General features: G+C 45.8%; 2 long non-coding RNA genes across 2 annotated transcripts; one reads left to right on the top strand and one right to left on the bottom strand.

Annotated features, from left to right (window-relative positions):
- Nucleotides 1–22,179: 22,179 nt before the first annotated feature.
- Nucleotides 22,180–58,655, top strand: LOC140209433 (uncharacterized). Its single transcript, XR_011888980.1, has 3 exons — nucleotides 22,180–22,201; nucleotides 33,915–34,047; nucleotides 58,591–58,655. It is a non-coding gene; the product is annotated as an uncharacterized lncRNA (long non-coding RNA).
- Nucleotides 32,812–40,621, bottom strand: LOC140209434 (uncharacterized). Its single transcript, XR_011888981.1, has 3 exons — nucleotides 40,585–40,621; nucleotides 38,037–38,191; nucleotides 32,812–33,221 (listed from the first exon to the last, which is right to left on the bottom strand). It is a non-coding gene; the product is annotated as an uncharacterized lncRNA (long non-coding RNA).
- Nucleotides 58,656–72,089: the final 13,434 nt, after the last annotated feature.

A 72,089-nucleotide genomic window follows, 5' to 3' on the forward strand; every position in this document is an offset into this window, starting at 1 on the left:
TGCACGTCAGACTCTGCAGCATTCCCTCTACACTCCAAGACTGGATTACGCCCCCAGGATTCTGGAGGGTGATTTGAAATTTGGACCTTCTGATCTCCTTTAATCAATAAAAAGCAGCTCTCTTTAATTCACAGACTGTCAGTGGTGTAGTGGCATCTGCACCAGACTTTGAGACGAGTGGTCCCGCGTTCAAACCCGGCCAGCTCCTTGCATGCTTTCCGTGTTGGGTTGAGCATCGAGTCAGCAATTTGGCCTCGTAAAAAAAACAAATGCTAAGGAACTGCAAGGTTGCTGTCCGATGCGCCACAGGGTGCGGAGAAGAACAACAACTCTGTAATTAACAATAAACTAATGAGCTAAACTCAGATCATTTACGAAGTGTTTATTTAAAGGAGGAACTCTACGTTGTTTTAATCAGTGAAGTATTTATTATGCACAAAATTTGTTGCGTTTCTCCTATAGTGCATTATCAAAGAAAAATTGAGATACATTATTAATTGTTTTTAGCTGCAATGTACCATTTTTTACATGCTTAATTTAGTAAGCAAAAGTTTAAATAGAACATTAAGCGGTGTGTAAACAGCAATTACTCTGTTAATTCGACAGAGTATCCGGAATAACAAAATGCCTTCTGTAAGTTTAGTGAGGATTCGATAGGTTTTTAAAGATGACTTTCCCAGTGAGCTGGTGACCATATTTAGTTGTCTCACCGAGTCTCCAGGTTCAGATCCTACTCTCTGCTGAGTGAGGCGTCTATTATTGGCACAGGTGGAATTTATCTCTGATTCCTCCCCTGCCTGCCAGCTCCTGAGATCGTCACCATCCCTCACCACAAAAATACAAATTTTTGTGGCATTTATACCCTGTGTATGTCTGCCTACAACAATAAACTTGAATGTGAGCTAGAATGTGTGTGGACGCATGTGTGTGAATGTATGTGTTCATATGTGTGTGTATGTGTATGTTCATATGTGTGTGTTCATATGTGTGTGAATGTGTGTGGTCATACATGTGTGAATGTGTGTGGACACGTGTGTGAATGTGTGTGTTCATATGTGTGTGAACATGTGTGGACATGTATGTGAATGTGTGTGAAAACATGTGTGCGAATGTGTGTGGACATATGTGTGTGAACGTGTGGACATATGTGTGTGAATGTGTGTGATCATACGTGTGTGAATGTGTGTGGACACGTGTGTGAATGTGTATGTTCATATGTGCATGAATGTGTGTGAAAACATGTGTGTGAAAACATGTGTGTGGATATATGTGTGTGAAAACGTGTGCGAATGTGTGCGGACACGTGTGTGAATGTGTGTACATGCACATGTGTAAATAAATGTGTGGGAAAACAAAACTTTTGATAAATTTTATTTAGCATTTATTTCTGCCTTGATGCATACTTAATCTTTTGTAAAAGTTCTTAAAAATGAAAAGCAACATGCACAAAATGCTGGAGGAACTCAGCAGGTATGTATGGAAGTTAATAAACAGTCAATGTTGCAGGCTGAAACCCTTCATCAGGTTTTGGCCTGAAAGCTCGACTGCTAATTTATTTCCATCGACGCTGCCTGACCTGCTGAGTTCCTCTATCGTTTTGTGTGTGTTGCTCTGGATTTCCAGCACCTGCAGACTTTCTTGTGTTGTTAAAAAAATTGTGTGTGTATATATATCTCATTGTTACAGTTGGAAATTCCCTCCTGCTTCAAAAGGGCAACAATTATACCAGCACTCAAGAAGAGCAGAGTGAGGTGCCTCAACGACTATTGTCCAGCAGCGCTCACAGCTACCGTGATGGAAGTTGAGAGGTTGGTCATGGCTGGGATCAACTCTTGCCTTAGCAGGATTTGGGGGGGGGGGGGTGCAGTGCTACTGCACAGGATCAAACTAAACTAGTCATCATGGGCACTGGCCTCCGTCGTATCCAAGACATCTTCAAGGAGCGGTGCCTCAAAAAAGTGGTGTCCAGCATTAAGGACCCCCACCACCCAGGACGTGCCCCCTTCTCAGTGTTACCATCAGGGAGGAGGTACAGAAGCCTGAAGGCACACACTCAGCGATTCAGGAACAGCTTCTTCCCCTCTGCCATCCGATTTCAGAATGGATGTTGAACCCAGAACACTACCTCACGACATTTTTTTTAATATCTGTTTTTGCACTACTTACCCTAAGTTAACTATTTAATGTACATAAGTACGCTTACTGTAATCCAGTTACTGAGTGGGTCTCCTCCCACAGTCCAGAAGTGCTCGGGTCAGGAGATTAATTGGTCACCATGGTGTAATTGGGCTCGTTGGGCCAGTAGGGGCTGTTCCCATGGTATAGCTCTAAATTACTAAAAATATTTTAAAAACTTCTTCCATTGCATGAACTGTCGACTAACAGAACCACTCAGAATGTGCTTAAATTAATCTCTTGACCACCAGGAAGCCAAGTCTTGCGCCCAGAATAACCACACGTCAGCGGACAGCAGGATAACACACAAAAAGCTGGTGCAACCCAGCAGGCCAGGCAGCTTCTGTGAAGGGGAATGAACAGTTTATACCTCAGGCCGGGGCCCTTCACCAGGACGTCAGGACGGTGTGTGGGTGGAGTGGGGAGGGGGCCAGGCTCTACTCAAGGTTTGGTGACTGCTGGGTGCTCGTTCTCTCTCTCTCTCTCTCTTGCATTCTCTCTCTCTCCCCTCCCCCGCACCCCCGGGTGCAGAGAGACCTGCACCAGTGCCACAACGAGCCTGGGGTGAGGACTGCCAGACCAGAGTGTACATTAGATCTCGTACCCTCCTTCCCACTTCTCACTTCCCGTTGGGCTACGCAGAGGGCAAGGGAGAAAATGGGCATTTTGGTTTCCTGATCTGAAATACTCCCCGCTGCATTGTTTGCAATTTGTTGGGCTGAAGACCGGTGTCCAAGCCGCATGAGCTGGTGGTCACTCTCAGTTGGAGGGCCTGGAGACCGAGACCATATAGGATCAGATTTAGTTCTCCACCACACTGATAATCGAACACCATGTGACCGCTTGGGTCTATTATCTATCTTCCAGTTACCTCTCCCCCCCCCCCCCCCACCCCGAGACTCCTCATTCTATGTTCTGCTTTCTGGCCTCGTTCGCTGTTTGCTTTTCCCTTGTCTTACCTCAATGATCTGAAAGCAAAGTGTTTCACTGTATCTCAGTACACCTGATCATAATAAAACATTCACCAATCATCTCCAACAGATCCTAACACTAAGCACATTATCAAAGACCTCCACCACCCAAGCCATCCTCTCTTCCCGCTGCTGCCATCCGGAAGAAGGTACAGGAGCCTCAGGACAGATTCATGAACAGTTATTACCCCTCAACCATCCGGCTCTTGAACCAGAGGAGATAAGATCATGCCCCATCACTGAACTACTCCCATAACCTATGGACTCATATTCAAGAACTCTTCGTCTCACATTCTTAATATTTATTGCTTATTTATTATTTTTTCTCAGCTCAAGCTGGTAACCCTGAGGTCTGGATGTAGCTAAGCGCACTCATTTCTGAATTGCTAGGGACTTTCAGACTAGTGGTGTTGTGGCTTTCTGGAGATTTATATAAATATTGCTGTGCAGCCCTAATTGTTTAATGCTATTGTGTCGTGACTTTGCGATGATACAATGTTCATGTTCCATAGTCTTTCAATTTCCTCTTTTAATTCAGCATATTTCTGGTGTTTTTCACATTGTTTTCTGTATATTATTATTAATAATGTTATTTTTATTTCATTCTATTTTGTATTTGCACAGTTCATTGTCTTTTGCACACTGTTTGTTTGTCCTGTTGGGTGTGGTCTTTCATTAATTCTATTGTATTTTCTTGTATTTACAGTGATTGCCTGCAAGAAAATTAATCTTGGGGCATGTATATACTTTGATAATAAGTTTACCTTGAACTTTGATCTTCCCCTTCATCTCACCCCACTTTCTCCCTCTACAAGATTCTTTTGTCTACTTGTCCCTCTCTAAAGATCTTCCTCCTGGCACTTACCCCTGCAGGTGGGATAAGTGATGCGCCTCCTCCCTCCCCACCACAAACGGTCCTTTCAGGTGAGGCAACACTTCACCTGCGAGTCTGTCGGGATCATCTACTGTATCTGGTGCTCCCAGTGCGGCCTCCTCTGCATCAGTGAGACATGACACAGCCTGGGGGACCGCTAGTCGAGCATCTTCACTCCATCTGCCAGAAGAGGCAGGGTCACCTGCTGGCCATCCGTTTCAATTCAACTTCACATTTTCATTCCGTTTCTGACCAGTCTGCCTATGACCTCTTCTACTGCACAATGGGGTCAAACTCCTGTTGGAAGAGCAGCACTTCATATTCCCTCTGAGTAACCTCCAAACATGGCATGAACGTTGATTTCTCCAACTTCTCCTCCCCCTTTCTCTTATTCTGGCCTCTGCCCCTTCCTTTCCAGTCCTGGTGAAGGGTCTTGACCTAAAACGTTGACTGTTTATTCCTCTCCATAGATGCTGCCTGACCTTTTGAGTTCCTCCATTATTTTGTGTGACTTTTGTGTGACTCTCTTTTGTCTAGGTGCCCAGTCCTTTTTCTCTTTCTTCTTGAGCAGTCCTTCAGGATTGAGAATGACTTGTTTCACTCTTGTCTTCCTGGTTCTGGTGAAGCCAAAAGGAGAACTTCAGATTCCTCCATTTGTGGGGCAGGAGGGTCCTTACAGGTGGGTGGTTCATGATAGTGGTGCAGGAGGACTCAAGGATTTAAAGTTTCAAATTTATTATCAAGGGATGTAAAATTATACACCTTGAGATTTGTCTGCTTACAGGTAGCCACAAAGCAATAAACCCAAATAACCCGTTTTAAAGAAAAGAGGGACCAAAAGCCACTGTAGAGAGAGAGAGAGAGAGAGAGAAAGACACACAGAGATCAATAGATGGAAGCCGACAGCATTGTGAACCAGACTGAGTCCCCAGGTCCGCTCCTGGAGCAATGGAGCAGGGCAAGCCTCAGTCCCAGCTCATCACACCAGCGGCGCAAAAACGGATCGCAGCCGGATCAGTTCACAGCCTCGGCGCCATGGAGAAAGGAATGAACACTCAAGGGAGAGCGGGCGAAATCAGCCCGATCCTCGCCTCCGTTCCCGACACTCGGGCTTCCAGACTATCTGTGCCGGCACTTAAATTGTACAGGCACCAGGTAGCGCCTCGCGCAAGGACCAGGACTCCGGCGCTATGATATGCTTGGGCTGCCCAGTCCGAAGCCGTTCTTGATCCCACCAAATCGGTCTGGCGCTCAGAATGATCCAACCTCCCACCTGGGTTAGGCGGACGGGCATCAAAACTCCTCCTCATTGACTGCTCTCCAAATCGCTCACTCCATCCCCAATAGCGATACCAACTCCCTCTGCGACCACGGCTCGAACACGCTGCGCCTCGCAATGCCCCAGCACAGCTCGTCCCCTGAACCAGCCTCGCCTACGCCTGCCTCCTCAATTTCACCACAATTTGCTTCAGAAAAGATGTTATAAGTGATGTTTTAGTCGAATTCTCTTGCCTTCCGAACTACCAGTGAGCTGTCACATGTCTTCAACGTCTTCAGGAGAGGAGCCTCATTGGTGGGTGGTTTATGAGACAGTCCACCTCTGCAGTCATGTTAGTGCGATGAAACAGTTCCTACCATCCCCCCTGAGTGGCCTAGAACTTACTTTGAAACTAGACTTCCTTATTCTGGTCTCCCTTGACCAGAAGAAATATTCAAATCAGATTCAAGTTTAATTATCATTCAACCATACATGAATACAGCCAAACGAAACAGTGTTCCTCTGGGGCCATGGTGCAAAACATACACGGCACATTCAAAATAACAAGCAAAACACCACCGTTATGCAAACACACACACACACACACACACACACACACACACACACACACACACACACACACACACAGAATCCAAGACCCTGAACGACATGTCCCACAAATTGTACAGATTCCCTGCAGTGCAATCCAGCCTGTCATTCCATCGATCAAACACTGGAGGGTAGCACCAACAGACAAGGGCAGCCCCCACCCCTCCCCCCACCAACCAAGCGAGGACACCATGCTACACCACCACCGACGTCTCCTCTCCTGGCCTGCAGCAGCAGACAAGCCCACGGCCTGCAGATTGCCCTGCATCTGCCCAACAACACCTTTAAATTGTCATCACCAGCGTAAGCAAATTGATCCTCCATCTACTACATCCAAAGAAATACAAGTTTTTAAGCAGTCAGCCCACAGTCACGTTGACTTGCTTATGTCATTCGCCCGGACAAACTGCCTGTTAGCTGAGGAGAACTCCCACTGGTATTGGCAGTGACCTAAAGATTTAAAGATTTGCTTTATTTGTCACAAGTTCATTGAAATGACGAATACATGTTAGTATTGGTTTATTATTGTCACGTATTATTGTCACAAAGATTGAAGATAATCTTTTAAAAAAATCTTTATTCACACGTACCGAGAGACGGTGAAAAGTTTGTCTTGCATCCTGTTCATGCAGATCAAATCATTACACAGTGCATTGGGGTAGAACAAGGGAAAACAACAACAGATTGTATAAAGTGCAATAGTTACAGAGAAGGTGCAGTGCAGGCAGTCAATAAGGAGCAAGATGAGAAGGGAGTAGATGGTGAGGTTCAGTGTCCATTTTATTGTTCTACAGAATCATTTAATTGCCTTGTTGCAGTGGGGGAGAAGCAGTCCTTTCCGGTTTCTGTACCTTCTGCCCGATGGGGGAGTGGGCTGGATCTGGGATGGGTTGAATCTGGGCTGAACGTCCGGGATGGGTGAGGTCTTTGATTATGCTGGCTGCCTTCCTGATGCAGCGAGAAGTGTCGGCAGATACTGTACTTTCTGTAGCGATGGTAGTCAGTCCTCCTGGAACCTTGATCTGCATTCACGTTCTCCCATCTTTGTGCTGCCTCTCAGAGTTAGCCCTTAGACTCTGACACAGCTAAGCTGCAGATGCACTGGCTGCTCTGATAAACAGGAAGCGAGGCTTGCTCGGTGTCCTAGATCTCGACAAAGCTGAAGCACAAGCGTTATTTTTAGCAAGCAATGTTTCAGCAACTTGGTGGGACCACAGTTCCACTCTGGGTGGACAGTGCAAAAGAAAAGCTTTTGAAAATGTGTAGAGTCCCACGCGATAGTCCTTCCACCATGAGCCTGCCAGTTCTCAAGACCTTCATTTTCTTGTTACCGCTTCTCTGATCCTCTCCCTGTTGTGGTTGAGAGTGCTGCCAGCCGCATATATGTCACAAGGCCACAATCAATCAGACATCTCTCAGTAGAACGATGGCTTCATGCAGGATGGAGTTGTGCACAGCCATTCAGCCGACCACATTGGTGCACCTTGGGCAGGAGGCGGAAACCACTCACTGCTGAGGTTGCTGTTCACATGCAATGAAAGGGCTTCGTGTTCCTCTCATCTTTCGACCAGACGCATGAAGTGGAGAAGTCATGACAACTCTGCAAATAAATCAGGCAGTCCCGCGCGTCATGGAAACATTGAAAGCGAGTGCAGGGACAGACTCCAAATCTCACCTGGCGCATCTGAAGCTAACCGTTTCTTAAAGACGTGATGCTCACTGCTCTCTGCATTCGGCGATGGGAGGGGTTTGGAGCAATGCTGTTCTTTGAAAGGCCTCGAAAGTGCATCTAACCGCCGAGGAGCTGGTGCTCTGGCTAAACGTGAAACACATGAGCTATGCAGCTCTGAGCCCAAAGCACACCAGGTCACAGGGGTTGAGCCGTTATCATGTTCCTCACTGAACCTCTGTCATCCCACTCCTAAGTCAAGCCCAAGAGCCTGCTGTGATTCTCCAAGTCAGGCTGTCAGTCATAAGACCATAAGGTGAAAGGACCGAGCAGAAATAGGCTACTTGGGCAATCTGGTCTGCTCAAATTGTCGACCATTCCATCATGACTTCAACCCCATTCTCCTGCCTTTGATGCCCTTAATAATCAAGAAACTATCAACCTCTGCTTTAAATGTGCCCAACGATTTGGCCTCCTCAGCTGTGCCCAGAAATGAATTGCACAGGTTCTCCACCCTCTGGCTAAAGAAATTCCTCCTCATCTCTGTTCTAAAGGGACATCCTTGTATACTGAGACTGTGCCCTCGGGTCCTAGACTCCCCCACTGTAGGAAGCATCTTCTCCACATCCACTCTATCTGGGCCTTTCAATATCTGATAGGTTTCAATGAGATCTCCCACACACTCTTCTAAACTCCAGCGAGTACAGGCCGAGAGCCATCAAACACTCCTCGTATAGTAAACTTTTAATTCCCAGGATTATTCTCGTGAACCTCCTCTGGTTCCTCTCCAATGCCACCACATCTTTTCTCAGATAAGGAGCCCAAAACTGCTCACAATACTGCAAGTGATACTTCACCGATGTCTTATAAAGCCTCAGCATTACATCCTTGCTTTTATATTCTAGTCCTTTCAAAATGATTTCAAGCATTGCATTTGCCTTACGACTGGCTCAATCTGCAAGTTAACCTTTAGGACATCCTGCATGAAAAGGTTCAAGCTTCTTTGCACCTCTGATTTCTGAATTTTCTCACTGTTTAGAAAATAGTCTATGTCTTTATTCCTTCAGTGGTCAGGCTGAGAGTGAGACACTTGGGCTATGAAGCTCTGAGTTAGTTCACAGATCAGGTCACGCGGATTTACGAAATGTGTAAGGTTTTCTTTGTTCTACTGTGTTTTGCTATATTCTTCAATTAATAGATAAAATCAAAAGTATGTGATTTTTCATTCTCATTCTAAATATTCATAGTTTGCATGTTACAATAAGGAACATTAAAAGTGCTGACCAGTTTTCAGGCCGTGTAAAAATTTCCTGATCGGAGCAATGGTGGGTCTACTCCTCTGTGAAAATAAATTAGAGGGAGTATTGCTTTGTGGTGCACCCGTACTGGGGGAGATTGTGGAGGAGATGTTGTTGCTAATCCAAACTGACTGGGGTCTGCAAGTGAGGAAATTAAGGATCCAATTGCACAGGGAGGTACTGATTCCCAGGACTTGAAGCTTATTGCTTAGTTTGAGGGGATGATGGTATTGAATGCCGAGTCTCTGAACACATTACACGTCGAACCTTGGAGTGAAGGGGCTGCAGCAGCAGAAGACCATGAACACACACTCAGTGGCCTCTTTATTAGGTGCAGGAGGTATCAAATGCCATAGATACTAAGTGTATACGGGTTACCAAAACAATGTTTCCACTAATTCATTAAGTCACTGAAACCAAGGTTTAGTTTGCATACTGATGGTGTCTAGAGTAGGCCTTAAACCAGTGAGGCTTCTGCCTGCACAGCCTACTGCTAGAGACTGCAAGTTTTGTATAACCCAGTCGTGGTTACTGCAAACCTCACAGCATTGAGTAACGCGTCTCAAGAAAGGCCAGACCGCCCCCTGAGCCTATTCTGCCATTTAAAAGCATGAGAGTTGGGAGGAGACTTGTAATCCTTTGAACCTGCTCTGCTATTCATAGAACATACAAACAGTACAGGCCCTTCAGCCCATAATGTTGTGCTGACCTTTGAACCTACTCCAGGCTCAATCTAAGCCTTCCCTCCCGCGTAACCCTCCACTTTTCTATCATCCATGTGCCCGATGTATCTATCACCACCCCGGCACTGCATTCCATTCACTGTCCGTAAGGAGTTTGCACACTCTCCCCATGATCACGTGGGTTTCCTCCGGGTGCTCTGGTTTCCTCCCACGTTCCTAAAATGTACAGGTTAGGGTTAGTAAGTTGTGGGCCTGCTATGTTGGCGCCAGACACATGGTGACACTTACGGGCTGCCCCAGCATATTCTCGGATTGTGTCGGTCATTGACACAAATGATCCATTTCACTCTGTCGAATCTAAGGACACAATACATAGAACATTATAGCAAGCGCAGGCCCTTCAGCCATGATGTTGTACTGACCCTTACCCTACTCTGAGATCAATTTAACTCTTCCCTCCTACACAGCCCTCCATTTTTCTATCAGTCATGTGAATTTCTTAAATGTCCCGAATGTATCTGTCTCTACCACCACCCCTGGCTGTGCATTCCACACACTCACTACTCTCTGTGTTTAAAACCTTCCTCTGACACCCCCCCGTTACATTTCTCCAATCACCTTAAGATCATGTCCCCCTATATTAACCATTTCCACCCTGGGAAAAAGTCTCTGGCTCTCCACTCTATCTGTCCCTCTTGTCATATTGTACACCGCTCATCCTCCTCTCCAGAGAGAAAAGCCCTCCTTTTCTCGATAACCCTGACAGCATCCTGATGAATCTCCTCTGCACCCTCTCTAAAGCTTCCACACCCAACCGGTGCCTCTTTATCATCTTGTACAACTCTGAGTCACCTCTCATCCACCTTCACTCCAAAGAGAAAATTCCTAGTTCGCTCAACCTTTCCTCATAAACCATGCTCTCTAATCCAGTCAGCATCCAGGTAAATCTCCTCAGCACCCTCTCTAAAGCTTGCACATCCTTCCTATAATGAGGTGACCAGAACTGAACACAATATTCCAAGTATGATCTAACCAGGGTTTTGTAGAGCTGCAACATTACTTCACAGCTCTTGAAATCAACCTCCAGCTAAAGAAGGCCAACACACTATACACCTTCTTAACCAGCCTATCAATTTGCATGGCATCTGAGGAATACTTCCAAAGCCAGGTGCTGGCTTGTGTAGGGATGGAAGACTGGATAGATGAGTGTATGACTGAAAAGATGATACAGCTGGGCAGGGAGTTTAGATTCGGTAATTCTATATACAAAGAGTAGCAGGTCTCTGAAATGACTTACCAGGGCAGTTGAGGAAGCAGGCAGTTTGGTGGAGTTATAGAGCACTGCAACACAGGAAAAGGCCTTTCAGCCCGTCTAATCTGTGCCTGCGTGCGATGCTGCTGGATGAGGGTGGCTGTGTGTGACCGTCTCGCTGCTCAGAGGGGAAAGCCCCTGCGTTCAGGTGGTCCTTATCTCCCGCGATGCTTTTGGAGGACAATACCCAAGTTCTGGGTCTGTGATTAATGGATTGGACTGTAGCTCAGTTGGACTCTTTCAGTTTTGTCTTTTATATTCTGTGTTTTCGCCCATACTTTCTTGATGCTGTTTGTGTGATTTGTTTGTTTTTTTTGTACAGTGGATGAGGTTTGGGGTTTGGGTGTCTAATATTCTTGTTACTGTTTCTGTGTGGGGGGTGGGGTTTGATGTTCTTGATGCCATCTTGTGTGATTTGTTTTTTTTTAATGTCTTTCTTTGAATGCCTTCCATGGCTTACTTTGTTTTGTGGCTGTCTGGAGAAGACAAATCTCAGAGGTGTATACTGTATACGCACTTTGACAATAAATGTACCTTGCACCTTGAACCTTGCCTAGTCCCGTCGACCTGCATCTGAATGTGAATATGATTACGAACATGAACATGAAGGGAATGGAGGGATAGAGATGATACACAGGAGGAAGTCATTTAGTATAAATTGGCACATGGTGGGCTGAAAGGCCTGTTTTGTGTTGTACTGTTCTAAATGATACTAGTATGCTCTCACAATAATGCAGAAGTGTCCTGGCCATTATTACTGACAGTTTTTGAAATTCTGTATATCCTAGTTAAATGTAAGTTCTCCCACTGTGAATTATGTTTGAACTCATCTCCCGGATCTATTGGTCCGGTCCTGGGGTTTGTCAGACAATAATTTAACCACCATGGTGTTGCCTACATTCTTGGTCAAACCAAGGCACTTTGCAGATGTCTTAACGGCTCTCCTGAAGTGGCCTCCAATATCGTGTGTAATTTCTTTTTCAGAGGAGGTCCAGGGCACTGGTAAACAAAGGCTGATAATCTTAGCAGTGCATCTGTAGCACTGTGGAGGGCAGCGAGTAAAGACCAGAATTAAAAGACCCATGTAAAGGCTGCTTCACTTTATGAAGTGTTAGTGCTTCACATGTGAAGCAGGTTTCATTAGGAAACACTCTTCAGATCCTGGGTTGCTAAGGGCAACGTGGCTTCTTCTGAAGTAGTGTTTGACGCCACTCGATTAGAGGAAGTGAGGAGCAAGTACAGCTTTCTTTGTACACACTGAAGCACCAATAATCCACACAGGCTCTAAATCTGAATGCAACCACCTTCTTCTACAAGGCTAGGCTCACTTGATCGGCTCTTAGAGATTAACAATCAATAAGCAACGTCAGTAACTGTCAGGTCTTCGATGGCATTTTTTTTGTTAGATCTCAATTTCAAAGGTTCAAAGGTTCATTTATTATCAAAGTATACAACTCTGAAATTCTTCTTCTCCAGGTAGCCACGAAACCAAGAAAGAAAAGGAAGGCAGCACGACCATTGACCCCCAAATCCCACCTCCCCGCACACAAAAAAACCCGAACAAAAACGGAACAGGCACATCGACCCCAAGTCCCTGCTTCCCCACACACAAAAAATGAACAAAATGGAACAGGCACATTGACCCCCACAAAAGAGGACCAAAATCTTATTGAACCCTCCACTAAAGTTCAATTTCCCATTCTAATTCCCCTCTTACCCCTTCTCTTCTCCTCACCTGCACGTCCATCTGCACGTCCATCCTCATCCTCCTTCCCTTTCTTCCATGGTCCATTCCCTCCTCCTATCAGGTTCCTTCTTCTTCAGCCCTTTACCTTTTCCACCAATCCTCTCCCAGCTTCTCACTTCATCCCCCCTCACTTCTCCCCCACCCCTTCACCTCGCTTTGCCTACCACCTGGATGGGAGAGTGATGCTTCGCTCAGACTGAGAACTGAATGGGGGGGCCTCCTGCAAAGCTCCAACTCACCAAACCACCAGGGGAGAGTTACTGCCAAGAACGAATTACTACTGCTGTCAGATTTAGGCAGATGATGTATTGTGCAGGAGAGTGCACTTCCATTCAGAGGAAGCAGAGTACTTAAGCTGGATGGCCTTGAAAGATACCGTTTATTTATTTAGAGATACAGCTCAGATTAGGCCCTTCTGGCCCTTCGAGCCACATCGCCCGCCAACTCCCAATAACCCCAATTTATCCCTAACCAAATTATGAGACAATTTACAATGACCAGTCAACCTATCTGTACATCTTCAGTCTGTGGGAAGAAACCGGAGCACCCACACATTCCACGGGGAGGACGTACAGAGACTCCTTACAGAGGATGCTGGGATTGAACTCTGAACTCCGAGGTGAAATAGCGTCGGTTGCCAAAGGAGACTTCCACTTTGAATTATAAAGGCCGGCCCCGCAGCCTGGCTGAACGTATTTTAGATATTAGCCGTCAGATTTTATGAATTTAGTGCATTATATCTGTTAGTGACCGTGAGTACATTAGCAATTAATGTCACACATCCTTGGTCATAAAACCAATATGTTTCTGATTTAATGCCAGGCCAACCTACGGAGCCCAGTCCTTGCTCTTTAGCTCCGAGCTCTGCAAGAGCAAAGGACATTCATCATAGGGACTAATCATCTCTTTGTTCAGTGGCGCTACCCCCCAGCCATCGCTGCTCCCCGTAGGAAGAGCTCATGGGGGAATCGAAGGGGAGGGGGTGGATGCAATGTGCGGGTGGCCCCTGCTCGCATGTGATCCACTGCTGCTCCTCGTTCTATCATTCTCTTATGTGTCAGATCCGGCAGAGGGGAAACAAATTGCTTAATAAATAAGGTCCGCAGGGCAGAGAGTGTACTATGTTACTTGCTAGATGTGGAGATTCATAGAGGCAAACCCACATTAAAATATACTGGTGAGCCACATCTGTCTTGCTTTCTAGATTGAGTGACTAAATAAGTCACACAATATGAAATGATAGATATAACCACAGTTTTCATATTGATCAATTTTTATATTAGTGTTGACAATACAATATTTTGTTTTTCGATGCATCTGCTTGGATCACATCTCTACAACATCCTCATCTTTTCCCTCAGCCACCCCACTCCCAACTAGACAGTGGAGCTTTTATCTTTATTGAGAAATATGTCACGGTAACAGGCCCTTCTGGCCCAACGAGCCCCCCGCTGCCCAATGACACTGATGTGACCAATTAACCCAGTAACCTTCATGACTTTGGACAGTGGGAGGAAACTGGAGCATCTGGAGGAAATCCACGTAGTCAAGGGGAGAATGTCCAAACTTCCTCACAGACAGCAGCAGGGCTCAACTCAGGTCACTGACATTGTTAAAGCGCCACACTAACCATTATGCTACAGAGCTGCATTTCCAACACAACTTGTACAGGAGGTAACCAACAAAGTGGCCACAAAGATTGATTCCCTCCAAGCCTTGCCATAGGGGTTTGGAGGATTGCTTGCCTCAATGACCCAAAGTACTGTGCTGGCTGCTGTCAGGGCCTTGTGCTTTGGCTGTTGGTAGGGTCACCCATGCCAAACAGGTCACAGGGTAGAGGCCAGACTAAGAGTGGTCCACCAGTCCTCCAGGTTTGGGGGTTCTGCTCAGGGCTAACAACCCCAACTGGTCAAATCAATGGTTATTTTTTTGTCAGCACCTTTTCAAGATAACTAGTTCAGGAAGATTCTGAATGCAATACCATCAAAGTTTTTAAAAAACCCATTAGATTACTGTGTTAGAATTCTGAAGGTTAAAAATAATTTTAATGTTGTGTCATTGGAGAGATAATTAACAACACCAATTAATAAGCTCGATGACTTGTGGGGAACATGATGGTTAACGAACAGTAAGGTAACCAGTTCGTATTACCCAGGATGCAATGTGAATCAGCAGTCACTGTTATGTCGCTGGCACGTAGGGCAGCAATGAAGGTCCTCTATCTCTGTCTGTCCTTGGCCATCTTCTCTATTTTGCCCCATGTGTAGTTCAGGCTTCTTATTTCTGCTTCTGTTGTGTGGCACCAAGTAACCTTTGGTCTCCCACATTTTTTCTACCCTTCAGGGGTCCAATGAAGAGCTACCTTGATGACGGCCTTGGCCTCGCTTCTCATCTTGTGCCCAATCCATCTCCAACGTATCCTTATGATAATAGTGGACATGTTCTCTTGGTGACACGAAAGAGTTGGTTGGAGATCACCATGGTCGGAGATCTTTCTTGGTCAGAAAATATGGAGAATCTTCCAGGGGCTCATGGTGTGGAATGACAACAGTTTGGCAAGATCATTCTCATCAGCATTCTGACCTGTACAAGAGTGTGGACAGAACACAGCTCTGTACACCTTCACTTTGATTTGGAATAAGGATGCTTTGGCATAATTAACACATAAAAGTTCTTGTTTCATTCTTCTAGAGAGCTTTATGCCCAGAGCATGAAATGAAGCTGTTAAACATTGAGGAAGATCTCATGATGTGTTGAGTGGCAGATGGATGGGAACAGCTGGTATTCTGGCTGAGTGGAACTGGGAGCTGTGTTGAGAGGAAATGAGTGGGTGACATATTGTGGTTGTGGGGAAAGGAGATGGGTAGAAACAGCTTGGGTGTGGGATGGGTGAGATATAGATGCAACATGGGTTGGAGATGGGTGGGAAATACAATACTGTGCAAATGTCTGATGTACATATATACCACTAGGGTGCCTAAGGCTTTTGCATAGTTCTGTAGTGATTTTATATATTGCACTGTACTGCTGCCACAAAAACAAAACTAATTTCATGAGATATGCGACTGATGCTAAACCTGATTTTGATTGTGGACTGGGAGTGGGAAGGGACAGAGAGAGGAGAATCATGGAGAAGGGAGAGGGAAGTGAGTGGGAAGCACCAGAGAGACATTCTGTAATGATCATTAAACCAATTGTTTGAAATCGAATGACCTTGCCTGGTGTCTCAAGGCTGGGTGTGTCTGCAACTGCGCCAACCCCTGCCCCTGGCATTCCTCTGCCACTTGTCCCACACCCCTCCCACGGCACTCCACCCTTGCTATTCTCAAAATTCTCTTCTCCCACCAGATTTAAAAGCTCTGTCTCTGCTCCACATTGACAAATACAGTACTGTGCAAAGTTCTTAGGCACTCTAGCTATACAGAGTTTTGCACAGAACTGTAGGTGGGAGAGGGGAAGGAGATAGTTGGAAGATGAATGGGAGAAGGGTGTGAGTGGTGGGAGATGGTTGGGAGACAGACAGGAGATAGGTGGAAGATGAGTATGAGATGGGCTGGAGATGCCTGGGTAGGGAGGATTGTTTTGGCATGGATGGGATGATGGGTGGGAGATGGATGGGACTGACCTGAGTGGGACATGGGGGTTACGGGTGGGAACAATGGGTGCTGATGACAGCCGTGGGTGTCTGGTATGTCCAATGCAGCTGGAAACAATATTCTGCTGTCAATATTGACACCAGTAGCTTGAGGTGCCACTTTGGGAGGTTCTCCTGTCCCACACTCTCCGTGGTCCTAAAGTGGCCACTGAGTGTATGACCATGGTCTTCTGCTGCTGTAGCCCAACCATTTCAAGGTTCGACATGTTGTGGTTTCAGAGATGCTCTTCTGCGCACCACTGTTGTAACGTGTGGTTATTTGAGTTACTGTCCTTTCCCTGTCAGCTTGAACCAGTCTGGACATTTTCCTCTGACCTCTCTCATTAACAAGGTGTTTTCACCTACAGAACTGCTGCTCACTGGATGTTTTTTGTTTTGTCCACCATTCTCTGTAAACTCTAGAGACTGTTGATCTTGAAATCCCAGGAGATCGGAAGTTTCTGAGATACTCAAACCACCCTGTCTGGCACAAACGATCATTTCATAGTCAAAATCACTTAGATCACATTTCGTCCCCATTCTGATGTTTGATCTGAACCACAACTGAACCTCTTGACCATGTCTGCATGCTTTAATGCATTGAGTTGCTGCCACATGATTGGCTGATTTCATGTTTACATTAACGAGCAGGTGTACAGGTATCGCTAATAAAGTGGCCACTGAGTGCATATTTCCCAGTGAAACAAAATTTCTGAATCAATATTCTTCATGGGACTTGCCCATTCAGATTCATACATTTATTTATCACATGTAAATTGAAACACGTGCTGTAGGTGTTAAGAACACGGCCGCTCGGAAATGATATTGGTATTTGTTAAGTAGGTACTGTGCACAATCCTGATTTGATGGAGACAGCCGTGAGAAGCATGGAGGAACACCTGGAGAAACTTCTGAAATGCCTGCTTCCCTACCGCTGCTACTGTGCGATTGAGAATCTCCGGAGGGGAAGGCCCCAAATCCTTGGCTTTGTCTATTGCCTGTTGCCAGGGTCGGGGTCGAAGCGCTCGGCAGAGATGGTGCTCGGTGCTCGGTGTCGGCGGGCAGGTCGGAGGCTCGAAGTTTTCGGACGGACTCAAGAGTCGGCTGTGGTTGGATGCTTCCAGGATGCTGCATCGGCAAGTTTGTGGTGCTGGAGGTTCACGGCAGGGATAGTTTTCCTTCCTTCTACTGTCTGCGTGAGATGATAGGACTTTTGAGAGACTTTGAGATTTTTTTTTACTGTGCCCATGGCCTGTTCTTTATCAAGTTACGGTATTGCTTTGCACTGTTGTAACTATATGTTATAATTATGTGGTTTTTGTCAGTTTTTCAGTCTTGGTTTGTCTTGTGTTTCTGTGATATCATTCTGGAGGAACATTGTATCATTTCTTAATGCATGCATTAGTAAATGACAATAAAAGAGGACTGCGTGTCCTCTAATCTAATCTAAAGAACCGACACAATTTAAAGCTGTGCTGAAGGCAGCCCGCAAGTATCGGCAGACATTCCAGCACCAATGTAGCATGCCCACCACGTTCAACAGAGCAACACGAGCAATAATAACAGCTGAGCAACTGCAACACAAGCCCCTCCCCTCCCCTCCCTCCCACCCCCTCACACTCACAGACAGACCTTCAACCCCAGGACAGGCCACTCCTGGGCCTCCAGCCTCTAGTGGGCTTGTGGGCTCATCGACATTGGACCCCCAATTTCTCCAATGGACTATCATCATCAGTGTTATGTGCTGTGTCATACGGCGTGGACGTTCATGGTCTTCCATCTGTTGATCTTATTCCTTTCTGTATCCACAGCCATGATTGTTCTTGGCAAAATTTTCTACACAAGTGATTTGCCACTGCCTTCTTCTGGGCAGTGTCTTTCTAAGATGGGCGACCCCAGCCGTTATCAATACTCTTCAGAGACTGTCTGCCTGGCGTCAGTGGTCGCATAACAAGGACTTGTGATATGCAAACTCAAAATAATCTGCAGATGCTGGGATCAAAGCAACACTCACAACACGCTGGAGGAACTCAGCGGGTCGGGCATCGTCCGTGGAAACAATGAGTTGACGTTTCGAGCCGGAATCCTTCGTCAGACTTCGCCCCTTCCCCCTTCAGTCCTGGCGAAGGGTTCCGGCCCGAAACGTCGACTCATTGTTTCTACGGATGCTGCCCGACTTGTAATATGCACCGGCTGCTCATACAACCATCTACATGACCCTGATTCTGGGGCGAGGAGGTGGCTATGCAGGTGCTACACCTTTCCCGAGGGTGACCTGCAGGCTAGTAGAGGGAAGGAATGCCTTACACCTCCTCTGGTAGAGGCGTATCTCCCACCCCATCACCCTGTATGAAATTAATATGGGGCATAAACTGAGCAGACTTTCCAGTGCACATTCCTTCCTACAATTAATGGGTGATGTTTGATTTGGGATTGAATGGATTGCAGCCCTATTCTGACTCACCCTGTGGCACAGAGAATGATGTTAAACTGGGGTTCAAGGGGTGGTTAAGCTCAGTGCAAACCTCTGAACAGCTAGCTGGCATAGCTAAGGACAGAATGCCACTAGATGATAATAATAATAATTATTATCATTATTTGTAGAGCACTTTCCATACAAACGATGTAGTTTGAGGTGTTTTACAATGGGATAAAGTGCAAACATGAAAATAAAAGACAAAAGGTGTTGGTTAAAAGCAAGGTTAAATAAATAGGTTTTGAGCTGGTGTTTAAAAGTGTCAACTGAGTCTGTGTCCCTTATAGTTTTAGGTATTGAATTCCACAGTTTTGGAACATTGTTCAAAAAAGCTGACCTGCTAATTGTCTTTTGAGGGAGATTGTTTAAATTTAAGAGAGCAGCAGAAGAAGACCTGAGAGCTGGAACAGGATAATAAAACGAAAGCATTTCATGTCCATCAGGTCACCAGCTTGTTGTCTTTGGCAACAAGTAGGTTTGATATCTCTGGTTGGATGTTTCTAAGAGTTATTATTGAGTCATGGAATCGTAGAACACAGAAACAGGCTTTTCAATCCACCAAATCCATGGTAACTGCTCCACTTCATTGACCCACATTAGGTCCATCGTCCCTGATACTTTGCTGATTCATTCAAGTCCTTGTCTACATGTTTCACTCACTCTTCTGTGTGTCTCAATCAACGTCAGCAAGACCAAAGAGATAATTGTTGACTTCAGGATGATGAAACTGGAGATCCATGAGCCAGTCCTCAATGGAAGACCAAAGGCGAACAGGGTCAACAATTTTAAATTCCTCGGTATTATCATTTCAGAGGAATTGTCCTGGGCACAGCTCATAAGTGTGATTATGAAGAAAGCACTGCAGTGCCTCGCTATTCTTAGAAGTTTGCAAAGATTCAGCATGACATCTAATACTTTGACAAACTTCTATAGATGTGTAGTGGTGAGTATATTGACTGGCTGCATCACAGCCTGGTATGGAAACACCAACGTCCTTAAATGGAAAATCCTACAGAAAGTAATGGATGTGACTCAATCCATTATGGTAAAGGCCTCCTCACCAGTGAGCACATCTACATGGAAAGCAGCATCCATCATCGGGAACTCAGGTCATAATCTCTTCTCACTGCTGCCATCAGGAAGAAGTACAGAAGGCTCAGGACTCGCGCCACCAGGTTCAGAAAGAGTTATTACCCCTCAACCCTCAGGCTCTTGAATTAGTGGGGAGAAATCTCACTCGCTCCATCAATGAACTGTTCCCACAACCTACAAACTCACTTTCAGGAGGATTCTTCATCTCATGTTCTTGATATTATTTACTTATTTATTAATTATTATTATTTTTGTTGTTTTTTGCACTCTGGTTGTTTGTCCGTCCTTTTGAGTACGGTCTTTCATGGATTCTATGTTCTTGGACTTACTGCATATGCCCGCAAGAAACAAATCTCAGGGTTGTATATGGTGACAATACTGTATAAGTACTTTGATAATACATTTACTTTGAACTTTGAACTTCTTTGATGTGAGTATCTATGTTTCTACCACTTCCTCAAGCAGCATAGTCCAGATTCTGGACATTCAATGTGTGGGGACAAAACACCCCCTTCAGATGCCTCTAAATGTCCTACTCTTTCCTTAATCCCTTGCCTTCATGTCTTGGGCAATCCCACCTTGGGTTCTTACTATCTATCTATTCCCCCTCATTACTTTAGTTTGCCTCTATCAGAACTCCTCATCCACCCTTGAAAACGAGTGCAAGCCTATCCAATCTCTCCTTACAACTGAAAGTGTCCAATCCAGCAACGTGCTGGTGAATCGCTTCTGCAGTGTCTCCAGTGGTGAGCCAAGATAAGACCATGAGCCTCAGTTCAACATGACATCTCAGTGCCTAGCTTTTTCCCAGACATTGGGATTTTTTTCCTTATTTCACCCTTTTTTTTAATCACTCCACCATTGGCTACCTTGTCCTCAGCTACCCACCACCTTATTATGGAACAGAATGGGCCATTCAGCCTTTCAAGTCCCTGCTAGTACTACCATCAGTCACACTCTCCTTCTCCCCTTCCTTCCTCAAAACATTCTCTCTCACATACCCACCAAGAAACGAGATCGATCAGCTGGTTGAGTGGCGTCTATAAGGGGGTATTCTGGAATTAGGGTACAGGGCAAATAATTTCATTGGCAACTAATCTTCAGACATGAACGTGGATTGTAGATTGAACTTAAAATGCAGCTCAGAACAATTACTCTTCAGATGCCTGCATATGCATGAGTGCAGGCTAGAATCGGTGGCAATTAACATTCATTTTGTTGGCGTGAAGAAGGAGGTATTTGAAAACTGTATGTAATTCAAAGGAAGCATTGTAGATACATTGTAACTATAGAATTGTCCTGTTGTTACCTTTGATTGGTAGCATATAAAAATATCATGTAATATTGGGTTGAGAGGGCCTCTTCTTCCAAGTGTGTCTTGAATTATAATGCCTGCTGCTCATTTTTGTTGAATAAGGACTTTTTTTCCACTAGCTTCAGTGACTCTCTGTTGACTTTGCTCATATTGAGGGATCAGCAGTGGAAATAGTGAGCAGCTTCCAGTTCCTAGGTGTTAACATCTCAGGAGGATCTATCCTGGCCTGACACACTGATGTGTTCATGAAGAAGGCACACCCACGGCTCTATCTCATTAAAGTTGGAGGAGAGTTGGTATCCCACCAAAGATGTTTGGAGAGCATTTGCATCACAGTCAGGTATGGAGGCTCCAATGCACAGAATCGCAAGAAGTTCCTAAATCATCGAGTGTGGATCTTCAGACTCCAGTGCTTCCTCCCCGGTGGTAATAATGAGAAGAGGGCATGTCTCAGAAGGTGAGAGTCCACCTCTTGAATGTGCCTTCAGTGATTGGGAGGGTTGTGTACGTGATGGAGCTGGTTGAGACTACAACCCTCTGCAGCCTTTTGCAATCCTGGGCTTTGGAGCTGCTATACCAAGGTGTGATGCAACCAGTCAGAACGCTCTCCACCGTACACCTATAGAAATTTGCAAGAGGGTTTGGCAAATCTCCTCAAGCTCTTAATGAATCAGAGCCGCTGGGGTGCCTTCTGCAGCATTGCGCCAATGTGTTGGGCCCGACACGTTGCCCAGTGGACTTGACCACATTACTCAGAAATTATTCTTTAAAAACTCCTCTTCATTTAATCATATCGTCAGAAAGCTGGTGATATGAGTCATGCGGTGGGTGGGGGAACACAGCCTCGAAGGAAGGAGGAAGTGATTCATCTGCTCTATCTTGCTGCTGCTCTCTGGATTAATATTGTGCACCTGAGTAGATCCAATGAGGAGATTGATGGACCATTGCGGCAGATTGATTGCTACCTACTGGGTTGTGTAAGATTACCAATAAGGAACAGCGGGGAATGGAAATGAACACAGGAAATGATGTTGGAAAGATGTGACCTCTGAGACTTCAGGATCATCAATTGCAGGCGCCTTGAAGTAGTGAGTTAAATTATTTTCTGGCCACCCACTGTTTCTTCATTGACAATTCTGCTAATGTTACCAGGAGGGGTTACTGTGCCTGACTGCACAGACAAACAGAATTAACATCTGTCAGGAATCATTAACAATACTGATGCTACAGTGAGTTCTTGCATCGTATCTCTTGCACAAGAGGAATTCCTGTCAATTCAGCTATGGCCAAGTATTAAATATTAATTAATAACCATGTGAGTTGATTGAAGTGGCTGGCCTCTGCAGGCCAGCTCTGCCGTCAGTACTGCCCTCCAGTGCTCGCTCCCTGGAAGACAAGCTGGATTGCCAAGAACGAGATGAGGAACTGCTGTGTGCTTGTTCTAGCAGGAACATGGCTCCAGAACAACATCCCCTGCACCATCAATCTTCAGGCCAGGACACTCTGGGACTTGAGCTAATATTATTGTGTGACCGTATGCACTGGGTCGTAACTATACATGCTGTGTGTGACTGTATGTACTCTACTTTGCACCGTGGCCCCAGAAGAATGTTGTTTCATTTAGCTGTATACATGTGTATGGTTGAATGACAATTAAACTTGACCTTGACATTGAAAGTAGGGGAATTGGCACAGTCTAAATGACTGTTAGTCCATGGCCTCCTCTACTGTCGCGATGAGGCCACACTCAGGTTGGAGGAACAACACCTTATATTCTGTCTGGGTAGCCTCCAACCTGATGGCATGAACACTGATTTCTCAAACTTCCATTAATTGCCTCCCCCCCACCACCTTCATTCCTGTTTCCCTCTCTCACCTTATCTCTTCACTGCCCATCATCTCCCTCTAGTGCTCCTCCCCCTTCTCTTTCTTCCATAATCTCTCTTCAATCAGATTCCCAATCTTCAGCCTTTTATCTCCTTCACCAATCAAGTTCCCACTTTTTTTCTTTATCCTCTCCCCCTCTCCCAGTTTCACCTATCACCTAGCACCTTGTACTTCTTCCTCCCCTCCCCCCACCTTCTTACTCTGACTTCTGCTCTTCCTTTTCAATCCTGATGAAGGGTCTTGTCCTGAAACGTCGACTCTTTACTCTTATCTATAGATGCTGCTTGGATGCTGCTTGGCCTGCTGAGTTGAGTGTGTTGCTGGTGGAAATCTGGTTTTGCCTCAGTACACTGTCATGTTCTTTCAGGAATGCAAGAGACTTGAGTGGCCGAAATTGAGTACCGATCGCTGGTGCTGTAAAGCGTGACACTAACCGTTACACTACGCTGCCACGCCACTCAACCGGTTCCTGTGTTTACCCAACCCAGACCGGTACTCTGGAATTAGAAGCACACTGAGGTGTGATATTGGCAGTGACTAAGGGGGCAGAAGCTGAATTAACACTTTTATAATGAGCCGCATGTTATTGACTATATTCAGTTCAACTATCAGCTCTCTTGTCTGTCCTTGTTCACCGCGTTGCCACTTGCTGCCCAGGCAGAAATACGTTCTGCTAAGAATCGCAGGCAAGTACAACAAAGGAACATTTGTAGTTCTTTACAAACACAAGGGATTCTGCAGACACTGGAAATCCAAGGTAACACACACACACAATGCTGGAGGAACTCAGCAGGTCAGGCAGCATCTATGGAGAGGAATAAACAGTCAACATTTCGGGCCGAGACCCTTCAACAGGACTCAGTTGAAATCCTTTGTTGGTTTGGAATGGGGTGTCAGCTTCTCTGAGATATTCTTTTTATTATGGGCTGGAAACTGAGATAATTTTCTGTTAATAAAATAGCAATTAAGAACCTATTCTCAGGCTATAAGGATAGTACACTTCTAGAGTGAGAGAGAAAAAAATATGGATATTTCAAACACTCTAAAGGTTAGGCATTTTGAAAAAGAACAAGAAAAACATTTAAAATGCTATTATCCCAGTTATTACACTAGATTCATCAGGCTGCTGAACCTATGGTTGAAAGGTAATAACTGGACGAATAACATTTCCATGTTCTTATTTCACTTTTCCAAAAATACACCCACCTCAACTCTGAACTGATTCCACAACCGACACCCTCACTTTCAAGGACTCTACAACTCTTGCTCTCAGTATTAGTTTTACTTATTTATTTATTATCATTAATATTTGTTTTTTTTTGGATTTGCACAGTTTGTCTTCTTTTACAAGTTGGTTGGTTGTCGGTCTTCGTGTGTAGTTTTTCATTGATTCTACTGTATTTCTTTGTTTTACTGTGTATGCCAAGAAAATGAATCTCGGGTTAGTAAATGGTGACAGTGTGAAATGTGAGGAGGATGTTATGAGAATACAGGGTGACTTGGACAGGTTGAGTGAGTGGGCAGATGCATGGCAGATGCGGTTTAATGTGGATAAATGTGAGGTTATCCACTTTGGTGGCAAGAACAGGAAGGCAGATTACTATCTGAATGGTGTCAAGTTAGGAAAAGGAGAAGTACAATGAGATCTGGGTGTCCTCGTTCATCAGTCACCGAAAGTAAGCATGCAGGTACAGCAGGCAGTGAAGAAAGCTAATGGCATGTTGGCCTTCATAACCAGGGCAAAGAGGTCCTTCTGCAGTTGTACAGGGCCCTGGTGAGACCATACCTGGAGTATTGTGTGCAGTTTTGGTCTCCAAATTTGAGGAAGGACATTCTTGCTATGGAGGGAGTGCAGCGTAGGTTCACTGGGTTAATTCCAGGGATGGCGGGAATGTCATATGTGGAAAGATTGGAGCGACTGGGCTTGTATACACTGGAATTTAGAAGGATGAGAAGGGATCTGATTGAAACATATAAGATCATTAAGGGATTGGACACGCGAGAGGCAGGAAACATGTTCCCGATGTTGGGGAAGTCCAGAACCAGAGGCCACAGTTTACGAATAAGGGGTAGACCATTTAGAACGGAGTTGAGGAAAAACTTTTTCACACAGAGGGTTGTGGATCTATGGGATATTCTGCCTAAGAAGGCAGTGAAGGCCAATTCTCTGGATTCTTTCAAGAAAGTGTTAGATAGAGCTCTTAATGATAGCGGAGTCAAGGGATGGGGGGGGGGAAGGCAGGAACAGGATACTGATCAGTGAATGGCAGTGCTGGCTTGAAGGGCTGAATGGCCTACTCCTGCACCTATTGTCTATTGTGACATATATATATACTTTGATAATAAATTTATTTTGAACTTGGAACTTCGAACTTTGAAAAGTAAGAATTTTCATTCCAAACAATGACCTAATATGTTAGTTGTAACCAGCTTTAATGAATGGAAGTTCGATATCAGTAAACGGTCATTACACTGCTGTAGACTTGTCATCTCACCACCTCTGCCAAGCACAACAAAGTAGGGATATCTGAACTTTAACCACGTTTCGTAAATATTTGGGCTGTGAACAGGGAATATCGAGGAGACTCTAATGAACTCCTCTCGAGTTTGTCTGCCATTTCATAAACTCAGAGGTGATCCTGTGACTGACGTAAGGCTGATTTACACTTCTGTGTCAAATCGACGCTGTAGGTACGGCGTAGCCGCGAACCCTACGTAGAACCTACGTGGATCCCTACGCCGTAGCCTGACGTGCACCTCTCCCAAAATGTAACTACGCATCGCGGCAGCACAGACCTCAACAACTGTGATTGGTCCGCTTGGTAGCATCACATTTCCTCCTACGCTACAAGAGCTTCCCATTGGGTGACTGAAGGGCAGGGAAGGAACTCTGGCTGCAATGCTTTCCATAAAGCTTTACAGACCTCCGAAATTATGGAGGACACATTTCGCTTTTATGAAAAAAGATGCTCGCTTTAAACTTGTTTACCCTGAGAAAGACTACCATGACCATGAAGACTTGCATGGGCAGGTGTGTGCGCACGCGCGACGTGCCCGAATTGCAGAGCGACGCAAACACACCAACGCACAAGTATAAATGCTCACAACGCGCGTAGGCCACTTGCGTAGGTTACAGCGTCGAGTTGACGCACAAGTATAATTCAGTCTTAAAACTGAGCCACACAGGAGCTGTAACCGGGAAATATAAAAGTCTCCACTGATACAGCAAACCTCCAGGAGAATCCAAAAGAATCTCTCTCTCTCCTGACACAATGTTTTAACACAAAGATAGCAATAAAGATGAAAGGTTGGCTTTATATGTCACGTGTACCTTGAATCATACAGTGAAATGTGTTGTTTTCGTCAAACTAAATCAGTGAGGATTGCATTGGGCAGCCCACAAGTAGCGCCAGGGCAGCATACCCACAACTCACTAACCCTAAATGTACATCTTTGGAGAGTGGGAGGAAACAGCAGCACCCAGAGGAAACTCTTGCTGTCACGAAGAAGGGGGGTGGGAACATACAAGCCCCTTACAGCAGGGGTCCCCAAGCTTTTCTGCACCGCGGACCGGTTTAATATTGACGATATTCCTGCAGACCGGCAGACGGGGGTAGGGGGGTGTTCAAGTTCAACAGTGCGTGACAGGGAATGAGGAAAGGTGCAGCTGACTCATAGATTAGATTATGAAGGCACGCAGTTCTCTTTTATTGTCATTTAGTAATGCATGCATTAAGAAATGATACAATATTTCCTCCGGTGTGATATCACAGAAACACAGGACAGACCAAGACTGAAAAACTTAACAAAACCACATAATTATAACATATAGTTACAACAGTGCAACAATACCATAACTTGATGAAGTCCGTGAGCACAGTAAAAAGTTCAAAGTTTCTCAAATGTCCCACATCTCACGCAGACGGGAGAAGGAAGAAAAACTCTCCCTGCTATGCCCCACCACAGTCCGACTCTGAGTCGTCCGAAAACTTCAAGCCGCCAATCAGCTCTCTGACACTGAGTACCGAGCACCATCTCTATCCCAACGATTCGACATCAGTCCTGGTTGCCAACAGCAGGCAAAGCCGGGGACTTTGAGGCCTTCCCTCTGGAAGATTCTCAATTGCTCAGTAACAACAGCAGCGAACGGGCGTTTCAGAAATTTCTCCAGATGTTCCTCTGTGCTTTCACATCTGTCTCCATCAAATCAGAATTGTCCACGGCCCCTATTTAACGGATACGACATCATTTTTCACCGGAGGGCTGCGCACACGCGGGGCGCTGCTCTCTCTCCTCCCGCCATGCATATCGCTTTCATATCGCCAAATCATATTGTTTCCTCGCGGCCCGGTAGCACATCTTTGCAGCCCAGTGGTTGCGGACCGCTGCCTTACAGTATCGAACCCCGATATTATACCTGGCATTCTAAAGTGATGTCATGCCACCTACTACAACTTTACGTTTTCATCTGCAATAATCACCTAGTTAACTTTAACATTTTGCATATAGTCAGGTACATTCACAGAACTGCATATTTACAAAGGTAGCACATCCCAACCAGCAGAACCCCTTTCGAATATTCACTACTGGTGATGTTCCAAAAAACCAGACACCCAAAATATAGCAACACACACAAAAATGCTGGAGGAACTCAGCAGGCCAGGCAGCATCTGTGAAACAGAGTACATTCGACGTTTTGGGCCAAGACCCTTCAACAGGACCCAAAACATATCCGTTTTGTTACAGTGTTGAGGGATGGTTTCATGAACATACAATTAACCAGAGGGTTTCAGTGAAAAACATTTCTGTCGTGAAATGAACCGTGCATTAAGTGACAGGGATACATTTTTAACAGTGTGCTAATAGCAGGAACATTCTATTGTCTTTGCCTGTGTAGTTTCAATGGCACAGAATTTGAATGTCTCGCACCCACTTGATTGGATTCACTAGTTGGAAGTTAAATTGTTGAACAGGTTTTATTTTCTGAAGACTCGCAACTCGTCTGTCTCGCGACATTAACAAAACTTGTCAGTTTCTGCCTTGACCCAATTATTTTGGAAGGAGTTTGTGATTTGCACCGTCCTTTTTAACATGAAGAATTAATTCCTGACATCAGCCCTAATGTTCTGCTTGAGAGCCTTTGTTTGGATCGCCCCACAAAATAGTAGCTTCCATTAAACAGTCAAAATATCATAAACACAAGAGATTCTGCAGATCCTGGAAATCCGGAGCAACACACACAAAATGCTGGAGATTAGATTAGATTAGATTAGATTCAACTTTATTGTCATTGTGCAGAGTACAGATACAAAGCCAATGAAATGCAGTTAGCATCTGACCAGAAGTGCAAAGAATAGTGTTATTTACAAAATAACTGTGAATAAAAAAAGTGCTACAGCACACAAATATAAAAGTACTGAGACAGTACAATACGGATGCAATACTGCTTAGCGCTGTGATGAGAGGTTCAGCAGTGTCACAACCTCAGCAGGAACTCAGCAGGTCAGGAAACATCTACAGAGACGAATGAACAGTCGATGTTTCAAGCCAAGGCCCTTCGCCAGGACCATATCTGGCCCTGACCAGCCTAATGCTTCTGATCCAGGGTGAGGTAATTTATGGAATCCTTTCTCTTAATCTAGTCAAATGAATTGTGGTGTCATTGTCACAAATCTTTGCTGCTCTTCCCCTGGGATGCGAGCTGGAGAAAGGACGGGCAGTCACTGGAGTAGCTGTTGTTTATAGAGATACAGTGAGATATAGGCCTTCCGTTCCCTCAAGCTGGGCTACCCAGCAACCCTCCAGTTAACCCTATCCAAATCAGGGGACAATTTAAATGACCAATTCGCCTTCCGACCCGAGGAAACCGGGGAACCCACAGGAGACCCACGCGGTCACGGGGAGAACGTATGAGATCCTTACAGACAGTGGCCGGAATTGACCCCGGTTTGCTGGTACTGCAAAGTGTTGTGCTAACCATTACGCTACCCTGCGGCCCCTGGGCACGGTCTCCCGCCACCTCACAGCAGGATCCCACAAGCAGCAGTGAGAAAGATGATGAGGTCAATATTGGAGTGGTGTCATTCGAGGGACTGGCCACGGCTATGCAGATTTACATTAACCCCTGTGAGTGATGGCCCCTCTCTCTCTCTCTCTCTCTCTCTCTCTCTCTCTCTCTCTCTCTCTCTCTCTCTCTCTCTCTCCCTCCCTCTCTCTCTGTCTGTGTGTGTCTCTCTCACTCTCTCTGTCTCTCTGTCTGTCTCTCTCTCTCACTCTCTCTGTCTGTCTGTCTCTCTCTCTCTCTCTGTCCCTGTCTCTCTCTCTCTCTCCCTCTCTCTGTTTGTATCCCTGTCTCTCACTCTCTCTGTCTCTGTCTCTCTCTCTCTCTGTCTGTGTGTCTCTCTCTCACTCTCTCTGTCTGTCTCTCTCACTCTCTCTCTCTCTCTCTCTGCCTGTGTCTCTCTCTCTCTCACTCTGTCTGTCTGTCTGTCTGTCTCTCTCTCTCTGTCCCTGTCTCTCTGTCCCTCTTTCTCTCTCTCTTTCTCTGTTAATTTTTTTCTTTCTTTCCTATACCTCTTTCTCTCTCTCTTTTGATCTTCCCTACCCCTCTCTGTCACTATCTCTCTTTCTATTTCTCCCTCTCTTTCCTCCTGCCTCTTTGCGTGTCCCTTTCTCCCCCTCAGTTTTCCCATATCTCTCTCTCTCTCTCTTCTCTCCCCCACTCTCTCTATCCTTGTGTCGTTACTGCCGCCTGCCCCGTACAGACAGATCCCTTCTGCAGGCTGCTTGCAGCTGATGAATGTTGACATCAGACTCATCAGCCATGACAAGCGACATCCCTCAGGTCAGTACACAACCTGCCACTTCACACCAACATCGTCGTGCTGTGAATAGTTTCACAACACTATTGATCATGGCAACCAATCACATGGATCAGAATTAGATGAGTTCTTAAATAAAACATCTCTGACCTTGTTTAAGATTTGTCAGAAAGTCATGAATTCCCAGAGTCATACAGCACAGAAACAGGCCCTTCAGCCCAACCTGGACATACTATACATCAAGTATTATCTCTACAAGGAGTTCCCAAACTTCTTAATGCTTTTTTTAAGCAAGGGGTCCATGGACTCTAGGTTGGGGACCCTGGTCATTCTTTATGCCCCACGTCGTATGACGAGGGTGGTCATGGTCTCATGATCATGAGTGTTCTTGGCAATTTTTTCTACAGAAGTGGTTTGCCATTACTTTCTTCTGGGCAGTGCCTTTACAAAATGGGTGGCTCTAGCCATTATCAATACTCTTCAGAGAATATCTGCCTGGCGTCAGTGGTCGCATCACCAGGACTTGTGATGTGCACCGGCTGCTCGTACGACCATCCACCACCTGCTCCCATGGCCCCTGAGCGGGGGGCTAAGCAGGTGTTAAACCTTGCCTGAGGGTGACCTGCAGGCTAGCGGAGGGAGGGAGTGCCTTACACCTCCTTTGGTAGAGACATATCTCCACCCGTCACTACATTAATCCCATTTACAGGCTCTTGGTAGATTAGGGACAAAAACATTAGGGATGTTAAAAACCTCTTAGTGAGCCACATGGATGATTAAAAAATTAGAGGGCTATGTGAGAGGGCTGGGCTAGGCTGATCTTAGAGTAGGCTCCTGGGATGGCAGGACTTTCATATGATGAAAGACTGGATCGACTAGGATTATACTCATTGGAATTTAGAAGATTGAGGGGGGATCTGATTGAAACGTATAAGATCCTAAAGGGATTGGACAGGCTAGATGCAGGAAGATTGTTCCCAATGTTGGGGAAGTCCAGAACGGGGGGTCACAGTTTAAGGATAAAGGGGAAGTCTTTTAGGACCGAGATTAGGAAAAACTTCTTCACACAGAGAGTGGTGAATCTGTGCAATTCTCTGCCACAGGAAACAGTTGAGGCCAGTTCATTGGCTATATTTAAGAGGGAGTTAGATATGGCCCTTGTGGCTAAAGGGATCAGGGGGTATGGAGGGAAGGCTGGTGCAGGGTTCTGAGTTGGATGATCAGCCATGATCATACTGAATCGCGGTGCAGGCTCGAAGGGCCGAATAGCCTACTCCTACACCTATTTTCTATGTTTCTATGGTTAAAGGGTTGGCACAACATCGCGGGCCGAAGGGCCAGAGAACTCTGTAATGTCCTAAGGTCTGTAGCTGTCAACACTAGTCCTGAAGGCGGTTCTCAATCCAAACGTTGACTGTTCATTCCCCTGAGGGTGGGTGAAGCTACAACCAGAGGTCATGGATTAAGGGTGAAAGGTGAAATGTTCAAGGGAAACTAGACGGGAACTTCATCACCCAGAGAATGGTGAGAGTGGGGAACAAGCTGCCAGGTGGTCAATTTGAACATTTAAGGGAAGTTTGGATAGGTACTTGGATGGTAGGGTCATGGTCCCGGATGCAGGTCAACGCAAGTAGGTAGATTAATGGTTTGGCGTGGACTGGAAGGGCCAAAGGGCCTGTTTCTCTGCTGAAGTGTTCTATGACTCTATAAAATTGCTGTAATTTACAAAGTGCAAAAAGTAAGGAATAATGAGCACTGTTTATACACCAATGCACGGGATTGGGAAAAGTTACTCTCTTTCTGCACTACTTGCTTAATTTAATTTAATTAATACTAATCGAGAAAGTAGCCGGTATTCCCTCCATGATCTGGGACATGATGCTGCTTAATTGGGACAGGAGTCTGTTGCCGAACAGTTTCTAGCTTGTGTGAGTCGCGTGCACTTGTGTGGCCGTTAAACACTGCACCGTGTTTCCAGCAAACAGCTTTTAAATAGCGTCAATTATGTGTGGTTGTGATCGAAAAGAGGAGATTTTTGTCACTGACGGAGAGAAATAAGACAATTCAGAACTGTTTTCCTCACTACGGTTTCAAGCATTCAGGAGATGCCAGAAATGGCCGTTAGACTTCATAGAGTGAAGTTTTTAAACAGCATCAGATGCTTTGGTTGATGGACGGTAATTCAAAAAGCAGCTATAATTGATATTTTTGTTGCTTATTGCAGGAAGGCAATGAATGCAGTCCATTATCTGTACTTGGTGTCTGCGCTGACTTCATTCATTAACAGTTAATCAAAAGAACACGGCAGTGATGCATTCTTCCATCGATAACTATTAGTAACTAAAACACTGTTTTATAGTACTGTAGCAGTATTGATAGTGTTCTAATTTGTTCTATATTTCGTTTAAATACATAATTTGTTACTCAGTTAAATGGTAGTTTGTCTTTGTTATGACTTTTAACTATTTCCACTAAACTTTGGCTAATTGAGGCAGCCACTTACTTGGGCTAAAATGTACTGGTCTCGGTGTGTCCCAATCAACCAGAGTCCGCCATATATATATGTACATACACATATAAGACAACAAATTGCATAACGTATGCCAGTGATATTAAACCTGATTCTGATAGCAGAACAGAAGAAGCAGTTCCTGATTCACTGAGTGAGAAGGAGAGGGCACGTCCCATATGGTGAGGGGCCTTTGAGTGAGTAGCCTCAAGATTCAAGATTGTTTAACGTCATTTCCTGTGCACAAGCGTAAAGGAGAACAAAATATTTGTTACTCCGGATCCGATGCAGCACAAAAAAAAACACAATAATATAAACAACACAATATGATTATGATTATGAGGACATGCAGTCTCCTTTTATTGTCATTTAGTAATGCATGCATTAAGAAATGATAAAAATATTTTTCCAGAATGATATCATGACAAACCCACTTAAAAACTAACAAAGACCACATAATTATAACATATAGTTACAACAGTGCAAAGCAATACCATAATTTGATAAGAACAGACCATGGCACAGTAAAAATCTCAAAGTCTCTCAAAAGTCCCATCATCTCACGCAGACGGTGAACCTCCAGCGCCGCTAACTTGCCGATGCAGCATACTGGAAGCATCCAGCCACAGTCCGACCGAGTCTGTCTGAAAAACTCCGAGCCTCCGACCAGCTCTCCGACACCGATGCACCGAGCACCATCTCTGCCGAGCGCTTCAACCCCGGCCCCAGCAACAGGCAATAGGCAAAGCCGGGGATTTGGGGCCTTCCCCTCCGGAGATTCTCGATCGCACAGTAGCAGCAGCAGCGAAGCGGGCATTTCAGAAATTACTCCAGGTGTTCCTCTGTGCTTCTCACGTCTGTCCCCATCAAATCAGGATTGTGCGCGACCCCCTAGTTAACACATATCGATATCAATTCGGAACGGTCGCGCGCACTGCGTTGCGCCACCATCTTCTCCTCCCTCCTATAATATAAAACCCCACAATAACTGTAAACACATAAGACAACTTATATACTGTGTGTCCCTAAAGTGACACTAGGCACAGGAGTGCCTGTACATAAGGTGAATCTGACAGGAAATGATTAAGTGGTGGTGGGGTGGATGAGGTGAGCATGAAGGAGGCTTTTAGTGGGACCTAGATGAAGGAGAAAGGAACCATACATGCAGGACGAAGGGCTTAGATCGGGGTTCCCAACATTTTTTATATGCTAAGGGGCCCTACCATTAACCGAGTGCTCCGTGGACTCCAGTTTAGGGACGCCTGGCTTAGATGGAAGTCTGAGTATAAACACTGGCCGGAGACTATCCGGGATGAAGAGCCAATTCCCATCCTGTGTGTCCTGTGTAGCTTTATGTGAGACATCTCTAAGCAGATGCTAACAACACTTTCCAAAGTTGCTGGGCTTGTTTAATTTAGATCTCAGCAAATCAGCATCACTGCAATAAGCGAGCCGACTTGTTTCATATTCCATTTGCCTATGAAAACCAGAAATCAATTTGCTGTGGTCAGTGTAGCGGGCTGCAAGGATTCCAACAGGCGTTGCAAACTCAATTGCTCACTGGAGGTGAAAATATGCTTTCAGGTGTCTTACCGTGCTGTTGATGTGATGTCCCAGGGATATCGTGGCTGTGCGTGTGTGGCAGGAATGTTAAGTGTTCAGCGATACAACATCTTACGGCTTCTGAGGCTGAAATGGCGGGGAAGCGGCAAAAGAGGTGAGAATAGAACGCACAGAAATAACTGCGTCAACAACTGAGCAGGGCTAAGTTTTTTTCCAATCACCTTACTTCTTAATTGTTGAGGAAATATTTGAATTTGTGTCACTTTGTAATAAGTAAATTTGATTTAAGTTGGAAATAAATTTGGCTCTTCAAAGCACAAGTTCGAGATGTTGCAAAATAATTTTACAAAGTTGTGTGTAGAAATTGAGACATTTATTTCAATGTGTAAAACTCCCTGTCCAAATAAAGACAAGAAGAACAGAAAATAGCCAGTAGCATCTACTGACGAAGAAATCCAGTTCTGTTTTGCCTCCCCCATGCCTCTCATGATCATTTGAACTCTACATAGACTCCATGGTCCTATTGTCCAAGATGCCTGCAATCCATTGCCATCAAACAAGGTGGACCAGGCCAGCAGTAGATAATACGTTATTAGATACCCCCTGTACCTAATAAAGTGGCCACTGAGTGTATGTTCATGGTGTGACGTGAATACACATAAAATTAAGATGTTTGCTGGCCTGGGTTAGCATCAGTGGCATCAGCAGTTGGTCTGCCACCTGTCCTCAGGGGAGGGAGAGATAAGGAACAATGAAGCAGCATCTGGAGATGTGTAATGAAGGGACGGGAGAGAGAGCTGTCTGGAGCGGCTCCCCCTTTGAACCCTGAACTGTTTGAAGTGATGGACAGGTGATACCCCAGCAGGGGGATAAAAAGGGACAGGTTCGCTAAGGCAGGACACACACGACACCCGAGGTAACGAGACCCTGGAAGCGGTGCGTCTCTCACAAATCGGTGGGAAGTACCGGACCTTAAACGCACAGGGCGGAAAGGTAGGATCAGCGGGAACCCGGTGTGTGTCCGCCCTCGCTTGGGTGCCGGGTTCACTGTAGAGGATCGACTGCATCTGGAGGAGGGGTCACAGTCGGTGACCTCAGGCGACATCACCAAGGACCCGCCCGAAAGCTGCTTGTGAGCCATATCGCCGGTCTGTGAGTGGAAGCCGTTTCTGAATGATCAGTCGTTCCCGTTCTCTCTCTCTCTCTCCCTCCCCCCACGTTGTCCATCGCCATGGCAACGATTACTGCGAACTGAACTACTAAATTGGACTGAACTTTGTGTCACTTTGAAATTGGTCATTTATCCCTAGACAACGATAGAGCTTGATTGATGCTGTTATCTTAATTCTGTGCACATGTGTGTTTATCATTGCTGAACTGTTGCATTTATTATCCTTTCGATTACTGTGTTGCTTGTTTCTTTAATAAAACTTTCTTAGTTCTAGTAACCCAGACTCCAACTGAGTGATCCATTTCTGCTGGTTTGGCAACCCTGTTACGGGGTACGTAACAATGGTCTTTTTCTGCTGTAGCCCATCCACTTCAAGGTTCGATGTGTGGTGCATTCAGAGATGCTCTTCTGCACACCACTGTTGTAGTGTGTGGTAATTTGAGTTACTGTCACCTTCTAGTCAGCTTGAACCAGTCTGGCCATTCTCCTCTGATCTTTCTCACTAACAAAGCATTTTCACCCACAGAACTACCACTCACTGGGTGTTTTTGTTTTTTTTTGCACTATTCTTTGTAAACTCTAGAGACTGTTATGTGCGAAAATCCCAGGAAGTTAGCAGTTTCTGAGATACTCAAGCCACCTTGTCTGGCACCAACAATCATTCCACGGTCAAAGTCACTTAGATCACATTTCTCCCCTATTCTGATGTTTGGTCTGAACAACAACTGAACCTCTTGACCATGTCTGCGTGCTTTTATGCATTGAGTTGCTGCCATGTGATTGGCTGATTAGATATTTGTGTTAGTGAACAGGTTTACCTAATAAAGTGGCCACTGAGTGTAGGTAAATTTGATTTCTGCTGAATGATTTAAATAGTAAATAATTTTCACTCTTCAATGCACAAATTCTAGACATTGCAAAATAATTTTACAAAGTTGTGTGCAGAAATTTGGAATTGTATTACAATGTGTAAAACTCCCTGATCAAATAAAAACAAGGAGGACAGAAAAGAGTCAGAGGCATCTATGGACAGAGAGGTGGAGGTCTAGTTTGCCTCCCTGGTGCTCCTCATGACCATTCGAACTCTACATGGACTCAATGGACTCTTTGTTCTAGATGTCTCCAATCCATTACCACCCAACAAGGTGGACAGGCCAGGAGTAGCAATTGGGACTTCGATGGTGGAGGCCAGGATTGACCATTAAAACACAACCAGAATCAATATCGGCAGAATTGATGGCTTTGTTGCATAATTTGTGGGTGATACAAAAATAGGTGGAGAGGCAGGTAGTTTTGAGGAAGCAGAGAGGCTACAGAAGGAATTAGACAGATTAGGAGAATGGGCAAAGAAGTGACAGATGGAATACAATGTCAGGAAGTGTTTGGTCATGCATTTTGGTAGAAGAAATAAAAGCATAGACTATTTTCCAAATGGAGAGAAAATTCAAAAATCTGAGGTGCAAAGGGACTTGGGAGTCATCCTGCAGTATTCCTGAAGGTTAATTTGCAGGCTGAGTTGCTGGTGAGGAAGGCAAATGCAATGTTAGCATTCATTTCAAGAGGACTAGAATATAAAAGCATGGATACAATGCTGAGGTTTTATAAGGCACTGGTGGGGCCTCACTTGGAGTATTGTGAGCAGTTTTGGGTCCCTTTGTTTCCGACGATGACGTAATCCCGTGCAGGAGGAGTTTTACAGTGAAAAAGCCGTTGCAGTTGGGCTGTTCCACTCTCTCGGCCTCAAAAATCCTGGTCCAATTGTACGAAAAATCATAGACTTCCTCAGCTGTAGTGGATAGCCATGACGCTTCTGTGTCTTGTCATGCCCTTTGCCTCTCCCTGAAGCTTTGCTGCACTGCCTTCTTGGCCGTTTGATCTTGTAGTTGATCTCATCTGCCCGGTCCACCGGAACTGGCTTTGCATACTGAGGTGGGCATATCTCTCTCTCACTGGGGTTGGAGGTTCTCGGCCACCCTTACCTGGTTTAGCCCACCTGGCGAAGCAGTGTGCCGGGGTGTGGCCACTGTCACATGCAAATAGCTGCCTGGAGCCATAGCTGAGAGCTGGGTGGCAGGTGGGGGCCAAAGGTGGGACGAGCTGCCCCTGGGCACAGCAGGACAAGCCCGCCACCAGAGGTGCTACCCCATCCGTGGGCATCCCATACCCCCCTTACAGTGTGTCAGTGATAACGAACACAAGGAAGTCTGCAGATGCTGGAAATCCAGAGCAACACACACAAAGTGCCGGAGGATCTCAGCAGGGCAGGCAGCGTCCATGGAGAAGAATAAACAGTTACCTTTCGGGCCCACATCCTTCTTCAGGGCTGAGAAGGAAGGGGGGAAGGCTCCAGAAGTAAAAGGGTGAGGGGAGGGGGAGGAGGCTAGCTGGAAGGTGGTGGGTGAAGCCAGGTGGGTGGGAAAGGTCAAGGGCTGGAGAGGATGGAATCTGATAGGAGAGGACAGTGGACCATAGGAGAAAGGGACAGAGGAGGGGACCCCAGGGGAAGTAATAGGCAGGTGAGAAGAAGAAAAATGTCAGAGTGGGGAATGGGGGTGGTGGGGTTTGCAGACATTTGTTAACTGGAGGATACCAAGACAGAATGTAAGATGTTGCTCAGTGAAAATAAATGTCATTCTGAATGGATGAAAGAAGAGTGGAGGGCTGTGTGGGAGGGAAGGCTGAGGTTGGCCTTAAAGGTTTAAATGTGAGCGCAACATCTTAGACCATAAGACAAAGGAGGAGGTTGGCCATTCGGCCCATCAAGTCCACTCATTTTATCATGAGCTGATCCATTCTCCCATTTAGTCCCACTCCCCCGCCTTCTCACCACAACCTTTGATGCCCTGGCTACACAGATACCTATATCTTGGGCATAAGGGCCTGTATTGTGTTCTACTGTTCTACGTTCTATGAATCTGGAGGTTACTCCACAGCCCTGGGATCGTGACCATCCTAACAAGGTGCCCGCTCACCAACACTTGGTCCTGTTCAGTCTTGTGAGCCGGCACTCAGCAACGCTTGGGAGCAGGCCGCGGCGACAAACCCTCCCACGCACGTTAACCTCCTCCATCCTTCATTTCCGAAGACGCAGCCGCCTTCTCCCACTCGTTACGAGGCAATATGAAGGCTGTAAATATTGAAGAGTGACATTTTTAAATATTTATCGCTGCGAGATTAATAGCAAACACAAATTTTAATATTTAATGAGGCAGATGTTTAAGGCTGGATTGAGCAAGTAGGGACAATTTGCTCGGTAGGAGGAGGTGGGGAGGACGCGGCGGTTGGTTAGTGTGAGAACTGAGAGGCAACATGTGGGTATCATCTCCAGACTAGCTGGAAATGTTAATAAATATTGAGTCAGGAGATATGATTGCGCCGCTCTTGATTGGATTAATTGGATAGGTTGAGGAAGTCAAGGGTTGACAGTGCTATAGCTAGGGAGCAGTTATATGGGAAGCTCTTGAATCATTCTGTACGGAAAGAGAGGCCCAGTAGCTGTGGTGGTCATATCTTCTCCAATTTCAGCACTCCCCCCCCCCCCCAACACTCCCCACCCCCAGTGCAGCACCTGGTATCCTGCAGCCACATGGGATTAGCCGATGGTGGTGTTCTTTGCAGACTCACTACCCTGGGGTGGTGATGTAGCGTTTCGCACATCGCTTTACAGCCCAGATTATTGATAGGAGTTCGATTTGTACCGCTGTCTGTAAGGAGTTTGTGCATTCTCCCCACGACCCTGTGGGTTTCCTCCGGGTGCTCCAGTTTCCTCCCACGTTCCACAGGTGTACGGGTTAGGTTTAATAAGTTGTGGGCGTGCAACGTTGATGCTAAAAGCCCAGCTCCATCTTCGCTGATTTGATTTGACACATTTCACTGTATGTTTCAATGAGCATGTTGACAAATAAAGCCAATCTTTTCTCTTTTACTCTTCCCTAAGAAGCATGGCATGGGGAGGGAGCTCGCCGTAATGAACTCTGCTCGAGGGGCTCTCGGTCAGACAGACCTTCTGAAGGGAGTGGTAACCACTCTGCCACCCGAATGTCTTTCGGCGTTTGGCCACCATCCAGGCCATGCCATGATAATACATTTACTTTGAACTTTGATCACGTGGTCACAGCGAGAAAGTGCAAACTCCACACAGCCTGGAGAATTTAAAATTCCAACACTGGACTGTACCTTGACGCTGAAAGAGCAGTATTTATTGAATTACAGTCTGTACAATAAATCGAACTGCGTACGGGGCCCGAGTGTGGATGCTTGAGACAAATTGATTCCAATTGGTTCTTTCACTGAGAGGAGTTAGCTCACCAGTGAACGGTACAGGTCTCCAAATGTCGCCCTCTTGTGGGCAGGTTCAGACCAGCTATCATGTGGGCAAACAGTTCAGTGAGAAACCATTCCCACCTTGGACTAGCGTCTGTTCCTCAGCAAGGTTTTGTCCAGAGTTACCCAGCAGCCCCCAGAAAGTGACGAATAATCCCCAAGAGTAAAACAAAAAGACATCTTTTTTTCTATTATGGTTTTGCCTGCTGGTTACAAAAGTGTTGCTGGGGTTGGTGTGGGTTTATTATTGTCGCGGGTACAGAGCTACAGTGAAAAGCTTGTCTTGCATTCTGTTCGTGCAGATCAGATCAAGGTAGAACAAGGTAAGGCAATAACAGAATGCAGAATAAAGTGTAACAGCTACAGAGAAAGTGTGGTGCAGGTAAACCATAAGGTACAAGATCATAACAAGGTAGATTGTGAGATCAAGAGACCAACTTATCGTAAAAGAGATCCATTTTATAACATGGACATAGAAGTTGTCCTCGAGCTTGGTGGTACATGCTTTCAGACGTTTGTATTCTCTGCCCGATGGGAGAGGGGAGAAGAGAGAATGTCTGGTCTTTGATTATGCTGGCTGCTTTACTGAGACAGTGAGAAGCATAGACAGATACTGATGGAGTAAAGAGTCAAAGGTCAGGTAACAAAGGGTCTGTACACTTACTAATTCATTTTATTTAGTTATTGAGATACAGCCCCGAATAGGCACTTCTGGCCCTTCGAAGCCTGCCAACCAGCAATCCCCGATTTAGCCTTAGCTTAATCACAGGACAGTTTACAACTTGGGGTCCACAGACCCTTTGGTTAATGGCATGACCCCGTGGCATAAAGAGAGTTGGGAACCCCTGATTTACAATGACCATTTAACCTACTAGCTGTGTGAGCAGGGAGAGATGGAGAAAGAAAACAGTTACCTCTTTTCTAGGAATGCATCCCTACTTAATGGCAGTGTGCCTGAGACGGCGATTAACTTACTAGCTGGTCTGTTTTTGGTACGAAACGGCAGCACCCGGAGAAAAATCACACATTCTGCGGGGAGGACGTCGGAATCGAACTCCGAACTCTGTCGCCCCAAGCGGTTATAGCGTTGCGCTAACTGCTATACTATCTTGTTGGTCAGCACCAATCAGGTGACCAAAGTCAGTGGGGGGGGGGGGGAGAGGGTATTTGGGAACGGTAAATCTGGAGTTGACCTACCTGAAAAATACGCCCTCTATGCCACCTCAAGTCTCCTCACACATGCTCAACTCCACTCAGTGTTTTAGCCAATACTTTTTCTGACGTTTTCACTGAGAACTCAGACATGTGAATGAAAAATCAGTCCTGTCTATTCTCAGACTGTGTACAGTAAAAACGAAACCTGAAGAACAGACATGATTGGGTGATTCGAAATAAAAAGTCACGAGTATGCCAAACACACAAATATGCCAGAAACACTCAGCAGGGCAAACAGCATTAGTGGAACCAGAATCAAAATCAGGTGAAATTTGTTATTTTGCATTAGCAGTATAGTACAAACATATAACATTATTATAAATGTCAGTGCAAGATTCAGATTTATTTACCACATCTACATTGAAGCATACATTGAAATGTGTCATTTGCATGAACACCCAACACAACCCTAGTGCAAAAAAATGGAATAGTGGGGTAGTGTCCATGGGTTCATAAGACCATCAGACACAGGAGAAGAATTAGGCCATTCAGCCCATTGGGACTGCTATACCAAATCATGGCTGAGTTATCATCCCTCTCAATCCCATTCTCTTGCCTTCTCTCCATAACCTTTGATGTCCTTACTAATCGAGAACCTGTCAACTTCTGCTTTAAATATAGCAAATGACTTGGCCTCCATAGCCATCCCTGGGAATGAATTCCACACCCTGGCTGAAGAAATTCTTTCTTATCTCTGTACTAAAGGGAGTCCCTCTATTCAGAGGCTGTACGCTCTGGTCCCAGACTCATCCACTATTTGAAGCACCCCCTCAATGTCCACTCTAACTAGGCCTTTCAACATCTGGTAGGTTTCAATGAGACACTCACCCCTTCCCCAAACTCAGTGAGTACAAACTTATATGTTAGCTTGTGCGTTAACGCTTTCATTCCTGATCACTCTTGTAAACTGGAATGATTCTCACGGACCGCTCAGAAAACTGATTGTGCAGGGAAAGTTGTTCCTAAATCTTTGACAGAAGGGATTCTCCAGCGGTAATGAGGAAAAGTCATGGATTCTGAGCATCCCTAACGATGGATACTCCCCTCTTGAAAGTTGAAAGTTCAAAGCCGAAAGCAAATTTATTATAAAATTACAAATTTACTCCCTTGAGAAGAGAAAGCCCTAACAGTTCAGAATCAGGTCCTTTTGCCAGAATTGACTTGCAAGGGCAAGGGTTCCTCTTCCCACAGAAATTGTCTGACTTGCTGAGTGCTTCCAGCAGTCACAAGTTCAAGTTTAATTGTCATTCAACCATACATGAATACCCATGAATACAGCCAAATGAAACAGTGTTCCTCCCGGGCCATGGTGTAAAACACAGTACCAACAGTCACACACAGCACAAGTACGACTGTAGTTAATGTACAGTCACACAAAAAAAAATATAGCCCTTGTTCCTGAGTGTCATGTCCTGTAAACTGTAAACAATCAGGTTTTACCAGTCCACAGACAGTAATGGCATCCGTTAGTCTTGCGAAACCATGGATCTGTGCCTGGAAAGTCTTCACTCTCCAGGGCGCAGGCCTGGGCAAGGTTGTATGGAAGACCAGCAGTTGCCCATGCTGCAAGTCTCCCCTCTCCACGATACCGATGTTGTCCAAGGGAAGGGCATTAGGACCCATACAGCTTGGCACCAGTGTCGTCGCAGAGCACTGTGTGATTAAGTGCCTTGCTCAAGGACACAACACGTTCCCTCGGCTGGGGCTCGAACTCACGACCTTCAGGTAGCTAGTCCAATGCCTTAACCACTTGGCCATCATGCCCATAGTCCACAAACAAATGTGCATATACTTGCCATCCACTCCATTCCATTCCAGATTGTCTCCCATTGAGAGAACACTTGATGGCCACACCAACAGGAGGGGTGAGTACCCAACTCAGCATGTGCCACACTGCCTTTAGAGTCTCCCCTCTTGGACTGCTGCAACAGTCAGGCCCACGGCATGAGGCCTACTCCTGGCTACAACGGAGGCATTGCAGCTCCCCCAGCACCGGTCTCACCAATAAACCAATGAACTGGACTTGCAGTATTTTACATTACCAATGTCCAACAGGATCTTGAGACCATAAGAAAAACTGTTTTTATTTCATATCTGTGCTTTTTAAAATAATTTGATTGGGTAATTCCGCACATAAGCAACCCTTCTGGCTGCATTGCTATAAATAACTCTGGCTGATTTGAAGCAGATGACATACACTACGTGCAAAAGTCTTAGGCACACATATAGCTAAGGCGCTGAAGACTTTTGCACAGTACTCTATTTGTCAACTTGGAACAGAGGGTGAGTTTGTAAATCTGATGAGAGCAAAGGATGTTGAGAATAGCGGGGGGTGGAGCACTGTGGGAGGGTGTAGGACAGGTGACAGAGGAGTATCAGGGGCAGTGGGTGGGGGGTGGTGTGGGTGCAGACACACCCAGCCCTGGGACACCAGGCAAGATCATTTGACTCCAAACAATTAGTTTACTGACCATTACAGAGTGTCTCTCTGGTGCTTCCCAACCCCTCCCCTCTCCTTTCCCCCTTTTCCCAACCGTGATTCCCCTCTCTCTGCCCCCTTCCCACTCTCAGTCCACAATAGAATCATGTTAATCATTGCTCACATATGTAATGAAATATGATTTTTTTTTGCAGCAGTTGCACAGTGCAATACATAAACTTATTACAGGACTGTGCAAGAAGTCTTAGGCACCCCAGCTATATATAGCAACACACATCAAACGCTGGAGGAAGTCAGCAGCTCATCTGTGGAAATGAATAAAGAGCTGCTGTTTCAGGCCTAGACTCTTCTTCGAGACTCAATCAGAAGAGTCTCAACCCGAAACTTTGACTGTTTATTTATTTCCATAGATGCTGCCTGGCCTGCTGAGTTCCTCCAGTGTTTTGTGTGTTGCTTTGGGTTTCGAGCATCTGCATTCTTTCTTGTGTCTATGACTTACTATATACAGTGCATGTGCCTAAGGTTTTTGCACAGTGACCACCTTGCACTTTTCATACTTCTCATCAAAATAGCCTACTTAGATTAGAAGTTTCTGTTCCTTTCCATCTTGAAATAGAGAGTTTTCTGAGTAAGCTGAAGTTGTTAGCTCTACAAATTGACTGTTGGTATGAGCCGAGAGGTATGCCCCACCACACTGACTGACATGGAACAGGCAACAGTGAATGTGTTATGGCTGTTCGATAGAGAATTGAATATGAGATCTTAATGTTTATGTTTTGTTGTTTGTCGGTTCTGTTTATGTATGTTTTCCGTGGATTCTACTGTATTTCTTTATTTTCCTGTAAATGCCTGCAAGTAAGTGAATCTCAAGTTAGTATATATGACATTCATGTACCCTTGATAACAAATTTACTTTGAACTTTGAGTAGAGATACACACACAGAATGCTGGAGGAACTCAGCAGGTTAGGCAGCATCTGTGGAGGGGAGGAAATAATTGTCATTTCAGGCCGAGATCCTTCATCAGGACTGGAATGAAGGGTCTCAGCCTGAAACGTCAACTGCTTATTCATTTCCATGGAGGCTGCCTGGCCTGCTGAGTTCCCCCAAAATTTTGTGTGTATTGCTCTGGATTTCCAGCGTCTGCAGAATCTCTTGTGTTTATGCCATAAGACCAGAAGACATAAGAGAGGAATCGGGCCATTCAGCCCATCGAGTCTGCCCTGTCATTCCATCAGGGCTGATTTATTATCCCCCTCAACCCCACTCTCCTGCCTTCTCCGCGTAAACTGTGACGCTGTTACTAATTAAGAACCTATCAACCTCTCTCCAAAGACTTGGCCTCCACAGCCATCCGTAGCAATGAATTCCACAGATTCACCATCCTCTGGCTAAACAGATTCCTGCTCATCTCTGTTCTAAAGAGATGTCCTTGTATTCTGAGGCTGTGCCCTCTGGTCCTAGACTTTCCCACTACAGGAAACACCCTGTCCAACTCCTCTCTACCTAGGCCTTACAATATTCAATAGGTTTCAATTAGTTTCCACCCCCCCCCCCCATTCTTCTAAACTCCAGTGAGTACAGGACCAGAAATTTCAAATGCTCCTCGTCATTCTCTCTCAAAACTATGCTTGAGGGGTAGGTGCCCTTCTCATCCCTTTCCTTCCTCGGTTCTGCTCCATGTAACTTTACACAGGCCCCAGCTCAAGGCCCAGAAACATTCCCACCTGCTCTGGATGAGCGGATATCTGCTTGCTAATTACCCTGCCACTTTCAAACACGTTCCCTGCTAATTATGGGTGCTTGTAGTGCTTTTAGCAGCTGGTGCAATTGTGTGGTGATCCTCTACCTACACACCACAGTTATGTTTCCAGTGTTTGTCTTTCAGAAGCCTAATTAACAGTGCGTTATTCCCACCTCCCTCTCCTCATGTCTGTGCTGTGATTGCCGAGAGTATACACCCTGCGTGAAAGAGTCTCTCCTCGACAGCTACTAATCCCCAGAGCAACAACGTCATTGACTGGAGAGCACTTGTACACAGAGTAGTGGAAACAAAGTCCCCAGAGTCATTCAGAAGGGAGTCACATGGTCAGGTGTGAGAAACACTGGAATTCCTCAAGGATTGAAGCTAATTATCACAACCAAACAGAGCATTCAGATTAATTTATTTACAAGTGCATAATACATAAGGACTGATTTAGGCTATTCAGCCCATCGAGTCTGTTCCACCATTCCATCATGTCTGATTTATTATCCCTCTCAACCACATTCTCCTGCCTTCTCCCCGTAACCTTTGATGCCCTGACTGATCAAGAACCTGTTAACTTTCACCTTATGGACATACAATCTAGGTATATAAACTACCTTATGTATTTATATTGATTGTGTCTTTTATTATTATGTGTTTTTCACCTTATTGTGTTTTTTTTGTGCTGCATCAGATCTGGAGTGATCATTATTTTGTTTTCCTTTACACTTCTGTACTGGGAATGACATTAAACAACATTGAATTTTTATACGTACCCAATGACTTGGCCTCCACAGCCATCTGTGGCAATGAATTCCACAGATTCACCACTCTCTGACTGAAGAAACTCTTTCTCATCTCTGTTCTAAAGGGACATCCTTCTATTCCGAGGCTGCCTGACACTCCCTCCGCCATCGGAAACGCCGCCTCCACATCCTCTCTGTCTCGGTGATGTGGTTTGGAGAGTGGTCCACCTGTGCCTGCCTGAAATCCACAATCATCTCTTTGGTCTTGTCCAGGTTGAGACTCGGGTTGTTGTTCTCACACCCTTTGACAAGCCTCTCTGCCTCCTCTCTGTGTGCCGACTCATCACTGTTGCTGTGTGAGGCCTGCCACTGTAGCATGATCAGCGAGCTCGACCATACGGATCTGGCAGCGCAGTCATGAACACAAAATACTCTGCAGATGCTGGGGTCATGAACATTCAATTCTCCAACTTCTGGTAATTCCCTCCCCCTCCCTTCTCCCTCCCTCAATTTCACTCTGCCTCCTCCCCCAGCTGCCTATCACCTCCCTCATGGTTCCGCCTCCTTCTATTGCCCATTGTGTTTTCCCCTATTCCTTCTTCACCTTTCCTGCCTATCCCCTCCCCAACCCCTTTATCTTTCCCCTTACTGGTTTTTCATCTGGAACCTACCAGCCTCCTCCTTCCCACCCTCCCCCTACCTTATTATAGGGCTTCTGCCCCTTCCCTCTACAGTCCTGATGAAGGGTTCCGGCCCGAAACGTCAACTGGTCGTTTCCACGGATGCTGCCCGACTTGCTGAGTTCATCCGGCGTGTTGTGAGCGCAGTCATGAGTCAGCAGCGTGAACAGCAGCGGGCTGGGCGCACAGCCCGGGGAGGAGGGTGGGGGCACCGGTGCTCAGCGTGATGGACCGTGAGAAGTCGCTGCTAACTCGGACTGGCTGGGGTCTTTCTGTCAAGAATCCCAAGATCCAGTTTCAGAGAGGGGTGCGGAGCCCAGTGAGGACAGTGAACCCACCGGCCTCTAAGGGATGATTGTGATAAATGCCAAGCTTCAGTTAGTGAGCAACATCTTGCCATATGAAGCATCACTTTCTAGTTGGGACAAGACAGAGTGGAGGCTGGAGGACATGACATCATCAGCAGACCGGTTTGGTCGGTAGGGGAACTGGAAAGGGTCCAATGTAGCTGGAAGGTGGGATTTTGAATGATCAATTACCAGCCACTCTAAGCTCTTCATGATTGTTGAAGGTCAGTGCCACTGGATTGTAACCATTTCGGCCAGATACCATTGCTCTGTGGTGCACCGGAATGATGGTGGCTGCCTTGAAGCCTGCAGGGACAGTGGGCAGTTGCAAAGAGATGTTAAAGATGTCCACTTGGACTTCTGTTAGCTGGACTGCACAGCCCCCCAGCATCTGACCAGGTATGCCGTCCAGCCCTGCAGCTTTGCGTGGGTTTCCCCCGGCTAGTATCCTCGTCACATTGGCTGTGGCCAGACAGGGTGTTGTTCCCTTGAATATGGAGCAGAAACAGGCCCTTCAGCCCATTACGTCTATGCTGATTGGGTGGTGCCTTATTCTGACGCTTTACAATGCTAGCGATCGGAAGGTTCGAGTTCATTTCCCGCCACTGTTTGTAAGGAATTTGTACGCTCTCCTCATGACAGTGTGGGTTTCGGCTGGGTGCTCCAGCTTCCTCCCACATTCCGAAGATGTACAGGTTAAGGTGAGTAGGTTGTGGGGATTTTTAGATTATGAGAGCACTCAGTCCTCTTTTATTGTCATTTAGAAAAGCATACATGCATTAAGAAATGATACAATGTTTCTCCAGAGTGATATCACAGAAAACAGGACAGACCAAAGACTAACACTGACAGAACCACATAATTATAACATATAGTAACAGCAGTGCAAAGCAATACCATAATTTGATAAAGAACAGACCATGGGCACAGTAAAAGAAAGTCTCAAAGTCCCAAGTCGATCGACTCCCGAGTCCCTGACAGCAGGTGGCAAAAGGGAGAAACTCCCTGCCATAAACCTCCAGGCACCGTCAACTTGCCGATACCTTGGAAGCAGCCGAACCCAGCCGACCCTGAGTCCATCTGTCTGAAAACTCTGAGCTTCCGAGCAGCCTCTCCAATACAGCCTCCCGAGCGCCATCCTCTGCCAAGTGCCTTCAACCTCTCTCCGGCCACTGAAACACGCAAAGCCGAGGATTTTGGGGCCTTCAGCTCCGGAGATTCCGGTTACCACACAGTAGCAGCGGCAGCGAAGCAGGCATTTCAGAAGTTTACCAGATGTTCTTCCGTACTCTCACGTCTGTCTCCATCAAATCAGAATTGTGCACGGTCCCCTACTTGACAGATAACAGACATCATCACCGAAGTGGCCGCGCGTGCTGCCATCGCGCCACCATCTTCTCCCCCCTCCCGGGGGAGAAGCATGGCGACACTTGTGGGCTGCCCCCAGCACAGCCTTGAACCATGTTGGTTGTCGATGGTTTGGTGTACATGTGACAAACCGAGCTAATCTGTATTAAAAAAAAACACTTTCCTCATGTATACTAATCCCATTTGCCAGCATTAAGACCATATCGTTCTATAAAGCACAACTTTTTCACATGGGGGTTAGTGGGTATACAGAACGAGCTGCCAGAGGAACTCAGGCAGAATCAGAATATTCACTTTAATATCGCCGGCACATGTCATGAAACTTGTTAACTCAGTGGCAGCAGTACGATGCAATACATGATAAATATAGAAAAAAAGTAAATCAATTACAGTGAGTATATATATGTATATTAAATAGTTAAATTAAAAATAGTACAAAACCAGAAGTATTTGAAAAAAGGTGAGATAGTGTTCATGGGTTCAATGTCCATTCAGGAATTGGATGGCAAAGGGGAAGAAGCTGTTCCTGAGTCACTGAGTGTGTGCCTTCAACAATTCAGGAACAGCTTCTTCCCCTCTGCCCTCTGACAAAGGAGTTTTAAAAGACACTTGGACAGGTATACGGATAGGAGAGAGTTAAATAGACCAGGTAGCCTAGTAGTTGCCATGACGCAATTTCAGCTTGGGGTGTCGGAGTTCCTGTTAACTGCAGGACTATCTCAGATAGTCTATTCTGGTCCGAAGCACCTGTTTCTAAGCTAACTCTACGAATCCATAACTTGTGTATCTGTCTGTCTAAATGCCTGTTAAATATGGTAAAGATTTAAAGATTTAAAAATTAGCTTTATTTGTCACTTGTACATCAAAACATTGAAATATACAGCAAAATGCATCAGTTGTGCCAAGTCAAGTCAGTGAAGATTGCGTCCACAAGTGTTGACCTGCTTCCTGTGCCAACATAACATGTCCGCAACTAACTAACCCTAACCCATACGTCTTTGGAATGTGGGAGGAAACCCATGCAGTCATGGGGAAAACGTACAAACCCCTTACAGACACGGTGGGAATCGAACCCCGATCTTACATACATCTGATGCTGTAAAGTGCTCTGCCACTGTACTGCCCCATCTGATCCACAGTCTCATCTCATTTGAGATAGTGACCACTCTTCGTGTAAAATACTTACTCCTCAAAAACTCCTTCTTCTTACCTTAAACCTGGGCCTTCTTGTTTTTAATAGTTCAAAAGTTCAAAGTACATTTATTATTAAAACAGGTATAAATTATACAACCTTGAGATTGCTCTCCTTACAGGCAGCCACAAAACGAGAAACCCAAAAGAACCCATTAATAAAATACCAATGCCCAATGTGCAGAGAGAGAGAGAGAGAGAGAGAGAGAGAGAGGAAAAAAACACAAAAAATGCAAAGAATAAAAGCAAGTAGCAGCATTCAGAACAAAAGTGGGTCCCTGGACATGAAGCCAGGGAGCAGCCAGAGTAGGCCTTCACCCTCAGTTCATCACACTGTAAAGCAACCCGTCATGGTGCTCACAGACACAAAGCCTGGAGCAGACAGAGCCGGCCACAGCTTCAGTGCCCCAGACGTCAGAGTAAATGTCACGTAGCAGTGAGTGGAACCTGTCCGACCCTTGTCTCCGGTCCTGACTCTTTGCCTTTTCAATTCAGCCAGACCCGTGTTTACATCATCCAAACACCAGGTCGTCCCTCACTCTAAGACCTGGGCCCTGTCACATCAAGAAGCTCTGGGCCTGGACCTCACCACCGCGTTTCGGCCTGTACCCAACCTTTCCAAGTTGGCCTGGCACTTAGATCAATCAGACCTCGCTCGTGGTTTAGGCGGTCAGGCTCCGAAACTCCTCTGTTCTGACCTTCCTCGGCTTCGCACTCCCCGATTCTATCTTGACCTCACTCCGACCACTTCTCCTTGAGCGTGCCTCGATCTTGCTCTGAACTTGCACACTTCGACCCTTGAGTCATCTCTTCACAGCTTGTGCCAATCGTTTACCACAATTTGTCACTGCAAAAAAAGTGCTATTAATAAAGTATCTAGTTATATTTCTTGCTTTATGACCTGCCAGTAAGCCGTCATCCATCTTCAGCAGCACCGGATAACTAGCAAGGGAAAATAATATTGACCATGTACCTTGAGCATGTGTCTCATATGTCTCCATTAGGTTACCCCTCAGCTTCGTTCACTCCAGGGAAAGTGCAGAGAATAGCCTGTTTCCTTGTTATAATTCCATGATTACTGGGCACCATCCAGGACATGCTCTCTTGTTATCACTACCATTGGGGAAGATGTGCAGGAGCCTGAAGATCTATGCTCAAAGTTTTAGGAATGATGCACTATCAATAACTCCAAAAGACTGGAAGTAGAGTAAATACTGAAAGGCTTTTATTAGCAGTAAAACATGACCTCCACCATGCTGAGTATCTGCCCCTGGACTGAGGGAGGAGCAATGGCGCAATCGCCTTTATTCAGGGGTCTGTGGGAGGAGCCACAGGAGCAGTCAGCAGAGGGGCATGTCCAGACAGGTAATCCAGTTACAACATATATATATATATATGGTTTACCACAAGGAAGAGCTTCTTTCCCCCTGCTATCGGATTTCTGAATGGTCCAAGAACCCATGAACGCCACCTCACTATCCCACTTTCACACCATCTATTGTTTGTAGTAATTTTTTTTGTCTCGCTGCGGCAAAGCATCAAGTTTCGCCACATAGGTTGACGATAATAAAACCTGTTTCCCATTTCATGCAAGGACTGCAAAGGGCAACAGTTTGAGTGACGGAAGGGGACAGGGGATTCCTCCTCAAAGTGAATGAGCATGTTCGAGGCAATTATCATGTTGACGGCTGGTGTCACACTGTGGTTCTCACAGCTCTGGACTAGAGCTGGGTCGGGTGGCGTCCTTAAGCAACATGAAGAAGGCGTTGACAGTCGAGAGAACGCAGACGCAGAGGTTTCAGGGTACAATCTGTTCCCGTTCCAGGTGCAAGACATTTCTCCTTTTCGCTAACTTCAACAGCAAGTCCGTCTCATATTAGCCTACGCTCAGGTTACCTTCCAGATTTCTGTGTCACGTGGATGATTTTAATTCTGATGCCTGTGTCCATTTCGACATATTGGTCCATGTCTTCCTTTTATGCAGAGATGAGGCCATCCTCAGGGTGGAGGAATAACACCTTATATTCCTTCTGGGTAACCTCCAACCCGCTGGCATGAATATCAATTTCTCTTTCCAGTGAAACAGTTTCCCTCCCCCTTTCCTTTTCTTCTATTCCCGCTCTGGCCTCTTACCTCTTTTCCTCACCTGCCCATTACCTCCCTCTGATGCCCCATTTTCCCTTTCTCCTATGGTCCACTCACCTATCAGATTCCTTCTTCTTCAGCCCTTTACTGCTTCAACCTATCACCACCCAGCTTCTTACTTCATTCCCCTCCCCCCACAACTGGCTTCACCTATCACTTTCACCCATCTTTTTCTTATTATTCTGGCACATTCCCCCTTCCTCTCCAGTCCTGATGAAGGGTCTCGGCCCGAAATGTTGACTGTTTGTTAATTTCCATCAATGCTGCCCAAGCTGCTGAGTTCCTCCAGCATTTTGTGAGTTATTCATGTCTCTGGGGTAGCAACCTGACTCAGTCTGAAGGCTGTGGTTTAGGGTTTCATTCCAGAGAACATTATAATATTTTCAGCCACAGAGTGTGGTTGTTAGTAATGAGACAAGTGTTGATGCACCTCCACTTAGCCCCGGCATGATGAGGCCTTTTCAGAAGGCAGCTGGGAATCAAATATATTGATATGTGGTGTTACCTGTTGACTAGACTGGGTATGGAAGGCAGCTTACAGACAGCGAGGGGATCGTTGGTTGCTGGCCCTGTAAAGCTGTGTGCTAACCACCAGGCTGCCGTGTCGCCCCGATTATTTTATCACTTTATTGAGATACGGTGCAGAATAGGTCCTTCCGGATCTTCGAGCTGCGCTGCCCAGCAACCCCTCCCTCCCCCCCCGATTTAATCTTAGCCTCATCACAGGGCGATTTACAATGACCAATTATCCTACTGGTCTGTTCGTCTCTGGACTGTGGGAGGAAACCGGAGCACCCGGAGGAAACCCACGCGGGTCACGGGGAGAACGTACAAACTCCTTACCGGCAGTGGTGGGATTAAACTCGGATCGCTGGTACTGTAAAGCGTTGGGCTAACCGCTATGTTGCCATGCCGCACCCTAAGACTTAAAATGACCAATTAGCTCACCGGGTATGTTTGGAATGTGGGGGGAAACCAGAGCACCCGAGGAAAACCCATGCGTTTCATGGGGAGGACATCCAGAGAGTCTTCACAGAGGTTGCTGGGACTGAAATCTGAACTATGATACCCCGAGCTGCAACTGTGTTGTGCTTCAGGTCTATTACCTGGCCTATTTAATGGATGGAACAGGCTTCCCCAGGAGGGGGGAGAAGATGGCGGCACGACGGCAGTGCGCGCGGCCTCTCCGGTGAATGATATCTGTTATCTGTCAAGTAGGGGACCGTGCACAATTCTGATTTGATGGAGACAGACATGAGAGTACGGAGGAACATTTGGAGAAACTTCTGAAATGCCCGCTTCGCTGCCGCTGCTACTGTGTGGTAACTGGAATCTCCGGAGCTGAAGGCCCCCAAATCCTCAGCTTTGCGTGTTTCAGCGGCCGGGGCGAGGTTGAAGGTGCTCGGCGGAGGATGGCGCTCGGGAGGCTGTATCGGAGATGCTGGTTGGAGGCTCGAAGTTTTCGGACGGACGGACTCAGTGTCGGCTGTGGTCAGCTGCTTCCAAGGCATCAGAAAGTTGATGGTGCCTGGAGGTTTATGGCAGGGAGTTTCTCCCTTTTGCCGCCTGCTATCGGGGACTCAGGTGTCAATCGACTCCGGACTTTGAGACTTTTTTTACTGTGCCCATGGTCTGTTCTTCATCAAATTATGGTATTGCTTTGCACTGCTGTAACTATATGTTATAATTATGTGGTTCTGTCAGTGTTAGTCTTTGGTCTGTCCTGTTTTCTGTGATATCACTCAGGAGAGACATTGTATCATTTCTTAATGCATGTATGCATTTCTAAATGACAATAAAAGAGGACTGAGTGTTCTCATAATCTTAAAAAAAAGGGACTGAGTGGCCTCTTTAAAGGGTGAAGCATTACAAATATTAAGCTGGTGTAATCGCTCTCCCTCCCTCCCACTCTTCCCGCTCCTCTGCAATTCCTGCATTCTTGTGGGAGGGATAGGGTGATTGATTCAGCTGTCTATGTGGGAGCGCAGCAGTTCTCCTCTCTCCATGGCACTTGTTGACGGGCTGAGAGCTTTTCACTCCTACTTACCACTCTTGATGAGAAAGAGAGAAGGAAATAATCCAGGAACGTTTGAACCTATCATAGCAGGTTTCCCATTACAACAATGCTGCTGTAATTAGAAGACCATTCAAAACACTGAGAGTTGTCAGAGGAGCTTGGTGTAAAGTCCTCTCCACCGCTATGTGCAATATCGCTTTTATATCAGCTTGTTTTGCAGCAATTTACGGATCTCTCCTCTGAGACACAGAAGCCCCTCTAGTCTAGATGACTACTCCTACACCTAATTGGAAATCGAAAAGTACAGATGTTGGAAATCTAACAGAAAAAGGAGAAAACGCCAAGTGCTTTTAGAAGATGTGGATTTGGGACAGGTTTAGTAAAAATCCCTTGATTTGAACAATGCTAGGCAGAGAGTCTACACACGCACAGGGCGACACAATGGTGTAGCGGTTAGCATAATGCTATTACAGTACCAGCAACCTGGGTTCAATTCCTATCTCCGCCTGTAAGGAGTTTGCACGTTTTCTCCGTGACCATGAGGGTTTCCTCCGGGTGCTCCAGTTTCCTCCCACATTCCAGTTGGCAGGTTAGAATAAAATAGAAGTTCATTGTCATTGCTCAAGACAACGAGATCATGGTGCCTCTCCAGTCTGTGCAAGACAGATATTTACAATGCATGCGGTACTATTTAATAAGTAAAAAAAACTCAAAGGCCATTGGCAAGCCGGGGTGTAGTATTATTCAGCTGCACAACAGCCCTCAGGAAAAGGCTGTTTTTCAGTCTTACAGTCTTGGTTGAGATGTTTCTGTATCTCCTACCAGATGGCAGGAGATTGAACAGTGTCCGGGATGAGGTGGGTCTTTAATGATGTTACGAGTGTCCCGTAGGTATCAAGAGTCTCCAGGTCTGGTGGTTGAGTCCCAGTGACGCGCTGAGCCGTCCTGATCGCCCATTGGAGAGCTTTGTGATCTGTCTTGCTGCAGCTGGAGTCCTGCTCTGTCATTCTGTATGTCAGGATGCTCTCTACTGCACATCGATAAAAGTTGGCCTGCAATTTTTGGGGCAGTTTACCTCACATTAAACATTAGATTAGATTATTAGATTATGAGAACACGCAGTCCTCTTTTATTGTCATTTAGTAATGCATGCATTAAGAAATGATACAATATTCCTCCGGTGTGATATCACAGAAACACAGGACAGACCAAGTCTGAAAAACTAACAAAAACCACATAACTATAACATATAGTTACAACAGTGCAACAATACCATAACTTGATGAAGAACAGGCCATGGCACAGTAAAAAAGTTCAAAGTCTCTCGAAAGTCCCACATCTCACGTAGACAGGTGAAGGAAGAAAACTCTCCCTGCCATGCCCAACCACAGTCCGACTCTGAGTCGTCCGAAAACTTCGAGCCTCCGATTAGCCCCCCCGACACCGAGCACCGAGCACCATCTCTGCCGAACACTTCAAGCCCAGCCTCGGCTGCCAGCAGCAGGCAAAGCCGGGGATTTTGGGGCCTTCCCTCCGGAGATTCTCGATCACACAGTAGCAGCGGCAGCGAACCGGGCATTTCAGAAGTTTCTCCAGATATTCCTCTGTGCTTCTCACGTCTGTCTCCATCAAATCAGGATTGTGCACGGCATCCTACTTACAAATACGATATCATTTCACGGAGAGCTGTGCGCGCTGCATCGCGCCGCCATCTATACATATCAGATAGTATAGTTGCTGCTGTGCCTTCCTACTGCTGACGGAGCAAGAGAGCTCCTCAGTAACGTTCATCCCCAAAGACATGAGACTGGAGACCCTCTCCACTACCTCAGCATTCATGAATAGTGGGGCTTGATTGGGACATCTTGCCTTCCAGGATAGAGATATCTAGATAGATAGACAGACAGACAAACAGACAGGCAGATAGATAGATAGATAGACAGACAGACAAACAGACAGGCAGATAGATAGATAGATAGATAATAAATACCCCAAACCCATCCAACCGTCAAAACTATCAAATAACTTTGAATGAATTTAAACTTCATTGATATTCATTGAAGAAAAACTATTAAGCCTAGTATTACAATCTTAAAATTAATCTGTTAAAAAGAATTAAAAGTAAATAAAACAGTTAAAATACTAGAAAAAAATACATTTAAAATATGAATTAAAATAACAAAGAACCTAACTCGATTTCAGCGTTGTATCACAAACACAAGAAAATCTGCAGGCACTGGAAATCCAAGCAACACACGCACACAATGCTGGAGGAACTCAACAGGTCAGGCAGCATCTATGGAGAAGAGTAAACAGTTGATATTTTGGGCCAAGACCCTTCGTCAGGACTCATGATGAGGTGAGGCTGGTTCGGAGCATAAACCATGCTGGGGCATTGCGAGGCACAACGTGTTCGAGCTGCAGACGGAGACGGGGTTCGGATCGCTGTTGGGGATGGAGTGAGTGATTTGGAGAGGAGTCGATGCGGAAGAGTTTCGATGCCCGTCCGCCTAACCCAGGTGCGAGGTTGGATCGTTCGGACTGCCGAGTCGATTTCGTGAGACCGAGAACGGTCTCAGGCGGGGCGACCCAGGTGTATGGGGAGTCTGGATCTGGGTAACCGAATGTGACACGGCTCGGTACCTGGATAATTTAAAGTCCGGCCCGGATAGACTGGAAGCCTAAGTGTCATGATCGGAGGTGAGGGTCCGGCCGATTCCGTTCGCTCTCCTGCGATTGTTCATTCCTTTCTCTACGGCGCTGAGGCTGGGAACTGATCTGGCTGCTGTGCGTTTCTGCCCCTCTGGTGTGAAAACTGGGGACCGAGTCTTGGCTTGGGCCTGCTCCGGCAGCTCTGAGAGCAGACCTGGGACTCAGTCTGGCTTGGGATGCTGTTGGCTTGCTTCTGTTGTTTGTATGATGTGTGTTCTTCTTCCTTTCGCTCTTTCTCTGCACAGTGGTTTTTGGTCTTTTTTTAAATTGGGTTATTTGAGTTTCTTGCTTTGTGAGCAGACAAATTTCAAGGTGTATAATTTATACATTCTTTGATAATAAATGTGCTTTGAATCTTTGGAATCTAACTTTGTGTTTACTTTAATTGAGGTGTGCACATATCACGTGGTAGTGTTGTGACGTACGTAATTCACATGTTTTTACATATGACCTGTAAGGAGCTTAAACGAACAAAAATGCTTAATCAACCAATATCTAGACAAGATTACACAAATATTACTGAAACATTAAACACACAACAGAAATGACTTAAACCGTCCCTCCCTCACTGGAGTTGCTAGACGTGTGCCTGGGTTAACCCGACAACAATCTCCCCACTTGGTTCCAGGGAAAATGCCGAGTGCCTCTGCAACTTCTCTGCATTCCTGTGGTCCAAAGGACAGCAAGGACTTCTCAGAAAGGTTGCATCTTCTACCTGCATGCCATGGCAGTTGCAGAGTCAATCAGGGAATAAGGGGGTTTGGCACGGATTTGAAGGAACCTTGATTAGTTGCCACAATGCATCTTCTAGTCAAGTCAAGTCAGGTCCGGTTTATTGTCATCTGAACAACTCCATGTGTGCACAGGTGCGTTGAAAAACTTGCAGCAGCTTCGCAGGCACATGGCAACACCTGAACAGCATTCACAAGAAAAACCTACAATATGTCTAGAATAACGGACACACAGCTTTTACAAGAAAGAATACAATTAGAAGAATAAGGTCCATTTTGGTGTAAAATGGCCAATCTGGTCATAGTGTTGCTAAACTGAAGTGATAAAGGCTTCTCTGCTTGGTTTAGGAAGCAAAGATTGTAGACCCGGCCAGCCCCATCGTGGGTGCTAGCCTCCCCAGCATTGAACATGTCTTCAAAAGGCGATGCCTCGAGAAAGCAGTATCCATCATTAAGGAGCCCCACCGCCCGGGATATGTTCTCTTCTCATTACTATCATCAGAGAGGAAGACACACACTCAACATTTTAGGAGCAACTTCTTCCCCTCTGCCATCAGATTTCTAAACGGTCCATGAAGCCATGATCACTATTTTGCTCTTTTTTTTTGCACTATTTAGTATTTTTTAACAAATTCCTATTGTAATTTATAGTAGTTTTCATGTATAGCGCTATACTGCCGCTGCTAACAACAAAGTTCACAACATATGCCAATGTCAATGAATCTGATTCTGATTCTTGTACCTGGTCCGGGCTGATGCCAAAGTGCTGGAGCTGGTGGGGATGTCAATAGGGTTTCAGGTGAGTTGGTTGAGAGCTGAATGTCACATGCTCCTTCTTATTGGCTGTAGTTCAGGAACACGATCCTGTCAAGAAACCTCCCATCTACAAGTGTCCCCGCCCTGCCGAACATCCACCCCCAATGTTATTAGAGCAAGAGAAATAAACGGTCAAAAAATGGTTTAAACAAACACACTCACAAAGGTTTTGGACTGTGGGAGGAAACCGGAGCACCAGGAGGAAACCCACGTGGTCACGGAGAGAACGTACAAACTCCACACAGACAGTATTGGGAATTGAACCCGGGTCACTGGCGCTGTAATAGCGTTAAACTAACCGCTACGAAACCGTGCTGGCCCATGCACAATGTCTGCAACAATTAATCACTAATTCCTGTAGACTCCAGAACTGTTCTCTCTCTCCAACTGATGTAATCCTTCTCCAAGCGAAGAAAAGAGCCTGGGTTCAAATGACCCTTTGATGCAGCAGAAGCTGATTGTTCCGCCACTAATTAGCTTGATTTCTCCAGCACAAAAAGTAAACTTGCGTAACTGGGTTGTTGGTGCCAGGGTCCATGGTGATGAGGGGGCGAGACCGTGGTCGGGGGTGTGGGAGGAGGGTATAGTTCAGTGAGCTTGATGGGAGAGGAGCCGCACTTACTTGCATTTGGACACATTCATTGTGTCTGCATTGAATACTGCCAAGAGAGACTATACCAAAGCTTTGGAGATCATCCAATCTATTCTGTCGAACACTAGACTTAATTGTTTGCCCAAATGCTTTCTTTTCTGAACTGTTAACCCAAAAACATGAAAGCAGTCTTATAAGTTTCAAATTATTCATCCTTTGTTTCTTAATTATATTCGCCCCGGTAAGGAAATCGTTTCATTGCAACATTTGATCTCCCTGTTGCAAGGGAACGTGAACCTCCAAAGCAGAAAGAAGTAAACTGGCTGATTTATGGGAGCCATTTAGTTCAGGATTAAAAAATTAGGAGCAGGACAAAGCCTTTGTTCCCTCAGTCCTGCTGCCTTCAAAGGGTTCTTTGCTGTTTGCTTGATTTTTTTTTTGTTTTTCTTTTCTCCAGGGCCCACTGAGTTTCCCGAGCTAAAACATATGCTGCAACAAAGCTCTCTTAGTATCATCTCAGGCCCATCTTTTGAAGGTTCTGTGGGTCAATGCAATAAAAGAAATTTCCGGTCACACAATGAGCCAAAAGCAGTTCCAAGCACTGAGCAACGCACAGAAAAATGCTGGAGGAACTCAGCAGATCAGGTAAGTGTCCAGGGAAAGGAACTGGGTTGCTCTGGATTTCCAGCATCTGCAGAATCTCTTGCGCTTATGATATTCAATATTTTCCTGAAATTAAATTCCTTGAGCTTCCGCCACCAACCCCAACTGTTATAAATTGATACTTGCCTCATACAATTTTCTTATGATTTCAAGACCCTGGTGGACGTTAATAATACAAAACGCTGTAAGTCCGGTACGTTAGTGAGACCGGCAGCGGTGCAGCTGAGGACCCTTCTGTTATTGCATGGACCAGGCCCTCCTACCACGGCGTCATCTATTACAGTCACCCAGGGGAGGAGGCGCCAGAAGTGGTGCAAGAGAATATGCAGGATCTATGCGAGGTTAAAAGGCTAACACCCTGCAGGCCGACTCTTCCATCAATACTGCTCTCCAGTGTTTGCTCCCTGGGAAACATAACTGGATTACCTTCACCTGTAACTGACCCAGAGCAAGATGTGGAACTGCTGCGTCCCTGTTCTTGCAGAAACATGGCTCCAGGACGACATCCCATGCACCATCAATATTCAAGCCATGCCACTCAGGGACTAACATTATTTTAATACTATCTTGTGACTGTATTGTGCTTTATTGTAAATATATATGCTGTGTGTGACTATATATACTGTGCTTTGTGCTTGACCCCAGAAGAATGATGTTTGGTTTAGCTGTACACGTGTATGTTTGAATGACAATAAACTTGAACTTGCATTTAAATGCTGGAGTTTTTATACTTAACAGTGATGTATTTATTGTAACATTTTGCTCTGCAATTGAATGATACTTCGTACATTTAAAGAAAAGAGGCAACCGATTTAATTACAAACACTAAAAATCTGCAGATGCTGGAAATCCAAAGCAACCCACACAGAATGCTGGAGGAAGGTCAGGCAGCATCTATGGAAATTAATAAGCAGTTGACATTTCAGGCTGAGACCCTTCATCGGGACTGGAAAGGAAGAGAGGTCAGAGTAAGAAGGTGGGGTGAGGGGAGGAAGAAGTACAAGGTGGAAGGTGATAGGTGAAATGGGCAGAGGGGGAGGGGTGAAGTAAAGAGCTGAATCAACTTTAATTAATTAATTAATTTAGGAATATAGAGCAGAGCAGGTCCTTCTGTCTCGATGAGCCACACTGCCCACCAACCCACCTTTTCAACCTTAGCCCAATCACTGGACAATTTATTAATACCAATTAACCTACTAACTTTGGACTGTTGGAGCAAACCAGAGCACCCAGAGGAAACCCACAAGATCATGGGAAGAACATGCAAACTCCTTACAGACAGCAGTGAGAATTGAAATCTGAACTCAGATGCCCTGAGCTGTAATAATATCATACTAACTGCTATGCTACGGAGGCACCCCAACATAGATACCAGCATAGCCTGATTGAAACCAGAGTGCATGCATCTTTATTCAATCAATATTGATTTTCAATTTGTTGATGTAAAATAAACCAAGTTTCCATGCAACATTAAAAATCAATGTTTATTTTGATGTACACAGGAATATAATATTGATATTATATGTTGAACACTCAGTGGCAATGCACAGTGAAATTCTCTCTTCTATGATGTAAATATATAATAGATCTTACTGAGGTGCTCACTTCATCAGTCCATGTGTTACATTTATTTGCTTAATGAGGTACTTTGCAGAACAGGCCCTTTGCACCACGTCGCACATCAACCCCTCATTTAACCCTAGCCTAATCATGGGTTAGTTTACAATGACCAATTAACCTACCAACCGGTACATCTTTGGACTTGGGCGCCACGACAGGCAGCGGTCAGCATGACACTATTACAGCTCGGGACATCAGAGTTCAGAGTTCAGTTCCGACGTCCTCTGTAAGGAGTCTACATCCTCCCTGTAGAGTGCATGGTTTCCTCCGGGTGCTCTGATTTCCTCCCACTGTCTAATGATGTACTGATGGGTAGGTTAATAGATATTGTAAATTGTCCTGTGATTAGGTTGGGGTTAAATTGGTGGCTGTTGGAGGTTGGAAACCATTTGACGGATAAAAAGTTGTCTCACTTAAGCTTTGTTGTCCCAGCCGAGTCTTCGAAGAGCTCCTTTGCACCTTTGATATGGTGGTGCTTATCATTACCATGCAGGACATGCTGTCTTGTCATTATAACCAACAGGAGCCTAAAGACACACACTGTATCACAGCCTGGTATGGAAATACTATCCAAAAATGGAAAGGTCTACAAAAAGAAATGGATACAGTCCGGTCCATCACGGGAAAAGCCCTTCCCACCACTGAGCACATCTACAAAGAGCACTACCTCTAGAGGGCAGCATCCATCATCAAGGTCTCCACCATCTAGGCCATGCTCTTTTCTCACTGCCACCATCAGTAAGGAGCTACAGGAGCCTTATCTCCCACACCACCAGGTTCAGGAACAGTTATTACCCCTCAACCATCAGGTCCCACACCACCAGGTTCAGGGACAGTTATTACCCCTCAACCATCAGGTCCCACACCACCAGGTTCAGGAACAGTTATTACCCCTCAACCATCAGGTCCCACACCACCAGGTTCAGGAACAGTTATTACCCCTCAACCATCAGGTCCCACACCACCAGGTTCAGGAACAGATATTACCCCTCAACCATCAGGTCCCACATCACCAGGCCCAGGAACAGTTATTACCCCTCAACCATCAGGTCCCACACCACCAGGTTCAGGAACAGTTATTACCCCTCATCCATCAGGTCCCACACCGCCATGTTCAGGAACAGTTATTACCCCTCAACCATCAGGTCCCACACCACCAGGTTCAGGAACAGTTATTACCCCTCAACCATCAGGTCCCGCACCACCAGGTTCAGGAACAGTTATTACCCCTCACCCATCAGGTATCACACCACCAGGTTCAGGAACAGTTATTACCCCTCAACCATCAGGTCCTACACCACCAGGTTCAGGAACAGTTATTACCCTTCAACCGTCACGTCCCACACCACCAGGTTCAGGAACAGTTATTACCCCTCAACCATCAGGTCCCACACCACCAGGTTCAGGAACAGTTATTACCCTTCAACTGTCAGGTCCCGCACCACCAGGTTCAGGAACAGTTATTACCCTTCAACCGTCAAGTCCCACACCACCAGGTTCAGGAACAGTTATTACCCCTCATCCATCAGGTCCCACACCACCAGGTTCAGGAACAGTTATTACCCCACAACCATCAGGTCCCACACCACCAGGTTCAGGAACAGTTATTACCCTTCAACCATCAGGTCCCACACCACCAGGTTCAGGAACAGTTATTACCCCTCAACCATCAGGTCCCACACCACCAGGTTCAGGAACAGTTATTACCCCTCAACCGTCAGGTCCCACACCACCGGGTTCAGGAACAGTTATTACCCCTCAACCATCAGGTCCCACACCACCGGGTTCAGGAACAGTTATTACACCTCAACCATCAGTCCCACACCACCAGGTTCAGGAACAGTTATTACCCCTCAACCATCAGGTCCCACACCACCGGGTTCAGGAACAGTTATTACCCCTCAACCATCAGGTCCCACACCACCAGGTTCAGGAACAGTTATTACCCCTCACCCATCAGGTCCCACACCACCAGGTTCAGGAACAGTTATTACCCCTCAACCATCAGGTCCCACACCACCAGGTTCAGGAACAGTTATTACCCCTCAACCATCAGGTCCCACACCACCAGGTTCAGGAACAGTTATTACCCCTCAACCATCAGGTCCCACGCCACCAGGTTCAGAAACAGTTATTACCCCTCAACCATCAGGTCCCACATCACCAGGTTCAGGAACAGTTATTACTCCTCAACCATCAGGTCCCACACCACCGGGTTCAGGAACAGTTATTACCCCTCAACCATCAGGTCCCACACCACCAGGTTCAGGAACAGTTATTACCCTCAACCATCAGGTCCCACACCACCAGGTTCAGGAACAGTTATTACCCCTCAACCATCAGGCTCTTGGACCAGTGTGGATAACTTCACTCAGCTCAACACTGACCTGATTCCACAGCCTACAGACTCACTTTCAAGGTCTCCATAACTCATGTTCTCAATTCTATTAATTAATTAATTAGTTTGTTTATTTATTTAGTGTTTACACAGTTTAACTTCTTTTGCACATTGATTGTTTGTCTGTTTATGTGCAGCTTTTATTGATTTTATTGTGTTTCTTTGTTCCACTGTAAATGCCCGCAGGAAAATGAACCCTACAGTGGTATACGGTGACATATTCATACTTTGATATTAAACTTACTTTGAGCCTTGCATGTTTTAGGAACAGCTTCTTTCCCTGTGGCATTAGATTTCTGAACAGACAGTGAACCCATGAACACCACTTCAATATTTTTGCAACGCCCACCAAAGTTGCTGGTGAACGCAGCAGGCCAGGCAGCATCTGTAGGAAGAGGTACAGTCGACGTTTCGGGCTGAGACCCTTCATCAGGATGAACTGAAGGAAGAGCTAATAAGAGATTTGAAAGTGGGAGGGGGAGGGGGAAATCCGAAATGATAGGAGAAGACAGGAGGGGAAGGGATGGAGCCAAGAGCTGGACAGGTGACTGGCAAAGGGGATACGAGAGGATCATGGGACAGGAGGCCCAGGGAGAAGGAAAAGGGGGAGGCGGGGAAAAACCCAGAGGATGGGCAAGGGGTATAGTGAGATGGACAGAGGGAGAAAAAGGAGAGAGAGAGAAAGAATGTGTGTATATAAATAAATAACGGATGGGGTACGAAGGGGAGGTGGGGCATCAGCGGAAGTTAGAGAAGTCAATGTTCATGCCGTCAGGTTGGAGGCTACCCAGATGGAATATAAGGTGTTGTTCCTCTACCCTGAGTGTGGCTTCATCTTTACAGTAGAGGAGGCCGTGGATAGACATATCAGAATGGGAATGGGATGTGGAATTAAAATGTGTGGCCACTGGGAGATCCTGCTTTCTCTGGCAGACGGAGCGTGGGTGTTCAGCAAAGTGGTCTCCCAGTCTGCGTTGGGTCTCACCAATATATAGAAGGCCACATCGGGAGCACCGGACGCAGTATATCACCCCAGTCAACTCACAGGTGAAGTGTCGCAATATTTCTGCTCTCTTTTTGCACTATTTAATTTTTTAAATTTATATTTTTATTGTAATTTGTGTGTATTGCACTGTACTGCTGACACATCAGCGATAATAAACCTGATTCTGAATCTCATTCCAAAGTTGGTGCAACTTCCTAAGAGAGTTAGCCACAGGGAATTCAAAGCCCCAGTTCACCAGCAGGAGTCCAATCACCGCTCGCGAGCACTGATGTGGCTGTTCTACCACAAACACAGAGAGCTCTAGACGCGACAGCTTGCAAGCCAGATGCACAAAGACACCTGCAACACCTTGCTGGCAATGCAAGCTGAAGCACTGGTGGCTGAGACACAAAGTGTGATATCTGCAGATCTTTGAGTATCATATCCTTTGCGACGTCTTTTCAAAGTGTGGGGTTTAGCATCAGCCGAGAGGTAACAAGGCCACGGTTAAAGATGGTGTTAAATTTCTTCAAGGTTGTTCTCAGTTTTAGAATCGAAACCTTTGAGCAACACACACAAAATGCAGAGGAACTCGGCAAGTCAGGCGGCTTCTGTGGAGAGGAATAAACAGTCGACATTTCAGGCTGAGGCCCTTCATCAGGACTGGAAGGGAAGGGGGCAGAACCAGAATGAGAAGGTGGCAGGGGAGGGGAAGGAGAACAGACTGGGAGGTGATAGGTGAAACCCGATGGGAGGAGGGAGGGAAGATGATGTAAGAAGCTGGAAGAGGTAAAGGGCTGAAGAAGGAATCTAATAGGATAAGAGAGTGGACCATGGGAGAAAGGGAAGGAGGAGGGGCACCAGGTAGAGGTGGTTGGCAAGTGAGGAGAAGAGAAATGGAGAAAGGGGAGACAGAATGGGGAATGGACAAGGAGAAAAGGGAGAAGGAGGGTAATATTAATCAATATTTTAAAAATCAATTGTTTGGGTACAGGGTTCTCACTGACATCAGCCTTCTAGAACAAACACACTGCCAATAAAAAACACAGGAGATTCTGCAGATGCTGGAAGTCTAGAGCAACACACACACACACACACAGAATGCTGGAAGAACTCAGCAGGTGCAGCAGCATCAATGGAAAGGAATTAGCATTCAACATTTTGGGTGCAGTTGAAGGGTCTCGGCCCAAAACTTCGACTGCTTATCTTCCTCCATAGACGCTACCTGATCCCGCTGACTTCCTCCAGCATTTTGCGTCTGCTGTTCAGGATTTCCAGCATCTGCAGGATCTCCTGCGTCTATAATCATCCTTTGAACTTATTTTGCTTCTGACTGCAGCCACACCTTTGTGCTGGTGTTTAAGCTCTTCCTGTCCCTGTGCTCTCCCTACATGCATAGCCACACTCCACACCGAGGCAGTGCCCCAGAAGGGAAAAGAGAATCAAATCCATTGGGCTTTGACTGAACACAGAAAGGTAGGAGACCTCCGGCCATTCGTGTTCATGGAATTGTGGCGGCCATGGACCAGTGGAAGATCCCATTTCAGGGCTGAATGTCTCCGACTGGACGCGTGGTGAGACAGGCACCAGGACCAGATAATCTCTTCCAATTCCCATCCTTTTTGATCTACGGATGTTTTGTGCCCTGGAAGTACACTCAGTGGCCACCTTGCTAGTCTTTGTTCATGCATAGTTTTTAATAAATTCTGTTGTGTATTTCTTTATTTTCTTCTCTATGCCTGCAAGAAAATGAAACTCATTTCTGTCGAGTTGTGTTGTTTTGCAAAATATTGTGGGCAAGCTACGTTGGCCCTGGCATTTGTGGGCTTCCCCCAGCACATCCTTGGTTGTAGGGTTTGATGCACATGTGATAAATAAATCTGAATCTGAACCTCGTGATAGTGCACGGTGACATACACACCATACCTCCAGAGCCTAATAAAGTGGCACTGGGTGCATGTTCAAGGCTTATTGCTGCTGTAGCCCATCCACTTCACAGTTCAACGTGTTGTGCATTCAGAGATACTCTTCTGCACACCACTGTTGTAACGTGTGGTTATTTGAGTTACTGTCACCTTCCTGTCAGCATGGCCATCTTGCTCTGACCTCACTCATTTACAAGGCATTTTCACCCACAGAGGTGCTGTTCGCTGGATTTTGTTTTTGTTTCTCGCACCATTCTCTGTAAACTCTAGAGACTGTTGTGCATGAAAATCCCATGAGATCTGCAGTTTCTGAGATGCTCAAACCACCCCATCTAGCACCATCAATCATTCCGTGGTCAAAGACACAGAGATCACATTTCTTCTCTATTCTGTTGTTTGGTCTGAGTAGCAATTACGTCTCGTGACCATGTCTGCATGCTTTTACGCATTGAGTTGCTGCCGCATGATTGGCTGATTAGATATTTGCATTAACAAGCAGGCGAATAGGTGTATCTAAAAAAGTGGCCACTGAGTGTAAGTTTCTCAGTTTAGGGATAGGAGGTCACCTGAATGATTTCACTTGCTACCACATTGTTAAAAAATCTGACCTTTAGTCAGAATCAGGTTTATTATCACCAGCATATGACGTGAAATTTGTTAACAGCAGCAGCAGTTCAATGCAATGCATAACCTAACAGAGAGAGAAAAAAATAAATAAAATAAAACATAATAATAAGTAAACAAGTAAAACAATTACATATATTGAATAGATTTAAAAGAATGTGCAAAAACAGAAATACTGTATATTTAAAAAAGTGAGGTAGTGTCCAAAGCTTCAATGTCCATTCAGGAATCGGATAGCAGAGGGGAAGAAGCTGTTCCTGAATCACTGAGTGTGTGCCTTCAGGCTTCTGTATCTCCTACCTGATGGTAACAGTGAGAAAAGGGCATGCCCTGGGTGCTGGAGGTCCTTAATAATGGACGCTGCCTTTCTCAGACACCGCTCCTTAAAGATGTCCTGGGTACTTTGTAGGCTAGTACCCAAGATGGAGCCGACTAGATTAACAACCTTCTGCAGCTTCTTTCGGTCCTGTGCAGTAGCCCCTCCGTACCAGACAGTGATGCAGCCTGTCAGAATGCTCTCCACAGTACAGCTATAGAAGTTTTTGAGTGTATTTGTTGACATGCCAAATCTCTTCAAACTCCTAATAAAATATAGCTGCTGTCTTGCCTTCTTTATAACTATATCAATATGTTGGGACCAGGTTAGGTCCTCAGAGATCTTGACACCCAGGAACTTGAAGTTGCTCACTCTCTCCACTTCTGATCCCTCTATGAGGATTGGTATGTGTTCCTTCATCTTACCCTTCCTGAAGTCCACAATCAGCTCTTTCGTCTTACTGACGTTGAGTGGCAGGTTGTTGCTGCAGCAATAATCTCTAAATTTATTTCTATTTCATTCTTTAAAGCTGTTGAATGTTGCTGTTCTATGTTGCAAATGGCACCCTAGCAGGCACACTACAGCAAATTGCTAATACGCGTAAATGTATACGATAAATAAAGTTGCCCTTGATCCTTAATAAAAATCCGCAGGACCCAAATATACAGTAATGGCTGTTAATTTCTTTGTCCAGCTGATTTTTAATCCATGCTCAATCCTGCCTCTTTACAAGTTGTATTTCTTCCTCCAAAAGCTCCTAAATGATTGACAAATCCACCCTAAAGGAAGGAGGGAGGAGAAGATGGCAGCCCGACGCAGCGCAAATGGCCGTTCCGAATGATATCGATGTGTTAACTAGGGGGCCGTGCACAATCCTGATTTGATGGAGACAACCGTGAGAAGCACAGAGGAACATCTGGAGTAACTTCTGAAATGCCTGCTTTGCTGCCGCTGCCACTGTGTGATCGAGAGTCTCCGGAGGGGAAGGCCCCAAATCCTCGGCTTTGCCTATTGCCTGTTGCCGGGGCCGGAGTTGAAGCGCTCGGCAGAGATGGTGCTTGGTGCTCGGTGTTGGAGAGCTGGTTGGAGGCTCGGACTTTTCAGACGGACTCGGAGTCAGACTGTGGTCAGATGCTTCCAGTATGCTGCATTGGCAAGTTAGCGGTGCTGGAGGTTCACCGTCTGCGTGCAATGATGGGACTTTCGAGAGACTCTGAGACTTTTTACCGTGCCATGGTCTGCTCTTTATCAAATTACGGTATTGCTTTGCACTGTTGTAACTACGTGTTATAATTATGTGGTTTTTGTCAGATTTTCAGTCGGTTTGTCATGTGTTTCTGTGATATCATTCTGGAGAAACATTGTATCATTTCTTAATGTATGCATTATTAAATGACAATAAAAGAGGACTGCGTGTCCTCATAATCTAATCTAATTTTAGTAATCACCAGTAAGGACTGTGTTCAGGACAGTTGGCTTGGAGACTTGAGTTTAAAATGAATGACTCTTCAGGGACTGGGTGATATATTGGGGTGGATAAAGGGACTCTGATCAAGCCCTGCATGTGGACTGGGGCACCACATTGTTAGACAGAGACAGTACTGAGCCCTGCAGTCAGAGACTTGTTGATTCCAGCAACCCAGTGCTGCGGGCTGGAGTACACAACACACCAGTGTTTACAGTCTGTCATCGAGACACACAGCTTGGAAACAGGCCTTTGGCCCAATGGTCCATGCCAACCAAGTGTCCCGTCGAAGCCCATAGTTGGCCCAAATCCCCCCTAAACCTTTCTCATCCATGTACCATAAGTATTTTAAAAATATTGTTAATGTACAGTGCTGTGCAAAAGCCTTAGCACATATATAGAGCTGGAATGCCTAAGACTTGTTCACAGTACTGTATTTGTCAACATGGAGCGGAGAGCCAGTTTATAAATCTGGCGGAATGTTGGGAATGACAAGGGTGGGGCACCACAAGAGGGGTGTGGGACTCGTAGCAGAGAAGGCGTGGGTGCAGACACAGTCAGCTCTGAGACTCCATACAAGGTCATTTGATTCTGAACAATTGGTTTATTGATTATTACAGAATGTCTCCCTGGTGCTTCCTGCTCCCTACCCACCCACCCTTCACCTTCTCCTGACCATAAGACATAGGAGCGGAATTAGTTCGTTCGGCCCGTCAAGTCTCCTCCATCATTTCTTCATGCTGATCCATTTCCCTCTCAACCCCATTCTCTTGCCTTCTTCCTGCAACCTTTCACACCCTGACTAATCAAGAACCTGTCAATCTCTGCTTTAAATGCATCCAGTGACCTGACCTTCATAGCCGCCTGTGGCAAAAACTCCACAGATTTGCCATCCTCTGGCTAAACAAGTCCCTCCTCGTTCCTATTCTAAATGGACGTCCCTCCATTTTGAGGATGTGCCCTCTGGTCCGAGAATCCCCAAAGGACACATCCTTTCCCACCCGCTCAATCTCGGCCTTTCAACATTTGAAAGGTTTCAGTGAGATCCCCCCTCCTTCTTCTAAATTCCAGTAAGTAGAGGCCCAGAGCTTTCAGTTGGTGCTCATATGATAACCCTTTCAGTCTTGAAATCATTCTCGTAAATCTCCTCTAAACCATCTCCAATGTCCACGCATCCTTTCTTAAATAAGGGATCCAAAACTGATCACAACACTACCCCTCTGCCCCTCTGCCCATTCTCAGTCCACAATAGAGACCCATATATATATGGAATGAATATATAGGTGCCTAAAACATTTACACAGTTCTGTACCTACCTCAACCACTTCCTTATTTGGTATACGAACCACTGCCTGGGTGAAAAGGTTCATCACAATTTCATACTGAACCTCTCCTCACTCAATTTAAGTATATGCCCTCTGCTTCTTGATGTCCTAACCTCAGACTAAAGATGGTGAGCATTCTCCCTCTCTCTGCCCCTCATAACTTTACATACCTCCATACAATCACCACTCATTCTGTTACACTTCGAATGGAAATAGTCCCAAACTGCTCAAACTCTCTCCATAACACAATCCCTCGATTCCTGACAATGTCCTTATAAACCTTAACTGCGCTCTTTCCGGCTCGATGACATCTTTCCTAAACCAGGGTGACCAAAGCAGAACACAATATTCAAGATAAAGATTAGCTTTATTTGTCACATGGACATCGAAGCATCCAAACATACAGCAAAATGCATTGTTTTTGCATCAATGACCAACACGTTCCAGGGGTTGTGCAGCCTGCAAGCTTCCTGCAGCTCTGGCTGGAGACACCCACGTGGACGGCTACTTCCAGTGCCAACATAGCATATTCAAACTCTCTTACCCTCACACTACCCATGTGGTCATGGGGAGAACGTTCAAACTCCTCTCTCACAGCAGAGGGAATTGGTCATCAGTGGTGCTGTAAAGGTTACACTAACCATTAAGCTATCATGCATTGGGCTCACCAACATCTTGTACTACTGAAACGTAACATCCCAACTCCGATCCTCAGTTCCCTGACGCTCCTACGCACTTAATTCCTACACTTGTCTGTCACCTACAAAAAACACAGCACAGAAACGGCCCAGTCAGTCCTTCTGGACTATTCTGGAGCTTAACACCCATATTGGACCCCTGACAAACTTCCATCTCAACTCTTCAAAATCTCTTACTGTTCCTTACGTTTCACGGTTCCCTCTAAATGTTTGGGTGTTAATAGCCACAATATGAGAGTAAGTTCCACAGACTGTTACAGTTATATAAAACTTTAGTTTGGCCTTACTTTGAGTGGTGGGTCCTGTTCTGGTCATCTCATTACAGGTTGGATGTGGAGGTTTTTGGAGAGGGCGCAGTAGAAGCTTACCAGGATGACGACGAGTTTAGAGGGCATGTGCTACAAGGAGGGGCTGGAGAAACTTGCATTGTTTTGTCTGGTGTGTTGGAGGCTGAGGGGGGGGGGGCCTGATAGAGTTTTATAAAATCAGGCTGTCAAGATCTTTCCCCAGGATCGATACATCGAATTAGAGATACAGCGCGGAGCAAGCCCATTTGGTCCAACGAGCCTGCACCACCCAGCAACCCACCCATTTAATACAGGACAATTTACAATGACCATTCACCTACTAACTGCTATGTTTATGGACTGTGGGAGGAAACCAGAGCACCTGGAGGAAACCCATGCGCTTCACAGGCAGAACGTAAAAACTCCTCACAGATGGCGCCGGAATTGAACTCTGAACTCCAGAAGTCCCTGAGCCGTTATAGGTCCATGCTACCGTGGCACCAATGGATTTAAAATAAAGGAAAGAAGGAATGACTGTTTCCTCGCAACCCAAACCAGTTTTCAGGCCAAATGGGTAGTCGAGGGCTCTGCCCAAGCTGATCACCTGCCCCTCTTCCGAGGTTACATCTGCGCCCGTATGACCCTGGAGAAGGAACACACAGTATCCATGGTTAGATTGGGGAATACCTGGGACCACTCAGGGTTTTGAGTGTGCTCTGGATAGATGACTGTGTTATCAAGTCAAGTCAAGTCACTTTTTATTGTCATTTCAACCATAACTGTTGGTACAGTACACAGTAAAAATGAGACAACGTTTTCCAGGACCATGGTGCTACATGAAACAATACAAAAACTACACTGAACTACGTAAAACAACACAAAAACTACACTAGACTACAGACCCACCCAGCACTGCATAAAGTGCACAAAACACTGCAGGCATTACAATAAATAATAAACAAGACAATAGGCACAGTAGAGGGCAGTAGGATGGTGTCAGTCCAGGCTCTGGGTATTGAGGAGTCTGATGGCTTGGGGGAAGAAACTGTTACATAGTCTGGTCGTGAGAGCCCGAATGCTTTGGTGCCTTTTGCCAGATGGCAGGAGGGAGAAGAATTTGTATGAGGGGTGCGTGGGGTCCTTCATAATGCTGTTTGCTTTACAGATGCAGCGTGTGGTGTAAATGTCTGTAATGGCGGGAAGAGAGACCCCGATGATCTCAGCTGACCTCACTATCCGCTGCAGGGTCTTGCCATCCGAGATGGTGCAATTCCCGAACCAGGCAGTGATGCAGCTGCTCAGGATGCTCTCGATACAACCTCTGTAGAATGTGATGAGTATGGGGGGTGGGAGATGGACTTTTCTCAGCCTTGGCAGAAAGTAGAGATGCTGCTGGGCTTTCTTTGCTATATTATAATTTGAAACTAATGCCTATGACTTCTGATTCAGATTTATTTATCACTTCTACATTGAATTATACAGTGAAATGCGCCACGTGTGTTAACAAGCAACGCAACTGAAGGATGTGCTGGGGGCAGCCCGCAAGTGTCGCCACACATTCCGGCGCCAACATGGTACACCCACAATGCTCTGCAGAACAACACAAGCAACAACAACAGAACAGCAGGGACAAAGCAATAGCAGCACCAA

The sequence above is a fragment of the Mobula birostris genome, chromosome 14 (genome assembly GCF_030028105.1).
Source record: "Mobula birostris isolate sMobBir1 chromosome 14, sMobBir1.hap1, whole genome shotgun sequence".
Classification (NCBI taxonomy): domain Eukaryota; kingdom Metazoa; phylum Chordata; class Chondrichthyes; order Myliobatiformes; family Myliobatidae; genus Mobula; species Mobula birostris.